The sequence below is a fragment of the Ictalurus furcatus genome, chromosome 3 (genome assembly GCF_023375685.1).
Source record: "Ictalurus furcatus strain D&B chromosome 3, Billie_1.0, whole genome shotgun sequence".
Classification (NCBI taxonomy): domain Eukaryota; kingdom Metazoa; phylum Chordata; class Actinopteri; order Siluriformes; family Ictaluridae; genus Ictalurus; species Ictalurus furcatus.
The window spans coordinates 19,892,307-19,956,073 of record NC_071257.1 but is presented as its reverse complement, the minus strand read 5'-3'; the positions used below and the strand labels follow the sequence as shown (position 1 = coordinate 19,956,073).

Here is a 63,767-nt window from a genome sequence, read left to right as displayed (position 1 = left end):
CCTCCATCTGTACACGATGTGTCTGACTGTGGATTGGTGGAGTCCAAACTATTAGAGATGATTTTGTAACCTTTTCCAGCCTGATGAGCATCAACAACTCTTTTTCTGAGGTCCTCAGAAATCTCCTTTGTTCATACCATGATATACTTCCACAAACATGTGTTGTGAAGATCAGATTTTGATAGATCCATGTTATTTAAATAAAACAGGGTGCTCACTCACACCTGATTGTCATCCCACTGCTTGAAATCACCTGACTCTAATTTCACCTTTAAATTAACTCGGAAATATGTAATATTGGATCATTTTCATAATAAATAAATATCCAAATATGATATTTTTGTCTCATTTGTATTATTGGTTCTCTTTGTCTACCTTTAGGACTTGTGTAAAAATCTGCTGATATTTTGGTCATAGTTATGCAGATATATAGAAAATTGTAAAGGGCTCACAACTTTTCAAGCACCCATGTACACACACTCACACACACACACACACACACACACACACACACACACACAGGTGCACTTATTACATTGGGCTTAGGCTGGATTAAGAATTCAGAGGCCCCTGGGCACAATGTCTTGTAGGATGACTCCCACAGTCCGCTCCATTCAGTGCTGGTTATCTGAACACAGTGCAGGCTTTCCACACTTGCACTTTATCAATGATATCATTCTGTTTAGATAAAAAACAATATCAGCATGCTTTTTATTGGTTTTGCATGGTGTCATTATCTGAAGGCAGCGGCTATTTACCTTAAGTGACAATAGAGATATATTCTATTTACACTATATAGGCTAAAAGTAGCAGTTCTTTATAATAAGTGCAAATAGTTGTTAGATGCTATTTCTAGGCCTATTTATATGTAAATAGTGGCAGATACTATTCGCACCTCAGTATTGTTGTACATTAACCGGATACAGTAATAACATAGAGTGTAAATTACTATATTTATTACAATTATTAAATGGATGCCACCTTGTTGGAACAATAGGTCCCATAGGACTTTCATTTTATAAAATTTTATTTTATTACTTTATTTCCATTTATCAAATGTTTTCTTAATTTTTATTGGAAATAAATGTAAAAGGCGGATCTGAACTCGGGGAGAACGTGTTAAAGGAGATTTTCAGGAGCTACACTCCATACAACACCACTGTACACGTTAAATAGAGCTCGTCTTTTTTAATCTTGTGTGCTCCAACCAGACATTGCCCTCCCATTATGCCCATTGGATAAACCGGCCCGGTTGTGCCTTTATTATTATTATTATTATTATTTTTTAAAGCAAACAGTTTATTTCATTGAAAGAATAGTGGATACAAACACTACATCCATTTATTTTCTTAGCTTTTTTCATGTTTTTGAACTGATGAATGAACATAGAAAACAATGTCATGTAAATCTCTCCTTGGTTGTCTGGAGTTGATTTTTCTCAGATGGATTTGTTTGTACAGAATCAGTGTTTTAAACACTATAAACAGAATCAGTGTTTCAAAGGAACACGTGTTTACAGCAGTTCAGAAATGCTGATATTCTGTGGACTCACATACATATGTTAATAAATGTCATGTAGTGATGCCCAAAAAATCCATAAAAGGGAAGTTCACAGAGCTGAAAAATGAGATTAAAGCATGAAAGAGTACCTCCTAAATGCGACCTGCTCTACAATCCAGCTCAGCCATTGCAGTGCTTTTCTTCTTTCTTTAAAAGGGTGTCATTTCTTTTATCCTTTTGTTCCTTCCTAGTCTAATTTTCTTAATTTATGGGGTTCTTTTGGATTGATTTGCTTCAAATCCTTCATATGAAACGATTGAGCTTCACAAAATTTTCATTAAATTCTTTTGTGCAAATAAAATAAATAAGCTATTTAAACCTTTTAAAGCATTTGAAGTCATTTAAAGCTATTTAAAGTAAGCTGTATATAAAATTGCAGTAACATGCCAGTTATATGAGTCAAAGTAAGTCAGTCGAGGTTCATATTAGTGATTTTACTTGTAGGGTATGAACATTATAACTGGATTTACATGAATATCATACTTGTGACAATGCTCTTGCACACGATTTAAAAAGAAATTTGTTTGTATCCACCTTGAAAAATTATGCTTATTAAATGTTTAAATTGTAGTCAGTGCTTTTGCCAATCACTGTGGAGATGAATGTGCCATTGCTCAGAATGTCTACTTGGGCTTGGTATTGCGACCATTTGGTTGATTTGATTCGATTCAATTATGATTTCGATTTGCTTCAATAACAATCAGTTATCAATATTTCATTTAAAATGTTAGTTTTGCAGACATGGAATCCATGTTTTAATATAAATGCTGATAACTGAAACCCTCCTACTTAGCTATATTACTGAAATACATATTTACATTAACAATAGGGCTCACACAATTATGTTTCATTACTTTTTACTTTTACTTTGAGTAACAAACATTTGAACAAGAAATCATAAATATGTGCATACAATGCACACATGGAGCACACAAACTGCACATTACTGTAAAAACATTAAAACATTGTAAACAACATAAAACATATTGAAGATCAAATAAAACCGAAAAAAAAGAAAAAAAATAAAACAACATTTTTTCAAAATTCAAAAAATGAAAGATGGCGACATCTTCAGATCGAGAGGCGAACTACAGATAATATTTACATCCTCTCAATTAAAGTACGCGCATTAATAATCGATTCGGGGATTTCCCAAATCCATATTGGGGGGGGGGGGGGTGTCAGTATTATTTCCAATGTTAATGATGTAAAATGTTTGGTGGTGATTACTGAGTGAACAGTTAGAAATCTGAGGTTAGGGATTAGGAAAATCATTTGTAATAACAAAAGTGTACACTAGGAGGCATTCATGAGCTATTATAATTCATGTACACAAATTTGTTTGACAAATACTTTATTGTTGTAACTGTTCTTTCTTCTTATGTATAATATTAACATTGTTAACAAAATTGATATAACAGGGTCTAAATTTGTACCAACAACCGTCCACCGTGTTAAATGTATTGCAATTATAAACTCTTACTGAACTGTGGCACACCTCTATACATCAGCCTGCGTTTAGAGCAGCTCCAGCTAGCACTATTGAATAGATTTACCCTTTTTGAATATGTGGGACGTTTTCCTTGCTGTACATGGGTGGTTGTGCTTGCACCAAAAAGAATAGCTTAATTCTCTGTGTGATTGTGCATGTAGCCTCAATGCTGATAGCAAGAGTTCTGTTAAATAATCAGCAATACTGAATCAAATGTAGAGGGAGTGCTGCAGAAAAGTCCCAGGGCTGCATGGAGTAGTCTGTATCCATAGAAACACCATGCTTTTAGAACATGAAGGCTTCTGCTTGGTATGGGCCGCATCCGCTGAAAGTCTTGAAACCTTTATTTGGTGCCTCTTCTTTTCCCCATTCTGCAATTGCAAACTTACATAGCACAAAACACAGCAGTATAAAAAAAATCTCAAATAAAAATAGCATGTATATAAATGTAAGTATTTGGTGGCATTTGGAAATACTATGGGGTTTTTTGTAGCGATATTAAAGTATATTTGACATTCTATGAAAGATGAGCAATATTAAACCAAACTCACTCTACAACAAACTGTTAATATTGTGTTTAGATGAAGACTGAGTGTGTGGTTTTTACCTGTGGCCCCAAATTGAGGTGCCATGCCATGCTCTCTCTCTCTCTCTCTCTCTCTCTCTCTCTCTCTCTCTCTCTCTCTCTCTCTCTCTGTGTATGTGTGCTCTTAGTCACTGGCTAAAACATTGTTCCATTTACAGTTTGATTTATGGCTGGAGGAGCTAGAAGAGGATTCCAATTCCCAAAGGTGCAGAAGAAACATTGATGCTGGATAAATCTTGCTGAGAGGCAATGTTCTCTTTTTCAGTTCCTATACTTTGCACAGCACCTCTTGGTACAGTCTTAAGGTTAATGTGGTGGGAAATGTGTATGCAGCTGACAGTTTTAATGTATTATGATATATCAGTAAATTAGTAATAATATCATACCTCCAGGCCACACTGCAACATTTCTGCTGCAGTATGGCATGAACACATGGGCTGTATTGCTATAGGCAGAAACAATAATATCGTTCACGTTGTTGTAATTCCAGCAATGATATGTCAAGACTGTGCTCTGTTCTTTAAAATGAAAATGTTCCTGACTTTTAGAAAGTCCAGCCATTAATCGAATTCCAGCACCAAGCCAAATCCAAGTTAATGTCAGGACAGCAGATGGCTATAGGAAAGTAAGCAAACTTTTATTTTTAAAAATGTTGAATTTTTTTCTGGGGGAGGAGAGAATGGGTTGTAGTACACATGTAGTTCCCATGTGGTCTGATTTATTGATTTGATGTCATTCATTCTCTGAACAGCCATTGTTTTCATTAATTAATAGCATACTGTCCTTCTGTATACGGTTTTATTCAAAAGAAAGGTGCAAGACAACAGTGGAATCAATTATTAAAACTGAGCAAAAAGCTGCATTCTAGGAGTGGCTTAATTTGTGTGGTCTTACTTCTGTCTAGATCCCATGTTTATAGCGCAAAGTTTTTTATTTAAAAAAATATATGAAGTCATTAAACCTAACATTAAATGTTCAACGGTTTTACATTCACTTGATCTAAAATTAATAATATGGTACGGAATTTAAAGATCACTTTTATAGCCCTGAAGAACTGCAGTTGTTGCAGCAATTCATACTTCATTATATAGCTGAGTCTGGAATCCTTTTTCCTCCACAGGCTTCTGATCACAGCCTGGTCTCTTTTAGAGCAGTACAGAACAAAGAAGCTGAATTGCAGTGCAAAAATAACTGTTACATGGCACAGTAGCGCAAGAATCACATTGAATATACTCTCTCTAATCTGAACTTTTGCATTACTTTCCACAAGGAAGACGTATATTAAGTATACTGTGTATATTAAGCCATTAAGGTAACTTATTGATATAGATTTTGTGTTCGGATTTTATTCATCTACTTACAACTGATGCTATTGGAAAGCAGTAGCATAAACAGATGTAAGCTGTAAAAGCTATGAGAAGAAAGACCTATTGAAACTGTGCGTGGCTGACATGTGTGTAATACTGTGACCAGTATTAGGCTGCAGAACTAATTGACTATGAAAAGGTATTGATATCAGAGATGTGTCAGCGTCTCACTGCAATTGAAAGAGGGTGAAATCAGGATGACTAAGTATAGTATTGGCCTTCACTGCAGCCTATCAGTGACAGAAGTGGCCCTGCAAACCATTGGTGGAAACTGTTGAGAGCAGGGGAAACTGCCCCCTCCGATGCTATAATACATTCTCATCTTCAAACATTGATGTTTCTCCCTCAGAGAATTGCCTGTAGACAATAGTCAATCCATTCTGTTTAGAAAAAAAAAGGCCATAAGAACAGAAATGGGAGAAAGTCAGTGAACTCAGTGATGGTGGCATGATTTTAAAAAGTTCAGTAAGTTCCAGAAACATTTAGTAACCTTCTTACAGTGGTGCTTGAAAGTTTGTGAATTTAATTTAATGTAGAATTTTCTATATTTCTGCACCAAGATGACCTAAAACATCATCAGATTTTCACACAAGTCCTAAAAGTAGATAAAGAGAACCCAATTAAACAAACAAGACAAAAATATTGCACTTGGTCTTTTATTTATTGAGGAAAATGATCCAATATTACATATCTGTGAGTGTATGTGAAGTATGTGAATCTGTGCTTTCAGTATCTGGTGTGACCCCCTGTGCAGCAATAACTGCAATTAAACGTTTCCGGTAACTGTTGATCAGTTCTGCACACCGGCTTGGAGGAATTTTCATGCGTTCCTCATTGCAGAACAGCTTCAACTCTGGGATGTTGGTGGGTTTCCTCACATGAACTGCTTGCTTCAGGTCCATCCACAACATTTCTATTGGATTAAGTTCAGAACTTTTACTTGACCATTCCAAAACATTAACTTTATTCTTCTTTAACCAATCTTTGGTAAAACGTTTTGTGTGCTTAGGGTCCTTGTCTTACTGCATGACACACTTTCCCTTGAGATTCAGTTCATGGACAGATGTCCTGACATTTTCCTTTAAAATTTGCTGGTATACTTCAGAATTCATTGTTCCATCAATTATGGCATGTCGTCCAGGCCCAGATGCAGCAAAACAGGCCAAAACCATAATACTACCACCAGCATATTTCACAGATGGGATAAGGTTCTTATGCTGGAATGCAGTGTTTTCCTTTCTCCAAATATCACTTCTCATTTAAACCAAAAAATTCTATTTTCAAACAGGTTGACCAAAAGAAAACACTTTTGTTTTATTATGCTTATATTCTTCTTCGCACATGGCAACATGCCATGGCATGAAAGGGATTTCTGGATTTAATAGAATTTATGTTGCATATTGTGAATGTAATACACTGAAAATGATTTTAAAATGAAAAGAAACATTCTTACTGGATTTACATACAGTATATAGTTTAAAATATCATGTAGGGTTAGGCATTCAGAAAGAGTATAGTATTTATGGGTACATACTACTATGTATGCATATCGCAAAAGTCACATAAAATTTTCCAAAAGGATTTAGTCCATGTTTCAGGCTTGTAGCTCTTTGGATTACTGAATCACTAGTCACTGACAAACATGTATGAACCTTAATCACATAACCACATAATGAGCAGCCATGGTCAAGTACAGGATGCATGACCTTCAGTAACAAGTAGAACACCAGAGTTCCCATGGGTGTCTGTGGTTTCGATTACACCACACACTAACATGCGTGAGTGACACAGGATTATTTGTGCTCTGTCACTTGATGTGTTGTCATTTTATCTGCTACATCAAGTTAGTTAAGATAAAATGCTATTCCACCACTATATTTGAAGCACTTGTATTTTACTTAATTGTTTGCAGTGTTTTAATAACTTTAATTTTTTGTTCAGTAACCGATGTCATTGATTACAATTCACTTTTTATTTGAATGTAATATTTTTGCAAAGAAAAACAACCACCCATTCAAGCTTCAGCTGTATGTAAATTCACTCACCAATTTGAGTAAATTTGCATACTGCACATTGGATACTGTGGCTTTCAACGATTTTGTGGGCCCTGTGCAAATGCAGTCTCTTCAGGAATGTGTTTAGTCCAGGGCTCTTGAAGGTCACTTCCATCCGAGTTCGTTGTGTAGTCCGTTCCCTGACTGTGCACACAGTCTTATTTTTTTAGTTTTTGTTCTTAAAAGAGTAAACAAGAGGTACTTCATGGAGGTAACACATGGAAAGACACCTTGTTGCATATTTATGTGCATTTAAGTGTCTGCTGTTTGTGATTAAACCACTTTATACTTTGGGCAAAATTTTAATCCTGCACAAGAACAACATGAAAATAATGTTTATGAACAACAACAAAAAATAGAATAGAAAGGAAACCTAATATAACATCAGCACAGTTTGTCAAGTTTGCATTTCCATTTCTGGATTAACCTTCTTTTAATAACTTGTATGGCCACATGCTGTTTACCCTTTTTGTGAATCCTCTGAGCAGCTTTTTGAATCCTTTCAGTTGTTATATTTGCCCATTCTTCCTGATAAAACTCCCCCAGTTATTTCAGTTTTTGCAGAGGTTCATGGGAAAACTCCTTTTCAAGAAATATTTTTCTGTTAAAAAAAAAGAAGAAAGAAATCGTATATATTTTTTTCATTTATGCTGACTCGATGCAGGTCTATTTTTGTATTTATCCAGAAACTGTCTGATGCAAACCTTAGCACTCATCTGTTTACCTGATACACTGCATCTCTCTCTCTCTCTCTCTCTCTCTCTCTCTCTCTCTCTCTCTCTCTCTCTCTCTCTCTCTCTCTCTCTCTCTCTCTTCTCAGCAGTGTGTGTGTGTGTAACCAGCATCCTGTAATCGGGTCACATTTCAGTGAAGCCTCAGCATCCATCTCTTGCTGTTAGGAGGAACAGATCCTCTCACTCGGTGTCCTCTTGCGGAACCCTGGTTACCGGACATCATGGTGCTCTTGTGTCTTATCTCTCTTCTCCTCCCAATCCTGGTGCTCTCGGGGTCTCCGGTTCAGGCGGACGGAAAGCGAGGTGGCAAAGATGCGGTTGAGAAAAGCGGCAATTTCATGGAAGACGAGCAGTGGCTGGCCACCATTTCCCAATACAGTCGCAAGATCAAACACTGGAACCGATTCCGAGATGTAAGTCCGTTTGAACGACCAACACGAGCTTCGTTTCATTTAATAGTCTGCAAAAGCCTTTATTTACACCGAATGGGATTGTTGTGTGAGGTCTGGCGTCGAGTTCGTCCTTAAGGCTGTGTCCGAAACCGCAAAGCTTGCTATCGTACTGAATGGTGTGTACTAAACGCATAATCTCCACACTTCAGAGGTGCTTTACATGATTGAATGTGCTTTTCGTGAAATGTTTGGGTTTAAATATTAACCACTTGTGCCTAATTAAGTTATCCTTGTCTTGTATTTTAAACTGGCTGAAGTAATATTGGCTACCCTAGTTTACAAAAGCGAAGAACTGACGAGGTTGAATTTCTGAAATTCAGGACTTGTCATGTTTACTGTTGACAGAACATGTCGGTCAGACTGTTGACTAAGAGGTGAAACTTCACTTATGCTCTTGTTCAGTTCAATAATGGGGTTCATCTTCAAATGCTAGTGTATATTAGTTATTGTCTATATTCTCATCACAGATTTTGTAGTGATGTGCAAATGTGGAGGGTTAATTGGCCCTGCTTCAGTGACAATTCACTTAAAACTGCAAACACTGAGCCATATGCCTTTGCTGAGCAGTTAGCACAGCACGCACAATTTACCAGAGGATGTGTGATTAAAAATAAGTAAGTAAATAAAACAACAACAATAAAGAGCTCAATTTGGAAGCTTGTCATGCCTCGAGGGTCAAAATGTCCAGAGTTTGTTTAAGCTGTGTATTGAATAACCCTAGTAGAAATCTTTCCCCTGTTATAGGCTTACAGTAACTATTGTATGGACTATCACTAGTGAATGAAACATTAAACCCCCAACGAGTTTTACATGATTACACTTTCATTTAAGCTCTGCTACTTAGGAGCCTCTGTATTCGGATCATCGGCCACCTCCTGCATAGGAAATAATACACAGGAATGTCCTGTTTAAATAACTACTCTCTTATACTTTAAACACAATCACATCTATGGTCCTAGTATTAGCCATCCAGCTGAGATTCTTTTTATGCGTCTGAAATTGAATACTACAGGCTACAGACTTCTCCTCAGTGGTAAAGCATTTTCCTAATTATGGTACAGCATTTGGGCGCACGGTGGCTTAGTGGTTAGCACGTTCACCTCAAACCAACAGGGTGCTTCCTGTGTGTGCGGAGTTCGTATGTTCTCCCCGTGCTGCGGGGATTTCCTCCGGGTACTCCGGTTTCCTCCCCCAGTCCAAAGACATGCATGCTAGGCTGATTGGCATGTCCAAAGTGTCCATAGTGTATGAATGGGTGTGTGAATGTGTATGTGATTGTGCCCTTCAATGGATTGGCACCCTGTCCAGGGTGTACCCCGCCTTGTGCCCAATGCTCCCTGGGATAGGCTCCAGGTTCCCCGTGACTCTGAAGGATAAGCGATGTAGAAGATGGATGGATGGTATAACATTCGAGTGACTGGAATAATCTTCACATGTATGACACAGCTAGTAATCTTCACATGTATGACCTCAGAACTTTGCTTTCTGTAACTGCATTACGAACTTTTCATAATGCAGTTCTACTGAAAGCTGCTTTACTGCCATCCACCATTTACTCAAGCTGACTACCTCAGAAGCCATACTGTGAACTGTGGGACTGAGTAATATCTAGCGCTTTTCCACTTTGGATTTTTTTAATGAATTTTTTTATATAACATGGCCTCTGTTTAGTTTTTTTCTTAAATCTGAAGTATCTGGAGATAATTAATACTTTGGTTTAACTTACACTAATCTTTTTGCAGTACTGATTTGACATGTGATTTCAGATGCACTACCTAGCCTTTGTATTGCTTCTTTATACATAGATCAAACTGTGAAAACAGAGAAAGTGCATTGGCTCCTAAATATGTGCATTGCGCAAGTGTTTTTGTTTTGCTTCCATGTGATGCTACAGCTTCGGGGAAGTCACATTGTTCCTAATGGTTACAGAAAACTGCAGTTTGGGATTTGTTACCTTGTGTCTCTGGTGAACAGACACTTGAGAACCCCTGTAAATCTGATCCACCACACCTTCTCCTGAGAAAACCTACAACAACCGCTTTGATAGAAGTGTGAATTTAGCAGCAAGAAACTTGCAAATGTTTCTCATAATAGTTCATTCTTTTTGAAGAAAGGTCTTCTCTTGTTGAAAGGAAAAGAGATTCATTAGTAGTTCGTGTGTCCTCTGAGGTGGTTAAGATGCACCATTAGGCTGAGAGGTACATCCTTTGAAAAGAGGCAGTGGCATCCTTCATGCCTATTTTTTTTTTAGCAGACTTGTGTCCTTCACACTCACCAGAATAATAGTGTGTTAAAGCACACAACTCCTCTGAAGAATATATGATTATTAGTAGGGACTGCAATTACATAAAAGCAGTACATTCAATACATAGACATTGAACTTGAATATGTTAAAAGGCAATGTAGTTAGTAAATTTTGAGACACAGCACAGATTAAAATACACGATGTTTAGTACCTTTTCCATACAGGTATAGGAAGTAGTTAAACTGTATTGAGTACAAATGGTGGGTTCTGTTTGTGAAAATATTTATTTTACCTTCACTGGGTATCAAGGCGAAGTCAGATTACCGAAATTGATTCAGACTTTTAATGCCCTTCGAGACACAGAGTATTGAGTGGCATTGTAATGAATGGTAACTGTAATCCAAACAGCAGAAGAAAAAAAGCATATGTCCTCACACACACACACACACACACACACACACAGATAAATATTTAATGAACATTCTTTACAATGTTTTATTGTCTGCATCAGGGGAGGATATTTTTTGTAGATATGCATTTCCTCTACTGGGATAGATATTTCTTCTGCTGATGGGCTTAAAAACCAGACACTAGCTTATTCTCTGCCTATAGGTTTGATTAACATAGATTGAGTAAACAAACAGACATATAAATACTCTCTTGTTGCTTCCTGTTCTATGTAGATCTTAGCAATGCCATTTTTAGTGTCTATTAGGCTCTGGAGCCTGAGATAACTAATAAGATAACTAATCTGTGGATCATGAAACACCTTTCAGAGTTTTCAACTAGATTGTATCATGAGAAATTCGTTTGAATTGCCACATGATGCTGAGACATCCTTGTGTAGGATGCATAAATCATATTCAGTCAGTTGTGCGTTGCACACTATTAAGAAATGGTGTTTAGATATTAAAACAGTTTTGTTTGAGTATATAGCGTATATACAGTTTTTTAATGTATTTTAAATATCAACTAAAGAATATATTTCAACATAGCCTAATATTCATGTTTCGAGGATGTGTTTTGCTGGCCTATTTATTTAAATCTTATAATATTTTGAGAAAGCGCAAGATGTTTTCCTTCCCCAAATTGGCAAAGAACAACATTTATGATGAGATTTTCAATGAAGCAACCATGACGAGTGTGAAACAGGCAACACTAAGGAGATTCCTGCTTTCAGTTGTAACACTGTGGATCTACTTGAGTCATGTTCTCTGTATATTTCCATATTAGTAGAACATAAAATCCTATTCCATGGTTGATATTTAAATCCAAGTGAATGACAATGTAAAAGATTAGACCATTGAAGACCATGCTGACTGAATATAAGTAATTCTAAACAATATTTTAACGAAGCCCTATATTCATCAGTGTGATGCTAATACATGTGTTGAACGTACAATATTTTCCTTGGCTGCAATAACATTGTCTTCTAATGACCATTTCAGAGTTGTAATAGGATTATGCTCATTATCAGCATATATGTAGCAGTTTCTGTGAGTGCATGCCTCTGATTGCCCCCTCCTCCATCAGCAGCTAAGAGAGAGTTTCTCAGAAAGCAGGAGTGAAGCTGTCATCTGTTCCACTGAAAATAAACAACGAACAGATCCGGCCAATCCTCTGGTGGCTGCCAGCCTCTATCTCTCCCCCTCTCTCAGTGTAGAAGGAGCTCATTAAAAGCAGTGCTTCCCCTCAGCAGCGGAAGACTGTCAGGCTTGCACCTGTTACACTGCCACTACATTTTTAATGAAGCAAAATGTTTCATGCATCTTCTCCCCAGTTCCCTAGTCATTACCATGGTATTAAGATGCACACTGGACCAGGCTGAGGTGGGTATAATAATATTACTCTTAGGGAAGCCTGTCATTTTGCAGACTTCCTAATTGCAGATAGGAAGATGTTTTCAAGATGAGACGAGCATGATGATGATGATAGTTTAATAATAATGTCTTTATTGGCAGAGTAGAAGCTTGACCAAGAGATGAATTTGTTGCATCTAATCAAGTGCATTAATCACTGGTACAAATGCGTGCTGGTTTGCGTTTGTGAGCCTAATAAATCAATGAAGTGTGACTACCATAGCAGCTGAAATGATGAAGCATCCATTTCACCCTCAGTGATAGGTGAGATACCTGGCTGGGTAGTGTGAAGAATGAGCACTTGTGACAGTCCCGCTGGGTATGTATGCCAGCTATATGAAAGTCCCACAGTGCTGTCATGATTGGCAGTAATCCATCAGGATTGGAACCACGTGGCTGTGTAAGTGAGTATACCCCTGTCGTTGTGTTGTCATTATGACATATGGGCCATAATTATCTATAATCCTGTATAAAGTAATGCCGGCAAATATCCCTAATACGGTCTGGGTTTAGACAAATCACAATTCAGCAAGCTATACTGGCACACAACAGCCAGAGAATCCTGTTTGCAATGTGCAGGTTTCTTGCTCTAAATCCAGTACTGATAAACTTGCAGGATTGGCCCGAGGGACTGTGCACAGGCTTAATAGGCAGCACAGTTGGAGTACATTGAAATGGCAGCCAATGAAAGCAAGTCAGTTGGGTGTGTGTGTGTGTGTGGGGGGGGGTGCTAATTGAGTCAAGAGAAACTGGTCTTTCATCATGCCACTCCTGTGTTCTGTGCCCTTTCCTGCTGAATTGGACATTGAGGAGTGCAGGTGCAAAGTATGGCAGGCCCAGCACCAGTTTCAGCACTGTCTCCTATACATTTCTGAGCAAGACGTTTTGTTTTATAAATTCCACTTCTAAGACTGCTAACACTGTTATTGACCAGTTGAACATTTCCATGTTTCTACCGGCTGTTTCTCTTTCTTCACTCTAGGCACAAAATATTGCACATAGTTGAAACATCTGAAATAAGGTCAAGGGCCAAGCATACCTCAGACTGAGAACTTTCCTTTGAAAGTAGTAATAAGAAGCAAAGTTATTTGGCAGAGACTTGGTCCAAATGCCAGTGAAGTGCAGTCTGCCTCTAGTCATAATGAGCCAGAGTATACTGGGAATGCATTTAGGAAATGTGTAAGGTTGACATGCCCTGTCTAAGCTGTCAAGATCTGCTCCACAGAAGTCAAGTCCCTCACTTCTTTCTGCTGCTTTTGGGCATAATGGGTTATTGACTGCTTTTCATGTCAGAGTTGCTCATTTAAAGGCATCACTTGATTTTCTGTCTTTCCTGTATTGCTCCCTCTGGCTGTCACCTTTATAGCTGTCATTCACTCTCATTCAGTTGGTGGCAGTGTTTGAGACTGAAGTGTGTACTGAAGACTTACAACTAGGACATTTTTACTGAGTTACAAAGAGCTTGTTAATTTGTCTCTGCAGCATCAATTCTGAGCCTGAACTAAATGAATGTGTGTGGAATGGGATTAATTAAGACTATAATTAAGATTGTATTAGTGTGCCTTGACAAATTAAATGTAGCGCTTATATTAATTAAGCAGGAAAATGTATGGATGTACCATCCTGCTTGTATGTAGTTACTACTATTATGAATAGCTGTGTGATTTAAAAAAATAGTCTTGTAATCTTATTTGTGAATGTGACTTTCCAAAAATACATGAGATATATGTATTGTTTAATGCACCATTGTCTGTCATGTATATCACATATATGTGTAAAACTGGCCCTGTTGAAATGGCATCTTGTTCAGATTATCCTCTTTATTCTTCTGTGATGTTTCTGATACATTGATGGCATTTTTCATAGTCAGATGATATTCAGATACTTTTCTGAATGATGATCATGGGTACATGGCTACATATTCGAATACACACTCAGGGAGCATGGATGTAGACAAGGCACAAAACAGCAGTATAGTGATTTAACACTGACACAGTGATTCATTCATTGTATTTGATACAGATGACTGGATAGCAGTGTGGTATGGTTGTGACCGTTTTATAGTGTTGGACAAAACTGAGTTAAACAACAGTAACAAGATTTGATCCATATGTCTTGCCACACCACATTTTATGTATACTATGGATATGACATTCATTGTCCTTCAGTCACAATTTGATTAATTTAATTAATAGCTCATTGCCTGAGAACCTCTTTTTACTTTTGGCTGTCATGTGCCATAGTGCATGCTACAGTTGAGCAATCTTACAGATTGTTTTCTTGGAATCTGGAAGCTCAGGAGACAAACTACTCTCAGACTACTATGCTGAACCTGCCACCCACAGCTTTATGTTTCCCTAATAGACAATAGTGAAGCTTGGCGATGTTCAACTGCAGGGCATTCTCTCAGAGATGTTCGCTTTATTCTGTGTAAAGCCTTTGGGCTTCTTAAAATGATCTGTCAGTCTAGGTCAGAGATGTGTCTCTGAGGAGATGCCTGCATGTCTTCCTTGGCTCTGAAAACCTCTTCTGAATGGTAGACCTTCAAGCTTCAAGGAAGGCTGGGATGCTCTGAATCAGCTGAGTGGGCTGGTAGCGGTGCTTTTGATGTGCCGTGCTGCTAATCTGAAAAGCCTGGTCAAATAAGCCTTGTGCATAAATCAAGTAGGAGGCTTATGTTTGCCTGTCTGGTCCAACTGTGCTGTGACAGTGAAAACAGAGTTCTGGTGGGCGCACTGCTTATTCCTAGTCTTTTCGTGGTACATGACTGATTGGATTGTCAATTGAAAGGCAACTGAATGTGAACACATGTATTTGTGAGCTGTGAGAAGCCCACATGACTGTTAGCAGCCCAGCACAGTTATCTTTGTGTGGGATGCGAGACCATTTCGAGGCCTTCACCACACTGATACATCTGATTTTGATAAATCCTTCCTACATGCAATCATTATAACAGTCAAATGGCAGAACTGTCAGGAATTTTAATGTCTCTATATGACTTAAAAGGAGGTGAAAGACTCCATACTGGTTAGAGGAAATAAGCTGTAAATGATATTATTCACAGTTCTAGGGTCTGGGGTTTGATCCTGAGCTCAGGTTTCTTTAGCTTGTTATCCTTGTGTCCATGTACAATTTCTCTGGGTGCTTTGGCCCCCACTCCTGAACATTTCTTAGGTGCGATTAAGTGTTTGTGTGTAGATGTGTGTGTAGGTGTCTAATATCCTTCAGTTGACTGGTGAGCTGTTCAGGGCACATTCCTGCCATCATGAGCTCTAGACCCATTGTGACCCTGAATGGATTCTGAACTACCATGTAAATCACTATAAATTGGTATGCAATACTGAAATTGAAAGAAATTTATCTATCATATATACTTCATTACTTACAGTACTGTGTAGAAGTCTTAGGCACATGCATTAAGAAATGCTGTAGAGCAAAGATGCCTTCAAAAATAATGAAATTAAATGTTTCTCCATTTTAAGGCAATACTATAAAGAGCAGTAAACAGTTATAAATGAAACAAACAAAGGCAATATTTGGTGTGACGACCATTTGCTTTAAAAAAAAGTAGTCTCAGGTAGAATTAGTGCAGTTGTATAAGGAAATGAGCTGTAAGTTTTATTGAGCATCTTGCAGAATTAGCCACGGTTCTTCTGGAGACTTTGACTGTCACACTTGATTCTTATTTTTGCACCAAAATCCAGCAGCCTTCATTATGTTTTTTGTCTGAAAAGTGTCTCTTACCACTTAATATGCTGGTTTATTTACTGACATACAAACAATTTTCTGTAACATTTCATTTTGTGCTGGAAAACTAATGTTTGGGAATCTAAAATGTTTTCGTACTGACTCGATAATGTAGAAGTCATAAAATAAAAATCTGTAACACAGTTTGTAGTAAAAAAAAGGGGTGCCTAAGACTTTTGCACAGTTCTGTATATCCTGGTTACAATGATAAATCACTCTTACTCTATACTGTATTTCAAATGTAAGGAAGCAGTTGAACCTAATCACCCAGTCTTGCTGAGTTTGCTTTTCAAACTGCATGTGCACGTACAACCGCATTCATGCCTCTAACACACAGTTACATTTTTGGAAGAGTATGTTAAGAGGTTAGAAGGCGGTCAATCAGTGTTCTCATGCAAAGGAGGTGAGCAAAATATTGTGCTGCACTGAATGACGAGACATGGTCCTGTGACTGATATCCATGAGAGAGAACACTCAAAGGAGTTCTCTGGAATATATGATAACACAAAGCACTCACTGGCTATCAAACAGAACCAGATCTCACCAGATGTTTATGTGCTCAGGTAGATCTAGATAAAGATATGAGAACTGTTCATAAGAGATTATGTTATAACTGGATTATGTTTGCACGCATGATGGCAGGTTCTAAGAAAAAAAACCTCAGTGGCTCATGCTATCTAAAATATCACACAAGCTTGAAGATGAGAGGTTCTCAGAGTTCAAGTGAAGGCTAGCAGTGTTACTTTGACTCTGTCAGGGAAGGCTGTACAGAGTGTTGAACATTTGACATACTGTCTCTTTTCACACACTGCAGCACAGTTGTCTTACCAATGAAGGATGCGTACTCACTCAGTATAGAACCTCCAGGGTCAGCTAACATCACAGCTATCTAATTTCTTTTAAAGGATTCCCAAGGTGGGGCATGGTGGCTTAGTAGTAGCACGTTTGCTTCACACCTCCGGCGTTGGGGCAATCGATTCCCACCTCCGGGTACTTTGGTTTCCTCCTTCAGTCCAAAGACCTGCGTTGGACGTTGATTGGCATTTCCAAATTGTCCGTAGTGTGTGTGCGCGCGATTGTGCACCCCATCAAAGTGTGCGATTGACACCACTTCGAAGGTGTCCCCCGCTTTGTGCCCCGAGTACCCTGGGATAGGCTCCAGGCTCCCTTTGATAAGGATAAGTGGTATAGAAAATCGATGGATGGATGGATGGATGGATTCCCAAGGGTATCGTAAGATTTTGTCGCACTATGACAGCTTTGCTAGATGAGATGATCTAGTAATCATGCTAATGTTCTACTCAGTATTGCTGTTATGTTCGTGTTTGATTATGCCCACTGTACATCAGTGAACATGTACTGGTATCCTCAGGTTTTTCATATTGTATTATTTTATTTGTTGCAGAATATGGTTCTTGCAAAAAAAATCCTAAACATCTTGATAATATTTGAAAGCCCTGTCGCCGACCCCTTGTAGCTAGGTGCATATTTTGACATTAGGAGCCTGTTTCTGTGTGGTGTGGCACTGTTTCGTGATCTGACTCATGCTTGTGTTTGCTCATCATCACCAAGATGAAAAACATATTAGCAGATCATTTTCTACTCACTCTGCTGTTTGAGTGTAAAGAGTACAGAAAGTAGGAGTACATGCAATGTAAACAGTTGTTCTGACATTGTTTGGAGATATATTCAATGTGCATGCAGTAACAATGAACCAAAATGAACCAAACAACAATAACAGCAGTAGCCTCACCACCGTGACCACATAAAAGCCCTGATTTCCTCTGCATGTCCTGCCATGCTTTCTGCCCAGGGCCTTGTCAGGGCACTAAATAATGCAGATGCCAGGGTACCAACATCATGTCTGCCTACTGCTAAAGATTACCCAAGGTTTTAAGTTCTAACCTTTTAGAGAGTGACATCATTCATGACTTTATTGTACAAGCTAAAGGGGGAAAGCTGTTTTTCATTTTTATGGAGCAGAAAGGCGTTTAGGTGGCTGAGGTTTGATTAATGTTATGCAAATGGCAAAGCTGATGGTGTGCCGATAATAGAGCAATCTACTTCAATGAAATAGGTCTTGAAATAAAAAAAAACACACCAAAGTGCCATGCTTTTTTATGAGGAACGCTTATTCCTCTTTGATCTGAAGCAGGGGTTTCTGGCAGCCTTTTTATGTACTGTAAATTTTTAGAGGACTGTATTTCTCAAGCCTTGACAGCCCTGGAAAAAAGGCACATCAATTCACATAACGGCTTGTATTTACTGTAGGATTAACAGCACATAAGCTCTATATCTGTATGGATACTGACATTGATTTAAAACAACACATCTCTCATTTTAACAGTATGATGCGCACTATCTTGCTCACATTTTTTTTGACACATCCTTACTCTTGTATAATACGTTCTCTTGTTTATGTAATCTTTGTGATACTGTATTCAAGACAAATTATTAAAAGTTTGTGGAGTTTAAATCCAAACTGCATATTTGTGAACACTTCTTATTTACATGCAGAACAGCAATAAGCAATGTGTGCAAGGCATATAATTGGTGATAATGCTTACATATGCGACTGTGAAGACCTGAATAGCAAGTGTATGATGAAACAATTAACTATTTTAGTGTACAGATTGGGAAATATACAGATGAATTATCCTGCCTAGAGACCAGTGAGATATATTAAGCATTTGTACATTGTCTTCTTTTGCTTCTGTATTATCTCCTACGAGACGTATTCTCCTCTAACTGTCTGCTTTTTTTCTTTTCTCTTTTACTCATCTGCCTCACGTTTCACCAGGAAGTAGAGGTCAGTAATATGGTCTAAATCTGTCTTACGTCCTTGGCTTTCTTTGACGTTTCTTTGTACGACGGGGAATTTATCATTATCTATTTAATTCTAAGTACTTGTGTCTTTCAACCCCCTTCTTTTGCCCTGTGTTTCTGAACCTTCTGCTTTCTTTTACTTCTTAACACCGATTACTTTCTTCAGTAGAACCCAATAACGATTTAATTACATGAAATCCAGATTGCATACAGGTTTAACTCACCAATTTAAGTAAAAAAACAAAAACAAACTCTCTTTCTCTCCATTAGGATGATTACATCAGATCATGGGATGAAAACCAAGGCTCAAATGAAAGTAAGTTTCACAGCAATCACAGTTCTGTCCAGTTATTTGACTTATTGACAATCAGGTCTGACTGCTGTTAAATGACCGGGGGGGGGGGGGGGGGGGGTAGTTGGGATTGTAATTTTCACAATTTAAATTAACAAAAAATCAGATCAGTCACATGGAGAAAAAATTAAGTACACCCCTACATTTATCACACCTTAAAATCCATAAACTTAGAATCAGGTGTTGAAGATTGGGTGCCAGTGATTAGAACTGGCTTAGGGAGTGCAGGTGGAGCCTGTCTTATTTACACCCCTGTCATATCTAGTGTCTGGTGTTCCTTTTGCTATTGAGGTGTGTGGTGTCATCATGCCAAGATCTAAAGAGTTCTGTAAGGCCTTCAGAAAAAAAGGTTGTGGCAAGGAATTTAAAAAGTTCTCCAAATTATTTGAAATACATCATTCCACTGTAAGGAAACTAATCTACAAATGGCGCAGATTTCAAAAAACTCCAGATTTGTCCAGGACTGGCCATCCGTGCAAATTGAGCCCAAGAGAAGACCGTCTGATGCAAAAAGAAGTCTCCAAGAACCCCAAAATTTCATCACAGGATCTGCTAGTAAGTCTTGCAACTGTTGGTGTTGTTGCATGCTTCTATAATCAGAAAGAGATTGCACAAATTTGATCTGCATGGGAGGCATGCCAGGAAAAAGCCTTTGCTGTCTAAAAAGAACATGAAAGCAAGACTACAGTTTGCCATTGTGCATATAGGCAAAGACCGGTCCTTTTGGAATAATGTGCTCTGGACAGACTAATCAAAGTTAGAGTTGTTTGGCCACAGTAACAGCAGACATGTTTGGCACAGGCCAAAGACAGCTTTTCAGGTGAAGCATATCATAGCAACTGTGAAACACAGTGGTGGAAATGTTATGGTTTGGGGTTGCTTCACTGCCTCAGGGACTGGACAACTTGCATTCATTGATTCAACTATGAATTCTGCATCATATCAAAGAGTGCTTGAGGATAATGTGAGGCCATCTGTCTGAAAGATGAAGTTGAACTGAAAGTGGACCTTTCAACAGGATAATGATCCACACTAGCAAATCCACCAAGGAATGGCTCAAAAAGAAGAAATTGAGTGTTATGGAATGGCCTAGTCAAAGCCTGGATTTGAATCCCATTGAAATGTTGTGGGGGATTTGAAACGGGCAGTGCATGCAAGAAAACCTTCAAATATCTTGCAACTGAAATAATATTGCATGGAAGACTAGTCAGAAATACCAGCAAGCCTGGTGGACAATTATGCAAAACGCCTACAAGAAGTTATATCTGCTAAATGGGGCAATACTAGCTTCTGTACTTACTTTTTCCACAGAAGAATATCACATCTATTGATATTTTTGTTGAATAAATGATTGAAAAGCTCATTTTCCTTGTGGTTTTGTTAAAGTATATCTGCTTTATTAATAGGCACTGTTTCAAAGATGATCAAATGTTTGCTTGTCCAAATATGTCAAAAAAGCCAACAATTTCCATGGCGTGTACTTTACATGATTGTATATGTAATACCTTATAGTTGAAATGAAGTAACCTCTACAGAGTGCTAAAGTGGAGAAATGGCCAGACACATTTCAATACTGTATCTTGATTTGCAGTTTTAAATGATGACCACATAATAGAGGAGTCCATTATCACTTTTCTCAGAATGTAATCAATGAATCGTTGTCAGTTCCACTGAAGGCCTAATAAGAGTCCTGGAGGCAGGATTTAGCACTGAGTGACACTGGCTTTGTTCTGGCCCACTTCAACTGCAGACATTAAAGAAGTTCCTGTATTTCATGACATATTTTAAGTTAGTACTCAAAAGGCTGCAGCGAAATCAACTCTGTAACTATTAGTCATTTGACAGAAATGAAGTATTTTAAAGTTCAATGATAAGTATTATTAACTATTAAGCTCTGCAAGAAAATTAATGCAAAGACATAGTTGAAGTATCATTCATGAAAAATTCTGAATTTGGTATTTGTTTTTTATGTCATTTCATGTCATTTTTTATGTTATGTGGCTTTATATTATATTACAGAATCTAAAGCAGAGGTTTATTATTCTATTAGATACGTAAGGGTCAATCAAGAAAAACAAACACACTAAGAAAACCTTGCATTCTAACAATTATGCAGTGAGGAATTGGTGTCTTTTGCGTTGTTTGTCTCCCCTTTCATTAGCTAAAATCATCATTTCTTGGTTAAATAATGAAGGAGAAGAAGGATGTGTACCTGAGAGATTTTCTTGGCTCCTCATAACTAAACTAGTCTTATGTCTCCATTTAAAAGACAAACACCTATAGTGTGCACTGTAGGGACAAACGACAAGTCGCAAGACACTGATCTTAGAAGGAGCATCGAAGCAATTTATAACAAATCCTTTTATAACAGAACCTTTCTCAAACAGTTGGGTTTGTCATGTCTCTTTGGGTGAAAAAAATCATACCGAGGAGTGCTTTTGACAAACAGAGTTTAACAGAAGGAACAATAGCATTCGCCAGGCTCCTCTGCATGCGTATTATTAAAGTATAGGGATTGTAATGCTGCTCGTGGAAGGTCAGACTCAATGCTCAGAATTATATACTGTTAAACAGTGCATGACTGCTCATGTAGCACAGCTATAGATCAATTTCATGTAAAATCCCTGAATGCCTTGTTTTGGATGTTTTCTCCCTAATTGATATACTGATCATCATCCTTGATCATGTGGAAACAATCATGACCTATCAGTTACAAAGCAATTGTATTATATTGTCCCAGGCACATTAGACATATTTTTCTCAAACACCTGGAGATATATTTCAGCCTTTACAGCTATAAATCCTAGCCTCTTATGTTCAATTATTCTAACACATGAGCATGCCAGATCCAGTCTGCACCACTCTGTCTGCTGTTTACTGACTGTGCAAGCTCACGTTTAGAGCTTGTTGTTAGATCAGGAGTTTGTTTCTGGCGTTCAGCTCCAAGACAGTGATGATCATGTTAAATGCTTCTGCGTGCGTAAACAAAGCATGAGCGTGACGATTATGTCAAGAAGCGGAGGCAGAACTCAGCCTAAAGCAGCTACGATTTTCTCTATTTTCCTAAGCTGAACTTAGCCCTGCCTCAATATAGGAAGCTTAATTACAATTTTTATAGGGTTTTTGGGCAAACCTGATAAAGATATCTCCAGAGAATGAGAGTGGCGAATCAGAGATCAGTGGTAAACAAGTGTATGTATGGGGAAAAGGTAGTCGAATTTTTGTCGCTTATCACAGTCCAGCAATTGTCCTGTCTCTCTATAGTGGGACTGTTGCTATAGCAACATCATCATTCTTGTCTTTTCTTTAATTTTAGTGAGGCTGTAGTGATGCACCATGGTTTATAGATCCACCCAGAGCCATGGTACCACTAAATACCTTCATTAATGTAAAGGAAAACAAAATATTAATTCTGAGAAGGTTGCTATGACAGTGAGCACCACAAACAACTAAGCACTTAAAGAGCCAAATGTGACTTATGCATAGATGGGATTACAAATGAATAAAGGGCATAAAGGGCAACGTCCATCCTAAATATTCGAACCACTAGCAACAATATAATTCTCTGTGTAATGTTTTTTTGTGTAAAGTTGTATGGAAACATTTGAACATTGTGTGTTTCCATATCATGTGCAGATTTGGACATTAGATCGACAGAAAGAATGTCACAGCCTGGAAGCTCATGGAAAAGTTTTCTTTACAGATATTGGATTGGGTTTGCCTGGTCACAAGATTCGGTTAATAAATGTAATTAATTTCGCCTTATATCATCTGACATATACGGTAGCAGTGGCCATTGTTTATTAAAAGCTATTTTTTTTTATTTGTCCTTCTGCATTTAACCACTCTTTCTCTGTAACCCAGAATTATTTCGGAGATAATTGTAGTCTCTCTACAGCCTGTCTGTACCAAACAGTGATTGCTATTATGTATTACATGGTCTCCTCTCCTCTTACAGATGTAGATACCACTAAAGACCCCTGTCAGAAGGTGAAGTGTAGCCCACACAAGGTGTGTGTTGCCCAGGGCTATCAGCGTGCTGTGTGTGTCAACCGTAGGAAGCTGGAGTACAGGTAAAATTAACTCATCCTTTAACAATTCTCTCTCTCTCTCTCTATACCTAGCAGGCCTAGTTCTATCATAAGAAAGCAGTGACAGATTTGCCTTATGCTTGTATATAGCAATCACAGTTTAAAACACCAATAAACAGTTATTAATCTAAACAGGTAAGGATACCAAGTGAGATCTTAACAATCAAATGGCTTTGTCTTACAATTATATATTCTATTCTAAGCACATTTAGGGCTTGGGATGAGGTCGTTTGAAATGTGGGTGGGGGTCGCAGGAAATCTTTATCAACCGCTATTGATTATGTAGGTCTATGTACAGGAAATTGATTACTGGAATACTTGGTTCAATTTGGAGCTCCTCTTAAGCCCATTTTACACCAGACTGCCGTGGTGCCCCATCCATCATTCTGTCATATTAAACAATTTGGCCTTTACACTGACAGCGCAAAGAGCAACTATTTAAAATACAAAATACTCATGCTGTAGTTTACAGTGTATGCTCATGCTATAGTTGCTCATATGCAAATACTCTAAAATGCACATGGACGATATTTGAGTCTACCTACACCTAACAGAGTGTGCTCTGGTATCTGGTACTTCTCTAACAGATATGGTGGTCACATTCTGCTGACAGATTAAGAACAAAATGATAGGTTGCTGAATGATCCTTTTGTGGTTCAGTAGCTTCACATTGGGAACTCAGCATGGTGGAACTGCAAGCTTCCTTGTTTGATGCCTGGGCATCAGGGATGATCGCTCTGTATTAATGGACTTTAGATTTATGAATCTTTTCTCTGACGGTAGCTGTTGGTTGAGAACCCTGGGCCTGGGCCCTGTTTCCCTCAACATGCTGTCCCTAGAAGTAAGCAATAGCTGCTTTGTGGCCTTAGTGCGGATCAAAACATTTTTTAAGAAAACCCTGATGTGTAAATAGAAGTTACAGTGTAGATAGATGAAAACACTGCAGTAAGCAAACATGCATTAGTCACTATATGCTGAAGAGAACATCATTCAAAGCTCAGCGCTATTATAGCACAGTATAAAATGTTGTGTTTAAAAAAACACACAAAAAACCCATTGATATTACTTGGTGGGATTCAGTATTTTTTTTCTACATCACAGGAAAGAGGTGTATTAATTCTTCACTAAGTGCTTTATCCCGATCTGGGTCCGGAATTTGGAGCCGGTCCCAGGAACACTGGGTGGGAGGCAGGGATACACCCTGAATGGGCCGCCAGTGCATCCCAGGGCACCATGTACACACATGTTCACATACTTATTAACACCTATAGGCAATTTAGCGTAGACAGTCCACCTAGAGACAAACATGCAGAGTAACACAAAATACACTACCCACTACACTCACAGTGCCACCCCATGAGTGAGATATTCTCCCTTTTTAAATCATCAGGAAAGCCCCTGTTCTCTACAAGCACCATCCACAGCAAAAGCAAATCCACCACTTATGGCCAGTACAGTCATTTCATTACTGAGTATGAACTGGTTTAATATTTCTGACAAAGAGGAACATTTTAGTGAGCAGCACATTCTACAAACACCTACTAGAAAACAGAGGTCACTTGTGCATCAAAGAGCACAGAGAGGTGATTGAATGAATCTAATGATAATGAGTCTTTATTGATCACATATACATATGCACAGTGAAATTATTTTCTTTGCATACCCCAGCATCTCAGGGTCAGAGCACAGGGTCAGCCAAGATACAGTGCCCTGGAGCAGAGAGGGTTAAGGGCCTTGCTCAAGGGCCCAACAGTGGCAGCTTGGCAGTGCTGGGGCTTGAACCCCCGACCTTCCAATCAGCGCCTTAGCCTTAACCTTAACCGCCAAGCCACCACTGGGACCTAGGACCAGTCAGACGACTTTCATGAGTGTTACAGTAATGTGTGTAATTTTACAGGCTGAAGCGTCCAGTGGTGGGTCAGCAGGAGAACAACTGCAAACCGTGTCCTGTGTCCACATCTGGGCCTGTGTGTGGTTCTGATGGACATAACTACGCTTCTCAGGTAGAACACATCTGCTACTGATATGCATATCTGATTTTCTTATTTATTAATTTTCTTCTTATTTCAAATGTCAAAACGGTGTGCAGTTTAAGACTTATTATTAGTATTTTTGTCAGTACTGACAAAGTACCGGCATGTACTTTTTTTTCTTCTTCTTTTTTTTCTTTTCTCCTTTTGAAGGAAATGATGGAATCATTGCTTGTGGTTATTTACCCTTTATGACTGTCCTATGAATAAGAATGTGCAGCAGCAGTGGACTGCTTTGTTAGTTTCTCTGTCTTCAAGGAAATCCCATTTATGGTAGCTCATGAGGTCCACAAAACCTAAGATGAATCGCCCATAGGAATTGCAAATGCCAGGGGATGAGAAGACGAGTGCACTACAGAAAGACAGACATGAAGAGAGCGAGAAAGAAGGAAGAAATGAAAAGAGACTTACGTATAGTCTCTGTTTATTTCATCTCTTACTGACCTTGTAGAGAGGCTGAGGTACTGAAGGAAATTAGCTTTCCCACAAAGATGATGCCTCTTCTTTCTTGTGGTCACCTTTATAAAATATTTGTACAGAATCTGGACTCAAATCCCACTGCTTAAATAAACTGCTTGTATGGCCTGCCGCACAACAATAATCAAATGTTGTTTATCTAGACCATCTGATTTTTCTGTCTCTCTCTCTCTCTCTCTCTCTCTCTCTCTCTCTCTGTGTGTGTGTGTGTGTGTGTGTGTGTGTGTGTATGGTTGCCTCAGTGTAAGCTTGAGCATCAGGCCTGTCTCACAGGGAAAGAGCTAAGTGTGAAGTGCACTGGTCCCTGCCCATGTTCCACTACAGCTGTGCCGAGTACAGTGGCAGACAGTAAACATGGTACGTAGCACTTTCAGCGACCATCAAATGACTGCAGCTGTTCTACTGCTATAACTACCTCCATCACTGCACTACCGCAAAGCTTAAATAGCTCTATGATTTATTTACTGCTGCACCTGCATAGGTAGCATTTTTTTCCCTTCTTCTCCAGATCAGGTGATTGAAGTAGTGGACGCCTGCAGTACTGTGCTGCTATTAGCCATTCACTGAACTCACAGAGCAGATTTACTCAACTGTCTTTCACTAAACTCGTTTCCATAAGTCATAGCCAACAGGCACTCTCATCCTGTCCAAATGCATGGGTCTTACAAACACAGTCAATCTAGTTTGCAAGTGGATTTCTAGTGCCAAATGTACTGAAAGATTTTTCAAGGACCCATAAAATAAATGGTTGATGTGAAATTCTCTACAACTATATATAAACTATATAGTTGTGCCCAAAAGTTTGTATACCCCTTGCAGAATCTGCTACATCTTAATTCTGTTAACAAAATAAGTGGGATCATAAAAATCCAATGTTGTTTTTTATTTAGTGCTGTCCTGAATAAGCTATTTCACATAACAGGTGTTTACATATAGTCCACAAGACAAGATAAGAGCTGAATTTATAAAAATTACCCTGTTCAAAGGTTTACATACTCTTGATTCTTAATACTGTGTGTCGTTACCTGGATGATCCATGACTGTTTTTATGTTTTGTGATAGTTGTTCATGAGTCCCTTGTTGGTCCTGAGCAGTTAAACTGCCCACTGTTCTTCAGAAAAATCCTACAAGTCTTGCACATTCATTCCTTTTCCAGCCTGTTCTGCATATTTGACCCCTTTCCAACAGCGGCTATATGATGTTGAGATCCATCTTTTCAGACTGAGGACAACTGAGGGACTTGTACATGACTATTACATAAGGTCCAAACATTCACTGATGCTCCAGAAGGTAACAAGGTACATTAAGAGCAAGGGGGATGTAAACTTTTGAACAGGATGTTCAGTGTAAATTGATCAATTGCAGTAATTCGAAAAATTGAAAGCTCCTCCGAATATTGCACTGTTTGCTTGATTTTGCGTTCATTTCTGTGATCACAAAATGGCGAAATCCTGGAGGGACGGGTATTTCAAAGAGCAAAGCAGTTCTTTTACAGTTGCCTTTACGCAGTTTTTTTTACTTCCCCTACCTAAATTCTTACCTTGTTTTATTTCATCCCCTTACATTCTGCTCTCCATCTTTCTCCCATTCCGTCCCATAGACAGTTGTACAGGCCAGGACCTGGCAGATCTGGGTGATCGTCTGCGGGACTGGTTCCAGCTGCTTCAGGGCAGTGCCAAGCAGAACAACACACGCAAGCCTACTGCAGCCACCTCAGCATCAAGTAAGGTCCAAAGCTCTCAGCTGTCTGCTCAGCCATTGATTTGATTCTGAAAAAGATTACACCGATGAGCTTTTGCTGAGGCCGCCTAAATCCAAAGCTCACTGCTGAGAAACAGAACACAGTTAGCATGTTATATTAGGAATGTGCTTGTGAGTGCAAGTGAATATAAATGAACACAGATATTTCTAAAAAGGCTTTCCCACCTGCCATAAAATTCACGCTTAATCAGGATCAGCTTAGTTCAATTATGTTGCTTTGAAGACCAGTCAGAAACAAGGCTGTAAGCTGAAATCATATTTGATGTTTAATAATGCACTTTTCTGTACAGTTTTGGACCGCACTCTAGTGGCGACCTGTAAGGACTCCATTGGATGGATGTTTTCGAAGTTGGACACTAATAATGACCTGTATCTGGACCAGGCTGAGCTGGCTGCTATTAATCTGGACAAGTATGAAGTGTGTATCCGGCCCTTCTTTAATTCCTGTGATTCCTATCGTGATGGCAAAGTCTCCACAGCTGAATGGTGCCTCTGCTTCTGGAGAGAGAGTAAGCTACATTCATACATACTTTCAGCTGACCTAAAATTCACTAGGGTCTTCCATGACTGATTTACTATTACAGAATTACAGAAGGAGTTAAACTTTTTAAAGCTGATTTTATTTGAGCACTGCTGAGTTTGCCTTCTCAGCTCTTGGCCTGAACCTGACCTATATTGTGTTCAGAATAAGAAAAAGATGCTTTCTATCCACTGCTTTATTGCTTTATAATGAGATACATTCATTTACTATAAATTAATATGATGTGATAATATTATTCAATTTTCTTGAGTAACAATAAATATATAATGTGGCCTTGTTGTACAGTTTATAAAATTAATATCATAGTAGGAAGTACCTTTTTATCCAATCAACTGATGCAAAGTAAATACAGTTGCCATGGGCTTTATCAAAGAACTATAAACATAAATTTAGATTTTTTAAAGAGCACCTATTATGGTTTTTAAATGTGCCTAATTTTGTTTTAAAGGTCTCATATACTTATAGGTTTACATGCATCCAAGGTCAAAACACACATTAACTTTCTCATAATTTACATTGCAGCATTACCTTTTTTTCCCAGCATCACAAACGACTCGTTCAGAAATCCATTCAATATAAACTCCTCCTTTCAGAGAGCCTACTGTGCTCTGATTGGTCAGATGTCCCAGTCTGTGATTGTGATCGGTCTACAGCTTACAGCGCGTGTCGGACAGGAAACGCCCATCACCATATCTAAAGCTCTGTAATAATGTCGTCGGTTTTATCTTACTAATTTGAGTACGAGTCCGATAGTGATCATTGGAAGGTCAACCCGAACCAGCATCGCAAGCACGATGAGAACAAGACGTTTCTCAGTGGTAAGTTTATATGTATTTTGACAATAACGTGAGTTAGCCAGTTAGCAGAGGCTAACAGCTAAAAGGCTAACAGCTGTGCACTGGCTGTACACATATACAACACAAATCCATGCATTTGGAACACTCTGTAGAAAATACATACATACATTATTAATCATACTTACAGGTTGTGATCCAGAAGCGCAAGATGGTCCACTTAAAGTGGGTCTTTAATGAATAATCGTTTCGCAAATCACACATTGACTTCAGCTAGATTTGAGAAGCAGTCATCAGTAACATGACGGGAACACAAACGGAGGTCGGAGTTGAACTGCTGTGGTATCATTTTAAAAATGAATTCTATCCACTGACGCTTTACACCGTCATCCTTTGGTAGTTTATGCAAAGTGTTTTTTCTTTCGCAGCACAGAAAACAATGTCTTCTAGACATGAACCTAACTCTTTCAGGACGGAACCTCAACTGTAGTGTTTGAGAGTGGGTCAAAGTACACGTTGTTACCGAGCAGCCAATGAAGACCAGAGATGGGTTTTTTGTTACAAACCTACGTAGGTTAGTACAGGAAGTAAGTCTGGAATTACTAACAACTTGTTTCAGCTGTTCAGAATCGGTTCCTTCTTTTGGGAGTCAATAACTCCATTTATCATGCGCTTTGATTTTTGAAACTTTGCAGATTTTTTACATTTACAAACAGTTCTATAACAAAATACATGAAAGGTAATATCTGAAAAAGCATAATAGGTGCTCTTTAAAAATCTTCACTGCATGTCAAAAATTGTCACATCGTGATTTAAAAAAAAAAGTAGAAATTTAAATCAGGGTGTATGTCATTGGTCCATGTATGTTGTGGTCATTCATTGTTCATTTCAAAATGAAAAAAAAGCAAAGGAGTTGTTAAAAACAGTTTTTGGCTTTAAAACAAAAATATTACAAAAATCTCCTGTATTTTTCCTTTGCTAGTTTTTCCTCATTAATGTATGATCTTGAATGACCTAGATGTGTATCAGCAATTACTGGGAAGATTAAAGATTGCTATTAATGCCTGATGTACTGCTAAATTGGATCATTATGTACTTTTTAAAAATAGCAAGAGGGAGACAGTGGCTGAAGAAATCAGCAGGATTTTCCAGGTGCTGCCATTTAAGACGTTTGAATCACCCTAAATGTATTTCTGCATATGCTGATGAGCCAAAACATTATGAGAGCTGTCAATGTCAAACATCGTGACAATGGCAGATGTCAAGGTCTGGGATATAGTCGACGGTAAGCAAACAGTCAATTCTCATAGTTGACGTGTTGGATGGACAGACGTGAACCCCTGAGCGAGATTTGATATGACCAGACAACTGGGTCAGTGCATCTCCAAAACAGCAAGGCTGGTGGGGTGCTTTGCTCAGCAGTATCTATCAACAATGGTCTGAAGAGGGACAAACCACAAATTAGTGAAAGGGTATTGGGCACCCAAGGCTCATTGATGCACAAGGGCAATTAACTCTATCCCTTCTGGTCCAAACTGAAAGAAGGGTTACTGTGGTCACAGAAAATTTTTATGTTACTGAAGGATTGTTTCACAACACAGTGTGTGGGGCTGTGTAGCCGCAGACTGGCCCATGCTAACCCCTGTGCACCATTGAAAGCTCCTACAATTAGCACACTTGCATCAGGACTGTACATTGGAGAAATGGACGAAGTTCGCCTGGTCTGACTGCTATTTTCTTTTACAAAGTGATGGCACCAGGATGCACTGTGGCCAGAAGACAAGTCAGTGGAGGGACTGAGATGCTCTGGGCAATGTTGTGCTAGGAAACCCTAGGTCCTGGGAATTATTGTGGATATCAGTTTGACACGTGCCACCTACCTAAACATCGTTGTGGACCAGGTACACCCCTTCATGGAAACGGTATTCCCCAAGGGCAGTGGCCTGTTTCAACAGGATAATGCACAATGCTACACTGCACACATTGTTTGGGAATTGTTTGAGGAACATGACAAAGAGTTCAGGGTGTTGCCCTGGCCTTCAAATTCCCCATATCTCAATCCGCTCGGGCATCTTTGGGATGTGCTGGAACAACAAGTCTGATCCACGGCGGCTCCACTGCACAGTTTACAGGACTTAAAGGATCTACTGCTAATGTCTTGGTGCCAGATATCTTCAGAGGTCTTGTAGAGTCCACAGGCCTCAGTGGGTCGGAGCTGTTTTGGCGGCATGAGGAGGACCAACAGCACATTAGGCAGGTGGTCATAATGTTTGGCTCATCAGTGTATGTTGATCCCATCTTTTAGAAACGATGAAAAATGAAGCAATATTTGATTTTTCAAAACGTATTTTAAAATTGAAAATAAACATAAAATAAAAAGTTGTTTCAATGTTTTCCCATTTTCATTTCGAAACCAAAAAGGAATGAATGCAAAATACAGGTGCTAAAATCTTTAATTCTAAATTTTGCAAAGCCTGCATCTGCAGCAGTTTTATATTGTGGTCACCTTTGTATGCCACTTAAAAAAATAAATAAATAAATAAATTTATTGAACACTGGATTCATATCATCTTGTTTAAATCAATTATATTTGAGGAAGATATTCTGATGGCAGTCAATGTTTCAAAAGCATATGCCTATGAATATATATACCAGTGGTATGATTTTTTTTTTTTTTTTAAATATAGTGTTTATGAGCAAACGTGATGTACTAAGAGTCTGGTGCCACGTCACTGGCCTTAGCCCTCATGCTGACAGAACTCATTCAAGCTGCACTGGATTAGGCTTAATTGGTTTTCTAAATGTAATCAAAATTTTGAGATTGGAATTCAACCATATGTGGGATGCTTGGATTACAGTAATCCAAAGCTTTTGACTCTTATCACACACAGTTTCGCGAGTGAGGGGGGAGACATGCGCTGCATTGGCCTTTATTATGGTGTCCAGAGATTTTGTTTGTTTAAGGAAAAGAAAAAGAACCATTTATCTTTTTCCACTGCCTATGCATTGTGCTTCTCAAGAAATCTGTACTGGATGAAAACTACAGAGGTTCATGTGAGTGAAGATTAGCATGTGTTTTGTGTGTGGGTGGCAGTGTTGGGTTTGCTGAGGGGAAATCCCTTTTTGTATTAGTGTGTGGTTTTTGCATAATGCATATTGTTAACACTAGCTTGCTTCTTCATTCCTCTGTGTGTGTGTGTCGGGGAGCGGGGTGGTGGGGGGCATGCCTATGCCATAGAGTAGCATGAGACTGTTTTACAAAAACAAGCATATGTTCCACCCACCAGTACAGAAACGGCACAGAGAAGAATCTCTGCACCACGCGCCCACACACACACACAGACACACACACATTCCTTTTATTTGATTCTGGTTAAGCATTCTCACCTCTCCTGGCATAGATCACACTGAGCTCTGATCCTTGACTTTTACTTCTGTGTGAGTGATCTGACATTTGGAATGATTGATTAATCATGGAATTAATAATTAATTCAAATGATTCATTTATGTATATTAGCAGCCTTCATAAAAAATGAGCTAAAATGATTGTATGAAAGTATTTTCGCTAGAAAAAAAGTGGCCAAATTTTTGAATTCATAAGGAATGTTTTAAATAAATACAAACAAACCATGTTCTTTTCCTCTTGGGGTATAAACATGAGGTTACACACATATAAAATTCCTTTGTTATCCATTAGCATGGGAAAAAACAAAAGAAATTTCAGCACAAAAGAGGAATGATTGTTGACCTGCACAAATAAAATAATGAATATAAAACAAGGTAAACATATAAAAACTTTACACTGAAAACAAAAATGATTCAGGGGTTCAGTAAATGTGACAAAAACAAACGTGTGATTTTTATACACAAAAATTATTAGAATTACTTAAATGCTTGCAGAAAAACTTCTCTTAATTAAATTAATTAATGTAAATAGGTTGCTAAAAATATATTTTACTGGGGGGTGAAATAGTGAAATATGTTGCATCCTGGGGTAACACTGTTGCTTTGCACCTCTGGGGTTGGAGGTTTGAATCCTGCCTCTGCTCTGTGTGTGCGTGACTGTGATTGTGCACTGCGATGGACTGGCCCCCTGCCCAGGATGTCCCCCACCTTGTGCCCCAAGCTCCCTGGGATAGGCTCCCCCGTAACCCCGTGTCGGATAATCGGTATGGAAAATGGATGGATTGCATCCTATTGTGGGGGTGTGGTTTTTGAACTCAATTTCTGTTTGCGGAACTTCATACTGATGACATTTTAAGAATTATGGAAGCAAAAAATATTATTTTCTGTATTTCTTGATTTGTGTTGGCTGGCTATTGTATTATGAAATGTTTTGAAAGATCTAGTGTTTCAGTACAGCTTCCTTAGTTTACTTTTCTCATTCATGGTTTGTCTGTGTATGTGTGAGTTCAGTCTTTATGAAAGCTGATGTAAGTGCATGTACCATTGGAGTTATGAACCATTAAGGTGTTAGTGTCCATTAAGTTGTAAGGATGATATAGGGCTGGGCGGTACAGCTAAAAAATTTATCACGATATAATGTTTCATATCATTTGGTATCGATAATTATTGATAAAATATTTTCTTTTTTATACAGTAGAAGTCCAGTAGAAGGTTTGAATTTACCCATTGTATTTTTAATTGACCCACTTTATTAAGGCAAACAACAAATAATTTTAGTTTTAACAGTCAAAAACAAAATAGAATTTAAATAAATATCATCTCTCATATCTTATATGAAGATTAAATTAATTTTAAAAAGCGTTTAAGAAACCCTTGAACTTAATAAATAAAATGTTACAAAATGTGTGCAATGTAAAAGGCAAACTTTAAGGGAGATCAACATTGCATTATAGCGCAGAATGGGACTCCTGGTGCTCTGGTTTGTGTTCAGCCTGTTAGCATAGTTAGCCTAGCCTCGTATAAAACTTCCACTTTAACACTTACTTCCGGATAACACTGTGCTGAGGTCAGCGTCTGACGAGTCGAGCTCCTGCTCTGAGGAAATTCACTGTCCTTCCCAGAGCTGACGTTTTAACAGAAAACAAAATGTCAGTTATGCACTGTGTGTACATGTGGAGCACTGCGCATGCGCACTACAAGTCTCTCACAGCTTGTTTCTCCGTACTTGGCCGGGATGGGTTTTTTTTTTGTTTTTTTTTGGCAAAACTTAAACACAATGGTGTTCTGATGTTGGTCAGAAGGAAAGAAACAAAAAAAAAACCCAAAATTGCAACACTGGTGAGCTGACACGTCCTTTTTTATTCACAATCTCCTTGTCAGGCTCTGCACTCATTTTCGCATGTGTTCTGATGTCACATGGCGATGACGCAACCGAACCCCTCAGATACGCATCTTGTTATTGGTTGTTTGCTTGTCAATCGTAGCACACTCCTTTATCAAGGCATACGATAGGCTGTTTATGATCTATGATCGCTGTTTATGATCAGCACAAGCTTGAGGGTTGTTCATGCAACCAAACTTCATGTCTGTTTACATTTTATCGAGCGTTATTCTGAACATTTTTTCTGTCGTTACCAATAAAGTTGTACCATTGATAAATACAGTTTTATCTCCCAGCCCTAGAGATTTACGTAATTAATTTACATTTTCTTGCATGAAATAAATACGTACAATTTACTTAAAGAAACAAAAGGTTGAGTTATTTGTTTTGTCTGTACAATAGTTCACCATTTAACTGAAGTTTGAGTAAAATTTACTAGTAAAAGAAAACTGCTAGTTAAATTTACTTCAGTTTTTTATGAGAGTAATCCTTCTTGCCATGTAAACCTTACCTAAATATGTGCTTAGTTAGATCTACTAAGACTTTATGTATGGAAAATGTTACCACACTTTTCACTCCAATATTTTTTTCAGTGCAGTGCATTAAGAACAATAAAAGCTACCAGCCGGGGAGGGGGAGGGCTAACATGTTTCCTTCAAAACACATGAAGCCAGTCAACTGCATCTTTTCGAACTGCTGTTCATGCTGTTCATCATAGGGCAGCATAACACACTCAGAAGAAAGCACTAACCTCCATCATTCACATACAAGAGCTCGGAGACATTTGACTAGACACTGTGATTGACAGCTCTCTTGGAATGTGGCTTCAAACAAGAATTCAAACACACAATCTCACAACGATAGGGCAAATGCTTGTCCGTTACACCTCTCATGAGCTTCTTTATGAAGACATCACACCTTGTTTATTCCTACATACCTCTCAGCCAGTGTTTTTTTCCTTGGTTAATTTAATTATGTGTATCATGAAACCAGGGGGCACAGTGGTTTAGTGGTTAGCCCGCTTGCCTCGCACCTCCAGGGCTGGGGGCACGATTCCTGCCTCCGCCCTGTGTGCACGGAGTTTGCATGTTCTTCCCGTGCTTCGGAGTCCAAAGATGTGTGTTGTAGGCTGATTGGTATTTCCAAATTGTCTGTAGTGTGTGAATGAGTGTGTGTGTGTGTGTGTGCGATTGTGCCCAGCAGTGGGTAGGCACCTCATTCATGGTGTCCCCCGCCTCATGCTCCAAGTCTACTGGGATAGGCTCCAGGCTCCCTGTGACCCTGTGTACTATAGATTATGCAGTACAAAAAATGGATGGATGGATGAAACTAAACTAAACCAACTACCAAACAAACCAAAAGTATCAGTTTACTCTGATTCGGACTCAAATGGACAAATAGTGTGAAAGAGTACTTTCCCATATACAGTGTTTCATTCATTTGAATTCTTTACTCATATAGGCATATAATTTTGATATTTAGTTAACACTGGGGCCTGCAATGGACTAGCGTCCCATCCAGGGCGTAATTTTGCCGACTGTCCAGTTTGGTGAACCTGTGCCCACTATAGCATCAGATTCCTGTTTTTGGCTGACGGGAATGGAACCCAATGTGGTCTTCTGTTGTAGCCCATCTGCCTCAAGGTTCGATGTGTTGTGCATCCTGATTTTATGATGATTTTATGATTACCATAGTTGCAAAGAGTGGTTAGTTGAGCTATTGTAGACTAGTTAGCCTGAACAAGTGTAGCCATTCTCCTCCAGGCTCTCTCATCAACTGGAGTTTCTGCCCACACAACCACCGTTCACTGGATGGTTTTTTTCACCATTCTGTACAAACTCTATAGACTGTTTTGCCTGAAAATCCCAGGAGAGACGCTGTTTCTGAAATGCTCAAACCAGCATGTGTCTGGCACCAACAACCATGCCATGGTCAAAGTAACTGAGGTCATGTTTTCTTCCCCCAGTCTGATAATTGATGTGAATATTAACTGAAGCTCTTGACCTGTATCTGCAGGATTTTATGCATGCTATTTTTATGTTGTGTTTATGTTGCCTATAGCACTCTGGAACTAGAGGAAAGTTTTTATTTATAAAGTAATAAGTAAAATATAGTAAGTGATTATGCTAACAGTATTGTCATTGCTGTATTTTGTTAATACATTTTCTGAATTTGTACCAACACAGGATTATGAAAGTCTATCAATCAATATCTCTGTGAAAAGAAATATATTGGTGTGTGATTGAATAGAGCAGCTGCAGTGGGAAATGAATGGCAGTTTCATCAGGGGCTGGTGCAGGAGCTCAGGGTTTGGCCGGAGGAGATTAGCAAGCTGCCTCCCTCTAATGCTATAATTGTTTTGCTCCTCAGAGCCTCCCTGCCTGGCTGAGTTAGAGAGGATCCAAATGCAGGAAGGAGCCAAAACGAAGCCAGGTACGTATGAACATTCACGGGGAAAAAACATTCAGGCCAGGAACCAGACAGAAGGAAGGAAAAGGAAAGCGACAACCTGAGTAAAATGAAATAGTAATATAAGTGAAATAAGCAACGATATGGAATGGCCCAGGAATGGGAAGAATAAGTGAGCAAAATGCAGAAACAGAAGCTTAGGGCTACAGCGAGAATTGGATAAGTTAGGTAAAGGACAGATTGATCAAACATCACAGAGGAGATGCTGTAGGAGTTTCATTAAGCAGATGACAAGCACGAGGCTGGGATTAGCTGCTAATCAGGCATGGGGATTAGTATGGATCAGAGCTGGCAGTGGGCAGTGCTGCCAGCAGGAATCTCCAAGGACATACTGCAGATGCAGGAATCGGCCAGAGGTGGCCAAACACACGCATACTCCCTGACACTTTGCCACAAGCTGGCATCATCACCACAGTGCAGATTTGTCTCCTAAAATACACATCATTGGCTTTTTTAGGCACAACTTTCAAAGCTGCCCTGAACTAGCAAAACATGTTTTCTCATGAGTATTTATATAAGCAGGATTTTTTTTTTTTACTGTTCAGAAAAAAAATTACATCCAGTAATCAGTTGGAAAGTCCTTCTCAAGGTTGTTCCCAACACACTGCTGTCATCTGGCTCGGGCGCATGACTGATTATTTTGCAGAACTAAGACTGCTTTGCAATCTCTGCTGTGGTGCAATGCTCAATTGGATTGAAGAATTATGTGAAATCGAACATAAATCATGACACGTCTGAACTGAACATGCATGTTTTTGGCATGATAGGTGCATATATCCCCAGCTGTGATGAGGATGGTTATTATAGGAAGCTGCAGTGTGACCAAAGCAAGGAGGAATGCTGGTGTGTAGACCAGCATGGAGAAGAGTTAATGGGCTCCAGAATCCATGGCAACTCTGACTGTGGTAAGCACACACGACGTGCAGGCACACAAACACACGTACAGAGAGCACAAGGCCTCCTTTGTTGCAAGGGCTTAGATACACAAAACCATCAGTCACTCCTCTGACAGAAGACCAAGTGTTACATTCATTAGACCAGGTTCATTACCATTCCAAAAGAGCAGTTGTCTCACTTGAAATAAAGGTCTGTAAGATTAATTACTACTGGCTGTGATGGACCTGCAGGTGATAAGAACAAATACACTGACTGGGCTTAAAATAGCCATTAAAATGCTCAATGTCAAAGCCACAGGGCTTATTTGTTGTATCCAAGCAGGTAGCTGAAGCGTTCTCATTTCTTCCTTTAGTAAACTGCACATTTTGCTTTAATGGATGTTACCAATGCGTTCTGCATCCTTCCAGACACTCTTTGTGGCTTTCATTAATAGTTAAACGCACATGCTTGCCATTTGCCACAGTGTAAGCAATTAGATTTTTAATTCGGCCTTAATTAGAAGGAAATTGCACAGTTTGTGGTAGATTTGCGGAGATTGTTTTGTTATGCTGAAATCATGTTTAGCTGAAAGGAAAGTAAACAGCAGATTCATTAAATATTACAAGAACATTTGGGGGTTTTTTCCCTACTTTTGCTTTGCATTTCTTAGATGAAGTGGCCGGCTACTCAGGGGATTTTGCCAGTGGCGTGGGATGGGAGGATGAGGAGGAAAAAGAAGCAGACACTGGAGAAGAGGCTGAAGAAGAGGAGGAGGAGACTGGGGAAATGGACGATGGTGGCTATATCTGGTAGACCAAAACAAAATGGTTGCCTGGTCAAGATAGCTTTACTTTGACCACTGATTCAGAGGCAGCTCCATCTCTTGCTGACACAAAATGGTGGAAACTGGAGGGTTGGACAAGTCTATACTGCACTCCAAACAGCATTGGCCAGGGAAAGTGGGGAAAGGGTTTGAGTTGTGATAATTGAAAATTATGGGTATGGGAAAGAGTTTTAAAAGTGATCTTATATATACTTGTGAAACATTTTTTTGTTGTATGTTCAAGATTGTGATCTGATAAAGTTAATAGCATCAGCAATCTTAAGCTGGAATCTAGGTAATTGATAATTGGGCATTTTCCCTTTAGATGAATTGGAGCTTTGCAAATGCTATACAGTGTGCTTCATCTCATCATGTGACACATTATTTGTATGCAAGAAGCATAAACTAAATGCACATATATACATATATTTGGAAACGTTACATTTTAGTCTCAGACTTTTATGGCTGCGTTTAGATTTGAACTAAGACAGGCAAGTGAAAACGTATGAATGACTGAATATCTTGACCAATTGGTGGGTACACCATTTACAGGTTTAATTAACCCCATATATTTTCACTGGTTAGAATACAAGAATAAATTCAAAAGCCAAAACTGCTCTGATAACTAGCCACAATTCCGTTACTCATACATTATCTGTCCGTCAAGAGTTTCCGTCATTGCAAGAAATAGCATGTCCTGTCCTTGTCTATAAATTTGTGCAACATCATAATGCATTTCTTGTTGGACAAAATGTAAATTGTAATGCCATGCTTTGCATAGTCCTTAATATATTCTGCATATCACCTGTTTTACCTTTGTTACTCAAAAGAAGGTATTTTCTTGTATTTGACCAACTAATGAATCCCCTGAATCTTCCAAGACCCAGCAACACTTTGTAAAAACATGGTCTCCACTTTCAGATTTTTTTAAAATCATAGAATCTGCTCAAAAAAAGTAGGTTAAGGGAAAATGCTTTATCTCTGTGGAATGTCACAGTAAATATATGTATGAATAGCAGTATGGAGAATAAGATATGCAACCCGTTGACAGCCAGGGGGACCTGTCTGTCTTTCTATTTGTCTGTTGACTAATCAGATCCTCTCATCAACCATGGTGAAATAGGAGTCTATTGTAATGTTCCTAATTATACATGTTTTTGCTGCAAGGGTTTATAGTTTTGGTTTACATTGAAGAAAACTACATTCATATACCAAATGCATTCAGACGTTCTTGGTATAAACGTTTCTGTCACCAGATAAGACTTGTCTTACAATGTTTCAGGCTGTTTATGGTTTCAGGTCATATAACAGCGAGACGTCAGGCCCCAGTGATTTCATACACATAAAAACAGGTCTTTTGGTGTAAACACTGTGCAGCTCGTATCATACACAAACAATTACAAAGTACTCACTCCCTCTCGAGAGCACAACACTGTTTGAAAATGCTTTTCTATGCTCAGCACAAGATGCACAGGTATTGTGCATAATCCAGGCAGATCTTAAATGCGTGTGAATCACAGATATTATCTGGTATGGTAATACATTCAGACAAATCCTGGCTGCAGGATTGGGAGATAAGATAAGACTTTATTAACCCCCAGATGGAGAAATTTGGGAGTGTGATGTAATAGGATGTAATATGCTTGTCTTCTCTTTAAATCAACAGCAGATAACAACTAGTTCTCTGTAAGAAAGAATAATAGGATTTTTCTTTGTCAGTTGGATTAAAGTTTTAATCCATGTCATTAGAATGCCTGTCACACAGTCTGACTGAGAGGAGATAACTGTTTTTGTTTTCCTCACGTGTAAGAGGTCATCACCTCCGAGTATGGATTAACTTGCATATAATTGTATTGGCATATACATTTATCAGTGTAAATAGTTACAGTATAAAGACACAGTGTATTTGCCCTGACAATTGCATTATATTTGCATTTAGTTGCATGTTTCTTTGTCCCAATATATCATCTTTTTGGCTCAGTATAATTATGATTAAAGGCATTGGGCCCAAATATTGTGTTCTGTTATTCTGCAACGTCTCGCTCTCATCAGGTAGGAAAAACAAATGAGTTCTTCTCTCCTGTTGATCGAGAGCAGTGATAAGATATAAGTGATCCAAGCAGGTTCAGCTGATTTACAACCTTGTGTGACGCAGTTGGCCGACCTCTTTATGTTCTTAAGAACCTAATGTTTGTTTAAAATGCAGCCTTGTGTCACACTGAATTGCATGTAACACTACATTTTACTCTGCTGAAATACTTTGTTCCAGTCAAACGAATGAGCAGTTCAGCAAGTTAGGATTCATATACGATAAGCTGTAGCCAGGAACAACTGTGAAAGCAGCAGTAATAGTCTATGATTTCATCTCCAGTCTGAGAACAGCTGCTTCTGGCTGTATTTGTTTTCTAATCAGACCCTTCTTTCCCCATATTTACTTAGTTTCGGTCAGTGTTTGATAGTCTCTTAAGCATACTGACAACAACATGCATGAAGAGACACACCACTTAAGGGCATTCCTACATTCAATTCTACAAATTTGACATCTATTTCATGGCTGGCTTAATATTGGCCTACTGTATAACAGAACAAGCAGTTATATTTTTGGAAATAATTAAAAGTTTACCATAGTTGTAATAAAGCACGTGTCATATGCTTGGCCACATGACATGGCAAAACAGCAGAATAATAGTTTCAGTGTCTTCAGTTAAAAATCCTTTAAAAGTATCATCAAAACACAGCAAAAAAAAATCATTTTATGAAGTAATAAAACCAAAATTGATTTTATTTTATTTTCATAGCAATATACACAATTGCTTATATTAGTTTTTGTACTAATCAATTCTAATTACATTTCATGTCCAGAGAGAATTAAATTTTTTAGATCTGTTCACTCAAAGACAAAATAACCAGCAACCAATGAGCTCAAAATCCATTTTCCTTTTTTTTCTATTCTTACAGTAGACTGAATGTTCAGCAATTAAAACGGGAAGTCTCTTTGTTAATGCCATTGTGGGAATGTAGAATGCAATAGCATGCACATGGCAATGTCACTCACATTACCAATCAGCCATAAAATTAAAACCACCTGCCTAATAGTGTGTAGGTACTCTTGTGCTGGGAAACCAGTTCTGACCGGTCGAGGCACGGACTCCGCAAGACCTCTGAAGGTGTGCTGTGGTATCTGGCACCAAGAAGTCAGCAGCAGCTCCTTTAAATCCTGTAAGTTGTGAGTTGGGGCCTCCGTGGATCAGACTTGTTTGTGAAGCACATCCCACAGATGCTCTATCAGATTGAGATCTGGAGAATTTGGAGGCCAAGTCAACACCTTGAACCTTTGTCATGTTCCTCAACCCGTTCCTGTACAATTTTTGCAATGTGTCAGGTGATACATGTGGTAACATCCACATGAATGCCAGGACACAAAGTTTAGCAGCAGAACATTGCCCAGAGCATCACACTGCCTCTGCTGGCTTGCCTTCTTCCCATAGCGCATCCTGGTGTAGTCTCATCCCAAAGTAAACGATGCACACGCATCCAGCCGTCCACATGATGTGGAAAAAAAACATGATTTATCAGACCAGGCCACCTTCTTCCATTGCTCCATGGTCCAGTTCTGATGCTCACGGGCACATTGTAGGCACTTTTGGCAGAGGACAGGGGTCAACATGGGCACTCTGACCAGTCTGCATCTACACAGCCCCATACACAGAAAGCTGGGATGCACTGTGTGTTCTGACCCCTTTCTATCATAGCCAGCATTAACTTTTTCAGCAATTTGTGCTACAGTAGCTCTTCTGTGGGATAGGACCAGACGGGCCAGCCTTCGCTCCCCACGTGCATCAACGAGCCTTAGGCACCCACGACCCTGTCACCGGTTCACCAGTTGTCCTTCCTTGAACCACTTTTGCATTTACAGCATTTGGCAGCTTTTAGTAGATATGAACCACTGCATAACAGGAACACCCCACAAGACCTGTCGTCTAACCATCATAATTTGGCCCTTGTCAAAGTCATTAAGATCCTTACGTGTGCACATTTTTCCTGCTTCCAACACATCAACTTCAAGAACTGACTGTTCACTTGCTGCCTAATATATCCCTCCCCTTGGCAGCTGCCATGGTAATGAGATAATCAATGTTATTCAGTTCACCTGTCCGTGGTTTGAATGTTATGGCTGATCGGTGTATATTCACAGCTTACTTTGAGGAATTTGAAGTCTCCACACTCTCCTAACTGCATCCTCTGCACGGTCCAATTCCTGAAACACAGCAGGGTCTTGTGTCTGTGCAAATTGACTCAGAAGAGGCTCCAAGACAGAAACTGGAATGCTGTAGTTTAAATGGGGATATGTAACCTTGGCTGCAAAGTCTCTTGTATTACTGGACACAATACCTGGATAAAAGCAAATGCATTAATTAATTGTTAGACTGATATGACTGAGATATTGCAACTTTAACCTTTATTACATTTTTGGAAAAGTTCAGGTATAATACATAACATAATATTCCAGAATACTTTTGCTCAGGGGTGTCCAATCTTCTCCGGAAAGGGCCGGTGTGGGTGCAGGTTTTCATTCCAACCAAGCAGAAACCCACACCTGAGCCTACTGAAAGCCAAGATCAACTGATTAAACAGGTGGAATCAGGTGTGGCTCCTGCTTGGTTGGAATGAAAACCTGCACCCACACCGGCCCTTTCTGGAGAAGATTGGACACCCCTGCTTTTGCTAGAAACTTCATATTAGTTAAATGATGCCCCCTAGTGATTAAAATCAGAAAACAGTGTGTTCATAGCCATGTGCATGTCACTGCTATGTTGACAGTACGAATGCTTCTATGAGTGAAAATGAGTTGTGATATACTGAATAAATTGTGTAATTAAATGCACATGAAATAAGGCAGATTTAGGTGATTATTTAACAGTGTGTTACCTAACAACTCGCCCGTTCTGGCGCGTACAACAGCCCCACCACTGGATCCGCAAGTCACTGCACAAGTTGTCTGTAGCATCACTGGCTTGTTTTGCAGGTGGACAACTCTAGAGAGTATCCCTGAGGTCAGGGACGGGCCACAGGTTTTCCCTAAAGCTCCATAACCCAGCACAAGCACATCCTCACCTAGAAACAGAGAGAAATAAGCTGATCTTTAATGCATCTACTAAACAATGCAATTTATTTTGAGGCAATTAATTCGAAATGAGCCCATTAACGAAATATGAAGATTTCTGGTTCCACTGGAAGCGAAAGGGCAAGAGGGAATCATAACTACAAAAACGATAGTACAACATGGCTATCAGTTAACATGCAGTTATTCACACCAACTCTTATCTTACCAGGCAAAAAACTGGTGGTTAGCTGTGGCACCATGACGTGTGACAAAGGCTCCTGGAGCTGCACAACAGCAAGATCATAAGGAGAAGATTCCTTCGTAGCATACAGCACTCTGCTACTCACAGTTAGAGGTCTGACGGGAGAAAGACCATTTTTACGTTTGTTGAATTATGAACCATCATGGTGGTTATAAAACATTTTATTTCATAATAAAATAGAATAAATAAATCAATAAGCAAGACACTACCTTTGATCTGTGCCGAGTGTGACTTTAAGAAATTGGCTCCCATTCACAACATGTCTGCAAGTTAACACTAAATATGGATTTAACACAATTCCAGAACCCCAAATTTGTCCACATTCAACCACCACCACCATGGGATATTTTCCATTTTCTGACATTTGATGCGTATCAGCTTGGACATGAAGGATATCACAGAATGAGTGTGTTGATATCTCTCTCAGTGACTGATGAGAGGTTACAGACTGTAATATGTTTTTCAAAATTAAATGCAGAGAACACACTACAGTCAGGCCAATCCATTCATTTGACTTCCAACACAGTGGTGAAGCAATTAAGCCCACAAGATATGACGTGTCTCCATCAATAACAAAGAGGCCTCCTCCCTGAGTGCCGGGCAGACAGCGGGCATCTGTCAAAATCAATGCATTCTCCTCTCCAGCTAGGTTGCTCACGATGCCTTTGCTCAGTGTGCTCATGAACAGATCTGGACAGAAAGAACCAAATGGAGATCCACACGCCAGTACAGAACATCCCTTTGTAAGTGCTGTACTCTTTATCCAAGGCACAGGATCAACTTGGGTATTGGTGGTCATTTTCAGCACTGCAAACCAACTCAAGAAATTTGAGTCATAGAGAATTTCGTTGTCCTCATCACGATCAGTAAACGTCCACTGTTCAGAGTCAGTAAACAGTTTTCGAAACGCCATCTGGAACTCCACGCAGTTAATCATCATGAGCAGCTCAGCAGGTTCATGGCACGTTCGACACCCATTCATCCCACTGGATCTCTTGCTTGTGCATTGGCTCAACTTTCCACCTACATGATCTATTTGAACTTGAATTTTGTTACTAAATTGGTGAGCACTTAACACATTGGGGTTTTGGCTTATACATTCTTTATCCAACAGGAAACGAGAAAGCAAGAGCCCACTGCAGAGCACAAGTCCAGACTGGGAGCTTAACACCACTCCACTACAGCTCAGTGGATTTACAGTCGACTGTTGCTTCTCATTGCAGCTGCTCTCAGAAACAGTGACAACACAACACATCTGCTCGACAGACATTTCCAAAGGAAAAAAAACAAACCCTGTCGAATGAAATCCCCTACAATACAGATACTGTAGAGATATTAACTCCTGTGTTTAAAGATCGAAAATGAACCAGATTCCTAACTCAACTGACGCCGTGAGATGAACTTTCATCCCAATAGCATGTAGCCTACTTTTAAACAAATGGCATGCCCGTCCTCGGTTTAAAAACAGAACATCACTAATATAAACATGAAGTAGTGTACATCGAATGGCTTTAATTCATCCTATTTAACATTTTATGTAACGCACAGCCATTTCTACAAACCGCACAGCTGCAACAGGAAACAGAAAAGTAACGCTTCCGGTTTTGATCTCATTGGTCGTTGTACAAACCTGCGTCGTTTCCCATTGGTCCGTACGTGTAACCTACTGGTATCCCGTTTCCTGATTGGAGCAGGACCAAAACACGGCAGTAAACTTATTGGCCGTTTGGAGTTATATAAACCCCTTTTAACGGTTTTGATATAATTATCTAATTGTTCAAATCTTGTTTTGAATATTGCCTGGGTCGTAATTATGAAAATAATATGCAAACTGTTAATACAAAATAAATGTGTATTTCTCACGCCAATGTACACTATATGGCCAAAGAGTTTGAGGCCACATGACGTTCATCCCATTCGAGATCTAGTTCCCTTTTGCGTTAACCTTCACTGCTCTGGTTAGGCTTTCCACTAGGTTTTGAAGCTTGTCTATGGGGATCTGTGGGGACAAGAGCATTAGTGAGGTCAGGCAGTGATGTAGACTGAGGAGGGCTGGGGTTCAGTGGGGTTGAGGTCAGGGCTCTGTGCAGGCCACTCTAGTTCTTTCACAGTAACCTTGGCAAACAATGTATTCATGGAGCTCACTTTGTGTACAGGAGCAATGTCATGCTGGAACAGTACCAGTGAACTTGTAATGCTACAGCATGGACGTTCTATACAATTATGTGATTCAATCTTTGTGGCAACAGTTTGGGCAAAGCCCACATACGGTATGGTTCTGGTGTCTACAAAGTGTTGGTCATGCTGTGTGTTACCATAAATTCAATACACTTTTTACAAATGCAAATAAACTTTATCCCAAATCCTGTCAGAACAAAGTACACACAACATACAACTAGAATTGAAAATATTCACTTTTATTTTTGTCTGCTCAAAATAAGCCTTGAAAATTGTGCTATTAAGGTTTGTTTTTTTTTAAAGCCACATTTTAAAATGATGTTTGAAAGCAGTTCTATTTACACATGCGAAAGTGACTTAACATGACAGTCTGTATTGCACAAGTGCTCTTTCTCTAAACGTTTGTTGTGCTGTTCATGCACTCTTGTTCATCACTGCATGTCAATTGTAGCTGAAGGTCAAAAGGTACTTGTTGCAGGAATAGATCATGAATTTTAAGAATCATATATTGCATCTACAATAGTGTGGCCTTAAAATAAAAATTACATTCATATATATATATATATATATATATATATATATATATATATATATATATATATATATATAATTACATGTACCAATCAGTTGTTGATACCACACCACACTCATTAAGGCACACAGGTGTTAAGTGTTTAAAAATAAAAAATAAAGTATATGCAAGCTACATAGGTCTCGTTATTGCACCATATTTCATATATCTGTTGGTTTATTTCCATATCATCCACTTTTCCCATTAAAAAACAAACAAACATGTGCAATACATATTTATCTGAAAGTGTATGTAACAGAAAGGGTATGTAATGTAGACGCAACAAACCCTGAATGCAATTTATCCTCAAATACTCCTGACTCAATATGTACAATACAGATTGTTTAAACTTTAAAAGGAGCAATGATACAATCGGTTATTCGTCTCTGTCATTTGAGAGTACACAATTGTCTTTAAGGAGCATGTTTTATTTTTGGCACAATTAAAAAAAATACTACTACCAGAATAATTGTCAGTTTTCATTCCATTTTAAGTAGTTCTTTACTCCTGATTCAAACCTTCAATAAATAGAGCCAAGTGGTTTGGAGAGGCTGTTTAGTCTTAACCAATTAGTCAATGTATTGAGAAAGCCATCGGAAACCATCCCCGTATCCTTGTCTTTTTAACACGCTGCACATGAAAACTTCCATTGGCCTCATGTTCAGCTCTTTCAGTGACACACTCCCCTAAAGGTAAACAAGCAATAATTGGCTTAAAATTTAAAATTTTAAAAATTCATGAAAAAAAAATGATGAGCTGTTGAGAGAGATGTTGTAATCAGAGCATTCCAGAATTGTAATAGCTCTAATGCAAAATATGTACACTTGCTGAAAAAGCCACATTTTTCTTTTCAGCAAAATGTTGAAGACATATTAAGAAATACAAAACACTACAAATAACACTAAGGCCCATGCCATATGGTGTGTTTGTTTATTAATTTTCTACCTTCCCAGTAGTGTGTCCATGTAGGCCAAAGGTTCCTCGCAGTACATCTTCACTTATTGCCTCAGGTCGATCAATTTTATTTCCCAAAATAAGGATTGGCACATCAGATATGGTCTCATCAGTTAGCAGGGCCTAAAGTTTGAGACAAATAGTCGTGTTGGAGTTTCTATACAAACTTTGTCTTGGTAAATAAAAAGATAATGAATAGAATACAATAATTAATAATTAATAATAATAATAATAATAATAATAATAACAATACAAGCTTACATCTAGTTCGATTTTAGCCTCATGTAGGCGGTCATGGTCAGCACAATCCACAAGGTAGACTATTCCATTTATGGCTGGTAAGTAATTCTTCCAAACTCTTCTTGCTGCAATTAAAGAACAAAAATTCATTTGCAAAGCTGTAAAACAGTTATCTTTTGATGTCCCTGGAACTGTAAAGTGTACACTAACACTATAAATCATACTGTAATTCTTCGTATGATTTGATGGATCGCCATGGTTACCTTGTGCATGTCCACCCAGGTCAAACGTAGTGAAAGTCATCCCAGCAATGGTCAACTCTTCTGAAGCTAATAGAAATTATAAAACAAACACAAATATATGACACCAGCCTAGATGATCAGGTTTAATGTTATGTCTGTTGAAACATTTTTCACATACTGCAGAGTATCCATGCAGCACAGATAAACAACAACTACTGACTTGGATGAAGTGTTGGCACATGCTGCCCAAGTCGATCATCCTTAAGCATGTGCAATAATGTTGTTTTTCCTGCATTGTCTAATCCAAGGAAAACCAGCTTTCCGGTCTTTTTATACAGTCCTACAGAGAGAACGGGTAAAACCAATCAAGTGTTTCTTACAGAAACTGTTTCTTACAGCTGGTAGTATTAATGTTAACAGCTAAATGGCATGGGCAGTTCTAATGACAGAACAGTCTTATTCATGATACATTACCTAATATTTGCAGTACACTATTGAAACCTCTGTAGATCCAATCAAATATGAAAGACATTCTGTTGCTATTCCCTGAAAGCAAAGAAAATTGGAGAAAACCAATATCGAACATGTATAACAATACCAAATTCATTCATAAATAAATAAATTTACTCATTCATAAATTTCAGAGCAATGTTTTGAGGTTGACATTGTGGCACAGTTTAATGGACTGTGCCACCCACCCACACACACACACACACACACACACACACCCCAGCTATGCGTTTATTAATGCATTGTGGCTGATTTGTACAATTCCACTGTATACATGACACTGTGTCCTACAGATGCAACACTATTTAGCTACCAACTATTTTTACGAACGGGTTAGTGATAGTTACCTGACACCATGGGCCAATGGTACACACACACACACACACACAACTATCCTTGTGAGGACTTTCCATTGACAATTATTATTCATAGCTATTATTATTATTATTATGAGCTAATTAATGCTATGTCTACACCTAAATCTAACCCTAACCACAACCTTTATATGTATGTATGCATTTATTTATTTATGTTAAATTAAAAGCTGAAGTTTTTGTTGTTGTTAAAAGACAGTTTTCCTTTTTAACGTCCCTTTAATGTCCCCACAAGGTCAAAACTGTCAGCTATTCCTATCTCTGTGGACACATTGGGTCCCCACTAAGACTTGTAATACACACGCGCGCACAAATGTCACTCAAATGGCAGACATCATGAAGGCAAACCCGAACTCCTAATGTGTTTCGGTTTGCGTTTTGTACACCGTTTAAACGTTAGGTGATAAACGCAACATGACGTGTAATGAATAAAGCACTGCTTTGCGCTCACATTACTAGTTAAAGAAAGAGTATTATTTAAAACGTCATCAGGCCAGTTGTTAAAACGGGATGAAAATACTGTGGCCGTCTAACCCATACCATACCCTGAGTGGCATATATAAATATACATATATAAACAGACACAGATCGAGTAACAAAACAAATCGTATTTGCCCCACTAGCACGTAGTAAAAACACATCAACACTGTTTTAACTACAGGAAGCCAGTATAAAAGGTACCCAGTCTATCTATCATGGACTGCGATGGTATAGCAGACTCGTGTTTCAGTATAAACTCACGTCGAGGAGTGTCACCCCGTCAGCTCCGAGTCACCGAAACCACCTCAGCTTTCTCAATTTCTCTGCTGGATCCACGACTTCACTGCTGTAAGTGTCAATACTCACTATAAGCTATATTGGCTATTTTCTAACTAAATGCGTCAAGTAAACAAACCGACTGTGTTGGGATATGCGCTAACGGAGTGTGAGCAGCACCCTCGTGTGGTGGAAACGTGTGTGTGTGTGTGTGTGTGTGAGATACAGGATAATGTAAAACAGCAGCTGTGTGTGAAATAGGGGTGTAGCTACGGGCTAGGCAGTGCCACCCTAGCGTGCATGAGTATAACAATCAACAATCAGTAACAATCAACAATCAATAACAATCAACAATCAGTAATGTATATTAACAACAACAGAAACAAGCAGGTTTACCTAGCTAACACGGAAGCGAACTATTCCTTGGAGCCATTGACCAATCGTTGTGGATTAGTATTTTACCCCACCACAATAAAGTCATTAGTTTTAACCTGCTGGCGAGCCCATTGTAAAAGTTCTCGCTACGCCCCTGGTGTGTGAGCCAACCTGCCACCAGCATTAATCCTGAGAAGCAGCACGATGTAGCATGCAGTATCACAAAGTCCATGTAGTACATTTGTAAAACAGAAACACAGATGACACAAGGACAGGAAGAAGTGGGGAAAAACTTTATTGATTCAACAACCTTCCAGTACCCGAGTTTGACCAGACTGCTTACTTTCCATAACAATCATAAACTGTATGCAATCCCATAGCATACTGACACAATGAACTGAAAAATATATCTATTTAGCAAGATGTGTTAACTTTTCCCTACTACTCTAATTGTAAGCTTCCATACATGTTAAATTATTCATTTCTGTCTATGCGTACATACTCGAATTGGATTGAATCAGACTGGTCCATGAAGATTGGGCTTTTTCTTGTCACTTCTGATAATAAAACCATTTGTCAACTGAAAAAGAAGGGAATCACAACGTTATTTATTTATTATTTATTTATTTAAAACAGACCATTAAATGTTGCATTTAAAACATGATATTTGCTCTTCAGTTAAAATAAATAAATAAATAAATCCCCTCCTGAATATTTGAATTTTGAAACCAGGACAGTTTGTCCTACTTTGCTTCACTATCTTACAACCTCAATTCTGAAAAAATTGGGACAGTGTGGAAAATGCTAATGAAAACAAAGGAGTGATTTGTAAATGTACTTTGACTTGTATTGAAACAAAAAACATATAAAGACAAGGTATTTGATGTTTTACCTAATCAACTGCATAGTTTTATTGAAGATAAACGTTTATTTAGAAATTGCATGCGACACGTTCCAAAAAAGTTGGGACAGAACAATTTAGGACCAATAGTAATGCGACAAGTTGAAACAAGAAGGTGATGTGAAAACAGGTGAGTCAGTCATCTAATCACAGTATTTAAGGAGCCTCCAAAAAAGGCCTAGTCCTTCAAGAGCAAGGATGGGTCGAAGCTCTCCAATCTGCCAACATATGCATCAGTGAATAATCCAGCACTTTGAGAACAACATTGCCCAAAGTCAAATCAGTAGGATTTTGGGCATTTCACCTTCTACAGTGCACAATATAATTAAAAGTTTCAAGGAATCCTGTCAAATCTCGGAGCGTAAAGGGCAAGGCTGAAAACCACTTCTGAATGTGCGTGATCTCCGATCCCTCAGACGTCCCGGTCTTAAAAACCGCCACGAGTCTGTAATGGATATCCTGACATGGGCTCTGGAATACTTTGGTAAACCTTTGTCAGTCCACAGCTGCAAGTTAAGGCTTTACTATGCAAAGCAGAAGCCATACATCAACACGGTCCAGAAGCGCCGCCAACTTCTCTGGGCTCAGTCTCATTTGAGATGGACAGTAGTACAGTGGAATCGTGTTTTGTGTATTTTTTTCAAATAATTTTTGGACAAAACAGCATGTTAATAATATATGTTTTCAATATAGTACAGGGTGAATTGAATTTTCAAATGACTTTTTTGGATTTTCCATACTGTCCCAACTTTTTCGGAATTGGGGTTGTATAAATAAACAATGCAAATTCTAGACACTCGTCACAATTATTTGGTAATTAAAATATATTGGGAGGAAATGAAAAGCTACTATTAAAAAAAAAGTTTTTGTAACTGGATACAGAAAATGTTTGTGTTTAATAAATGACTAAAAATAAAAAGACCCACATACCCGAGTCTGGAATGGATTCTGCATCACCACAGGGACAAGTCTGAAATGAGAAGAAACAATATGTAAAACACACACACACACACACACATACACATACATGTACATAATATATATATATATATATATATATATATATATACACACACATATACATACATACATATATATATATATATATTTTTTTTTTTAAAGGAAAAAGAAAAAGAAAAAAAAAAAAAGGACAATAAATCCTGTTTTGAAATGTTCTAGTCTAGCAAAGTCCAAATCATTGACAATGTGCAGCACATAATAAATATCTACATTACTATAATACATTCCTTACTGCCACTATTCAAAGTGAAAGTGAAATAGATCAGGTTCACAATCATGAATAAACATGAAACAATGGCTCACTATAGAAGTAGATGCATAAATGTGTTGTAGTTTATTAGGCAAACAATAAATGACAAAATTAAGCTTTCAATGTGAACTAGTCCAGCAGACATCTCTTAATACTACTTCTTCAATTACTTAAAAAGGTTATACCCTGTAGCTTTATGCAAGCAACCATACTTCAGTCTATAGTAAGTACAGCTACAAAAATAATGGGCAGGTCTCCATCTTAGGGATTTTATGCCAAACAATGCTTTAGCATTTTGAAATGTTTGCCAATATTGTTTAACTGTTTAATTTCTACACTGCCTTTAAATGACTGTGTAGATCAGCTAAAGCCAGGTTCACACTGTACAATTTTGGCCACGATTTGGTCATCTGAGAAAGTGAGAATTCTAAAAGATTCCTATAATCCTAGGCCAAATTTTGTAGTCTTTGATCGCTAGTTTGACGTGTTCCCCGACAGCCGATTAATGGCCGTTGCGATCAGATTTTCCCTCCGATTAAATTCTGGCCGGGTCAGAAGATTTGAGGCACAGTCCTGTAGTGTGGCTGCTCCTACTCCCTAGGAATCTTCTTGCGTGCGTCCGTTTTCCACGTTTTGACTGTCGTACAGTCTGACATTAATGATAAGTGAGATCCTACAGTGTGACATGGCTTACAGCGGGATCAAGTTCATACAGTCTGACAAGCAACAGTCGCAAAGGACTATTTTAAAAAAACAAACAAACAAAAACAAACAAACAAAAAAACAATCACAGTATGCACCCGGCTTAAGACAGAAGAATAAACTAGTCAACATTAACCAATCGCCTGTAGATCGTGTCAGTACTGTTTTTGTCACTCTCATCAGTAAGTAAAGAGGAAAATCAGGGAAGTGGATCAAAAGAAAACACCAGGCATCCGCAATGTACACAAATGCCTTAATGGCTTTACATGGCAACCATTTTTTCCCCTAGTAAAGCAAAATTACATCACAGGTTTTTGCAAAAAACTGTAATTACATTAAACACAGTAAAAAGTCATTTTGATGTTGTTTGGATTATTCTCATTACGTTGATGGAAAGCTACTGATCTTATTTGTAATCTTTTTTTTTTTTTTTTAATTGTCATTTTAAATTCCCCTCTCTGTTTCACATGTCTAGAGATAGATAGATAGATAGATAGATAGATAGAATAAAGATATAATATATATATTTCTGTTTGATATGGTGTTGGCATGGAATGTATGTCAGCAGGAAACAACAGAATTTGCAATTATTAAATAAATAGACAAACATAAATAAAAAAATGTAAACACATTTCAAAGTCCTATGATAATAGTGAATGGCAAGAATACATTTATCTACTGCAAAATAACCACATAAGAATAAATTTCATATAAGCAAAAAAAATGAAAGAGGGGAAAAAGTTCTTACGCCATCAACAACTGCCTTTGCGTCCTCCAGCGAGAAGCAGAATGGATTGCCTGCCTCCGACACACAAGTGTTTTTACTGTACAGCAGAGCACAAAGATCACTTTAGGGTAAGTTTAGCATAAGACAAGGATGGGACAATAATGCATGACAATTTTGATCTGTCTGTTCCTTTTCTGATTTCTAGGCTACATCATTCTGTTACAGATCTTGATATTGCTTTATGGAAAGCATTGTTCAGAAAGCTCCTGGGTCTAAAATGGTCCAGATCTGGGCTTTGTGGTCTGTACTTTCACGACGTGTTCACATACAAAACCAAGTGACTGTTGGTTTATTATTTTATATTATATATATATATATATATATATATATATATATATATATATATATATATATATATATATATATATATACACACACACACACACACACATGAGTACACCCCTCACATTTTTGTAAATATTTGATTATATCTTTTCATGTGACAACACTGAAGAAATGACACTTTGCCACAATGTAAAGTAGCGTGTGTACAGCTTTTGTAACAGTGTAAATTTGCTGTCCCATCAAAATAGCTAAACACACAGTCATTAATGTCTAAACCGCTGGCAACAAAAGTGAGTACACCCCTAAGTGAAAATGTCCAAATTGGGCCCAATTAGCCATCTTCCCTCCCCCGGTGTCATGTGACTTGTTAGTGTTACAAGGTCTCAGGTGTGAATGGGGAGCAGGTGTGTTAAATTTGATGTCATTGCTCTCAAACTCCCTCTTACTGGTCAAGTTCAACATGCCACCTCATGGCAAAGAACTCTCTGAGGATCTGAAAAAAAAAAAAAAAAAAAATTGTTGCTCTACATAAAGATGGCCTAGGCTATAAGAAGATTGCAAAGACCATGACACTGAGCTGCAGCACAGTGGCCAAGACCATACAGCGGTTTAACAGGACAGGTTCCACTCAGAACAGGCCTCGCCATGGTCGACCAAAGAAGTTGAGTGCACGTGCTCAGCGTCATATCCAGAGGTTGTCTTTGGGAAGTAGACGTATGAGTGCTGCCAGCATCGCTGCGGGGGGGTCAGTGCTCAGACCATAAGCCTGTCATCAGCCTGTCAGTGCTCAGACCATAAGCCGCACACTGCACAAAATTGGTCTGCGGCAACCAGGTGAGGAGTACAAAGACAAGTGTGTCTTGCCTACAGTCAAGCATGGTGGTGGGAGTGTCATGGTCTGGGGCTGCAGGAGTGCTGCCGGCACTGGGGAGCTACAGTTCATTGAGAGAACCATGAATGCCAACATGTACTGTGACATACTGAAGCAGAGCATGATCAGTATGCAGTATTCCAGCATGATAACGACCCCAAACACACCTCCAAGACGACCACTGCCTTGCTAAAGAAGCTGAGGGTGAAGGTGATGGACTGGCCAAGCATGTCTCCAGACCTAAACCCTATTGAGGATCTGTGGGGCATCCTCAATGAGAAGGTGGAGGAGCACAAGGTCTCGAACATCCACCAGCTCCATGATGTCGTCATGGAGGAGTGGAAGAGGACTCCAGTGGCAACCTGTGAAGCTCTGGTGAATTCCATGCCCAAGAGGGTTAAGACAGTGCTGGAAAATAATGGTGGCCACAAAAAATATTGACACTTTGGGGACAATTTGGACATTTTCACTTAGGGGTGTACTCCCTTTTGTTGCCAGTGGTTTGGACATTAATGGCTGTGTGTTTAGTTATTTTGAGGGGACAGCAAATTTACAATTTTATACAAGCTGTACACTCACTACTTTACATTGTACCTTGTACATTTTACATACACACACACACACACACACACACACACACACACACACATATACATATATGTATATATATATATATATACACACACACATATATAATCTCCTACAGGGCTCTGCAAATCACAGCCGTGCTGATGTTCAGTATAATTGCACTCCTGCTGTGCGATATTGCTTTTATACAACAGTTCTATATACATACGAAGTTAATATCGAGTGAGTGACATTTTGGACTCAATATGGCTGTTCTCTTTATTTTTACTCCACTAGCAGAAGAAAATAGATCCCCACGAAGCCACATAGCTATCCCACATTGATTTATACAATCCCACTGAAGGTGCTTGAGGTAAAATTGACATCCCTTCTTTTTCATCTTCATCTGAGAGCCTTCATATTTCAAGCCAAAAGTTATATTCCTGAAAAGTATCATTGGCCATGTCTGCTGATGAGGTCACTAACATTACTGTAGTAACGGCTTTGAAATAGGAAGGGGAATATTACACAGACGAGCGAAGTGACAGAGTGAAACAGAGTCCCACCGGTGTTATAGGAAATGTAGACAATCTTGAAATGCCATTCGACAAATCAAATTAGTGGACTAGAACCAAGTGTTGTATAATACAATATAATACTGATATGGGGAGTTAGTGATTTGCTTCAGAAAACCAACGAGCACAATTTCCTCTCATTTTTTGAACATTACACAGAAATTCATGACAATGAAGTGAAAAAGCTCTTACCAGCTCAGACCTCCTGAACTGGCCTGTTGTGAAATAAGTGCCTTCCAGAAGTCATGGGTGCTTTTGATTGTCTTAGTGGCAAAGTCCTGTATTTTGTAAAAAACACAAAAAACACATTAACAGCTTGTTCTGTATTTGTTTTCAAGTCACTTATTAGGTCAGGGGTGGACAGTATTGTCAGCTATTATGTGCATTAATATATACTAAAGGAAACAAAGAAGCTATGATCATAAAAAGGTATCCAAGTAGCACACTGTATTTGCAGCCTTGACAAAAAGACATTGGCCAGCATTTCACACAATACATTTAACCACAAAGACTATTACTTATAACAGGAGATGGCTTTGTGCTGTATGCATTTGTTGCGACATATCTGCATGTTCCTGATACTAAAATGTGACTGTGTGCACATTAGTTAATCTGTCTAGTAAAAATCATTCTACTGTCCGTCAGATCAGACCTCAGCCGACGTCCGGAAAGCAGCAATTGGTGGGATTTGTAACAAGTTGCACGTGCTACTGTGATGCACCACTGTAAAGTGTATTAAGTTTAAACATGTATACCATGTTAAAAAATTAAAAGTTTTGAAAAAGTCTGTAAACAGTAAGATAGTAGGGTTTTTCTTCTTTATCAATTTTTTTTTTTAATTGATAAATAATAAGTAAAACAAATACAAACCTAATAACCTGGACATGAAATCTGTGATTTGTCCACCCCTATGGATTCACTGGTCAGCTGGGTATGTTAAATTTAAATTTCACATTAATATAGAACTACTAAAAACCTGTATTCGTCTAATTTGTTGATCCTGTTTCTTTTTTATTTAGTTGCAAATACATGGGACATGGTCATCAATTGCCTATAGTACTGGCTAGTTATAACGCCAAATAAATACATTACATGGACAAAAGCATGTGGATGCATGACCATGACCCCCATCTGTGGGCCTTCCCCAAGCTGTGCCACAAAGTTGGAAGCACACAATTGTCTAGAATGTCTTTGCATGCTTATGTTCAAAAAGCACATACGGGTGACATGGTCAGGTGTCCACATACTGTAGTATAGTTCATATGAACATTTAGTCTTGGTGAGGTCCTGTTTTACAAGTTTGTGCCTCATTCTAGAATTCCTTTTCGCATTACTGGGTGTGTATTTTTTGTCCTTTTTGTATTGACCTGAACAGTAGAGAACAAAACATAAAAGGCACCTTGTCTTTAAACTCTTCGTTGAAAGCAAACTTGTTTTCAGGCTTCCCGTCTGGTACTTTGTATCGTCTAAACCAATCCACAGTAGCTTCAAGGTAGCCTGGCTTGAGTCGCTGAACATCAGTAATATCTGAAATTAACATCACCGAGCAAATGAGAACAATACCATTCTAATAAACATTGCCATGTCAAAGAAAGACACAAGAATAAAAGTGTTTAATTTATGAGCATTTATGCCTATATAGAAAAAAAAAGTTAAAGTAGGACATTAAAAATCAGTCACCATTCAAGTCTTTTGCTTCTGGGTCATCAACATTGATTGCAATAACTTTCCAGTCAGTTTCGCCTTCATCAATCATAGCCAGTACACCCAGGACTTTCACTTTGATAACTTCTCCTCGTGTGCATACCTAAATAAAATAAATAAATAAATAAATAAAAAAGTGCAGTTATTTATATAACAGAGGCCTACACAAGAAACATTGAGACACAAAGTATAAACTGAACTACATACTATTAAAATTAACAGACAAATTAATACATACTCTGCTGCCAATTTCACAGACATCAATTGGGTCATTGTCACCACAGCATTCAGTATCACAGTCTTTGTGGGCAGGGTCTTCCCATGTCTGTCAGAAGGGGGAAAAATTATTGGAGTCATACACCAAGTAGGTTCAGAAAAACCATGTGAACCACTGTTTGTTTCAATGCTAAATCTGAATAAACCCTGTACGACCCCTGTGCAATGCAACAACATTTATTTCTATCCAGGGTTGCATTAATTTTTGGCCAAAATCTCGTATTAGAGACGGGAGAGTCAAGTCTCCTCTAGCACATGCCAAAGACTTTCAATTGGGTTAAGGTCATGTTGGCCAATTCATGTGTGAAAATGGGGGGGGGGGGGGGTAGAAAAAAAAAAATCAATTAATAGGATAACCTGGTCATTCAGTGCATTCAGGTACTCAGCTGACTAGACCTGACCAATTAAAGCAACCCCAGTTTCCAGAGGTCTGTATATTAATGGTAAATGGTCTGCACTTACATAACGCTTTTTTTAACCTTAGCGGTTCTACAAAGGTTTACACTGTTTCTCATTCACCCACACTCGCACATGGTAGCAGAGCTCCCATGCAAGGCACTAGCTTGAATTTGGGTTTATAAACTTGGGGTTTCAGTGTCTTGCCCAAGGACACTTTGGTATGTGGAGTCATGTGGACTAGGAATCAAACCGCCAACCCTACAGTTAGTGGACAACCTGCTCTACCACCTGAGCCACGGCAGGCACTATGCATGATGGGTACATCGCTTCATGTGCTTCCCTTCTTACCTGATGCACACGTCGCTTTGGAATAGGGTAATTCTGGACTCATCAGATCATGACCTTTTCCCACTCCTCCTCAGTCCAATCTTTATGCTCCCTAGCATAACTGAAGACGTTTCTATCAGATTAGCCTTGCACTGATTAGACCACACAGCAATTTAGTCCCAATCCTGTAAGTTCTCGTCACATTGTGGAAGTGGAAATGCTGTTACTTTCACTATTAAACATAGCCATGAGTTCACTGTCAATTTTTTACGATTTGACTTCACCAAGCTTTTTAAAGATCTCAAATCACGATCATTCAAGATTTTCAACATTCATTCTTCTGACCACATTTCTTCCAGGTGACAGTTCACCACTCTCCTTACAGGTTTTAATAATGCGTTGGACAGTTTTTAATCCAATTCCAGGGATTTCAGTAATCTCCTTAGTTGTTTCTTTGCTTGATGCAGGGCACTTATTTCCCCTTCTGGAACACAGTAACATCTTTTAAACCACAGGATGTGGTTTTTTGTTTTTTTTTAAATGCAAAGCTACACACTGCATCAGTTAGGGTTAAAAGAATTGTTGCATGATGGGTACAACAATCATTGAGTGCAATAATGATCCAGTCATAGGCTCTTAATTATTTGCTTATTTAAATCCAAACAGCAACTTTTTTTTGGCCAGGCAGTGTATAATCTCAAAGAAAACGAATAACAGCGTCCACTTAGGCCAAAGTACCTTTTCAAAAAGGTTTTAAACATTGATCAGGTATAGACAGCATATTTAAAAATGTACATCACCAATACCAATGTCCTCAGAATTCCAAAATGCAAAGTGCATTTTTAAATACTAAATACATTGGCAGAGTTTGTTTTACATTTTTACTTAACATTTTTTAAATAAGCTAATTGGTGCTTCAATGTTTTGATTTTTATTGCACTTCTCAGCATTCTGTGTACAGCTGAGGAATGGCACGGTCAGAAAAACATTTGAGACTCAGTAAGTCATAATGAGGATAAACTATTTTTAGAAGTTCCTTAAAACCCTGTTTTTGACAAGTATTATAGCCTCGTCCTGATACAATGTCACGGCATCAGTAACGTTGTTCAAGCGCTTAATTGTTTTCTCAAAAGTAGTGCGTTTTCAGAAGAATTTGCTTACTTTTTGCTGTTTCTGGATGCAGTGCTGTTCACTACATCCTGCGACGTGGCTTTCAGCACTCTTTGGGGAGCTTTCTTAGTGGGTAAACAAATGCATGTTTTCAGCCATGCTGCTGTGTTGCCATGTAACATTATGACAGATAAGCTGTGGAACTGCCTCTTGGTTATTACTGTTTCTGTGTCTGTCAGGGAGAACGCAAGCTAGACTAACAAATAAAGCAAGGCTGGTTCATAAAATCACTTGAGGTGCCATGTCTAAGCAATGTCAGCACCTGATAAAATGCACAATCTTCCTGTAAAAACAAATCATTTTAATCATTTACCGTCTAAGATAGTCTTACTGTATCGCCCACCCCTACGCACGATATAATACACTTTTAGCAAAGTACATCAGTTATATCTGCCTTACCTGAGGAATTGCACCATAGTTCCAGATGTATCCTTTATATGGGAAAACATTGGCCACATAACGCAAATTCCCCTTTTTCACATCCTGCTTTATTGGATTAAGTGGGTCCTTTGTGGCAATCTGAGAATAAAAGCACTTGTTGGCACGGAATCATTCATAGTTAGGACACTGTTTCCATAATTATATACTAGGAATTAGTAGTGCACGAGGCAATGTCACAAGACTTCACGTACAATTGCATTGGTTATAGAAGGGCAACAAAATTGTATTTATTTATTCTCTTAGTCATACCTCCATTTTTGCATTTGTCCATCGGGGTACCTCCACAACCATGTGGAAAATGTTCTGTGGAATAAATAATTTTTGAATGTGATTTCTGCTCATATAGTGATAGCTGTATTTTAATCCTGACATGTTTATGACTAGTATAGTGATATGTTTATTGTGAAAACAAGGGAACAGAGTGTGGGGGGGCGGGGGGACTCTTCCCAACCAGGTATAAACAGATAAAGCTCCTCACCATTTGTGCATTCATTCATCTCCTCAAATACCATTTGCATGCATTCACACACCTTCCTGAAGAACATTTCCTTGTATTCCTATGACTTCCTGAAAACCAAAGAGTTTTTCCTGTCTTGCTTCCTGTTTTATGCAAATATGCCCTTCCACCTAGCCAATCAATAGTTAACCCATTGTCTCTTGTGTGTCAAGCATGGTATATACACTCTGCTTTTCTCTGAGTAAAGCAGAGATCTAGCCATTTGAAATTTGTGTGTCTGCGAGTCATTTAGAAAACTCTCCCAAGCTTGGTGCAGGAAGTGTGTAACAGGGCGATGGCACAGTCTTTCTTGTGTACTTTCACTTTCTTTCTACTTGAGAATCGTAACCTGAAGATTCTCTAATCCTAACATATAGCTTGTGGAATTGAACAAGAGTCAAACGATGAGATGAAAAGTCGTCCAGTGTAACTATTTCAAACTGTGCTAAAAGGTTCAAATTTCTGCACTTCTTGCAGCAATAGCTCAAAATATTTCAAAGTTGAGAAATAACACGGGATTACCCAAGAGGTCTCATGAGGAGAAAAAACTATCTTCTGTAATTATACCAAAGAAGTTAAGCTACACAATTCTCAGTTTCTCTGAAGAGAAACATCCAAGTTACATGAATACAATACCTGGGCCTCATCTGCATAGATAGGGATGTCATGGAACGGTGAAATGTATTTTCCATCTTGGTTCTCTGTTTAGAAGAGAGAGATACACATATCTCACACGCTGACATAGAATGAGAGGCTTACAGTACATTCTCCTCCAATGAGTCACAGTATTAATGCTCCAATAAACTGAATAATTGTATATAACATAGTGCAGGGTATTTATTAAATGTCACACAAGGAATTAACCAATGGGGGTTTGAATATATTTTAAGATCCCTGCTGAAAACAACAACAACAATAGAAACCCACACAGAATTTGTATTGGTTTTAATGGAAACTGTAATGTTCTCTGTGAGTCTCTACTGGTAATTTGTTGCCTTCTATTGGTGGCATGCTATGTCTAGGGGATACTATTAAGGACAATAATGGTAATGGTTTGCTGATGGTTTGTAATGGTATTTGTAGTGGCAACCATTAGAATTTCTGTGATGGTTTCTATTGTTTGTTTTCCAACAAGGACATATATTACTGAAGTACACTGGAGATGCTTACTGGATTATAGATATATGCTGAATAGTAACACTAGAAATTAAGCTGACAAAAAAAATAACAACTTTGGTCCAGTCTCTTTGAAAAACAATGTGACAGATAAAAATAGATAAACTGACTTTCACTTTCACAATGAGCTGGAGGTACTTTCTCAAGGCGTTTTCGTTGACACACACACACACACACAAATATATATATATATATATATATATATATATATATATATATATATATATATATATATATATATATATATATATAATCTACAGTATTTGTTACATTTTAAGAAGTGTTCTGTAGCAGTCAGCTAGCTAACATGGGTAACGCCTTAGAGCCAGAACAGACACTGCGTTATCACAGTCCTGTTGCACATACAGTCCAGTGCTCCACTCGCCTTCTTACATTATTTTGACTGTTAGAAAGCTCAGTACCCAAGGGGAGGATAGAGGGTCTTTAAAAACTGGGTTGAAACGTTCCCAGTAACATTACCGTATCCCTGTAGTGCGGTGCTTTATAAACACAGAGAGTTACTCAAGCATTTCCAGAGTAGCCGGAGAGTCACTGATACCGATATCCTTGCACTATCTCTCGGACAAATCTGTCCCGAAACTGTTTCTATTTTCACTTAACGGGATCTTTATCAGAACTAACAACACGCAATTTCTTGCCCAGATTTTTTATTTTTTTATCATCATCATCATCATCATTTAATGCTGACGTACCACGTATATGTTTATATGAAAGAACCAGGTCTAACGCAGCTATAGGTCTGCCATGACAGTTCAGGAGAAACTAGCCTCTGCTCTTACAATACAGGCAGCTTGCTTTGCTTTATAAATCTCTCTACGTTCAAAAGACTGCAGCATCCATACAAGCTTTCTTATAGATGACAAAGAAACCACGGCACTCACTGTAAAACACCCTGTAACTCAGAGTGTTAGGTTTTCCTCTTTCTTCGATTGTGAAGTTCATGGCTGCTGCTACTACCGGAAAGCGTGCAGAGATAATGCGCCTCGGTGACGTGGGACTCAGAAACTCAATAAAAAGCCTGCGTGCAGAAGGGAAGAGGCTGGACTCAGAGAAAATCAAGCCCTCTTTCACTTGCCCTAGCTAGTGCACGAGCAGAAACCCTGCTGCAAGTTGGTAGGCAACTAATTTCAGATCAGAATCAACATGAGTTTCTATTGACAGAGTGAATTTCACTTGTTCTTTATTATTATACCTAATGTACACGACATAGAACTATTCTCAAACAGAAACAGACCCTGCTGGGAAATAAAATAAAAAAAAAACAAACAGTAGAAACCCTCATAGAATTTGTAATGGTTTTAATGGTTCTTAATGGGAATTATATTATTAAAAGAAATCAGATTATTGACTGATTCATACAAACTCACTTTTAACATATTGAGTTGCCAAAATCTGATATTTTACAGTGATGGCATCCAGGTAATTGTTCCTTCATACATTTACAGACTTTTTAAAAAATCATTTTTTTTTCAAACAGCTAACGTTAGCTATAGATGATTGACAAATTAAGAAGTCTTTATTTGTCACATATACATTACAACACAGTGAAATTATTTTTCTTTGCATAAGATAAGATGTACCTTTATATACCAACTTGTTAGGAAGTTGCAGTCAGAGCACAGGGTCAGCCACAATACAGCACCCCTGGAGCAGGGAGGGTTAAGGGCCTTACTCAATAGCCCAACAGTGTCAGCTTGGCAGTACTGGGGCTTGAGCCCCCAACCTTCCGATTAGTAACCCAGAGCCTTAACCGTTGTTCCACCATTCTCCTAAAGGAAATACGTCATCCTAGTAAGGTGTTGCAGCACCA

General features: G+C 38.6%; 4 protein-coding genes across 4 annotated transcripts; 1 reads left to right on the top strand and 3 right to left on the bottom strand.

Annotated features, from left to right (window-relative positions):
* The first annotated feature begins 7,844 nt into the window (after window positions 1-7,844).
* On the top strand, window positions 7,845-40,587 carry spock2 (SPARC (osteonectin), cwcv and kazal like domains proteoglycan 2). The gene is made up of 10 exons (XM_053621302.1): window positions 7,845-8,206; window positions 19,193-19,238; window positions 23,233-23,347; window positions 25,263-25,368; window positions 26,115-26,229; window positions 27,473-27,595; window positions 27,924-28,142; window positions 36,626-36,688; window positions 37,492-37,629; window positions 38,271-40,587. The coding sequence occupies exons 1-10, from the start codon at window positions 8,015-8,017 to the stop codon at window positions 38,411-38,413; spliced, it is 1,260 nt and encodes a 419-aa protein (XP_053477277.1). The 5' UTR covers window positions 7,845-8,014; the 3' UTR covers window positions 38,414-40,587.
* A 614-nt stretch (window positions 40,588-41,201) lies between these two features.
* tysnd1 (trypsin like peroxisomal matrix peptidase 1) lies at window positions 41,202-45,752 on the bottom strand. Its single transcript, XM_053621301.1, has 4 exons — window positions 43,999-45,752; window positions 43,754-43,884; window positions 43,353-43,538; window positions 41,202-42,815 (listed from the first exon to the last, which is right to left on the bottom strand). Exons 1-4 carry the CDS (start codon window positions 45,057-45,059, stop codon window positions 42,613-42,615), a joined length of 1,581 nt encoding a protein of 526 aa, XP_053477276.1. The 5' UTR covers window positions 45,060-45,752; the 3' UTR covers window positions 41,202-42,612.
* Window positions 45,753-46,583: 831 nt separating this feature from the next.
* On the bottom strand, window positions 46,584-50,162 carry sar1ab (secretion associated, Ras related GTPase 1Ab). The gene is made up of 7 exons (XM_053621304.1): window positions 49,600-50,162; window positions 48,449-48,520; window positions 48,195-48,314; window positions 47,996-48,061; window positions 47,754-47,857; window positions 47,484-47,615; window positions 46,584-47,224 (listed from the first exon to the last, which is right to left on the bottom strand). The coding sequence occupies exons 2-7, from the start codon at window positions 48,504-48,506 to the stop codon at window positions 47,108-47,110; spliced, it is 597 nt and encodes a 198-aa protein (XP_053477279.1). The 5' UTR covers window positions 48,507-48,520; window positions 49,600-50,162; the 3' UTR covers window positions 46,584-47,107.
* Window positions 50,163-50,261: 99 nt separating this feature from the next.
* Window positions 50,262-62,966, bottom strand: ppa1b (inorganic pyrophosphatase 1b). Its single transcript, XM_053621303.1, has 11 exons — window positions 62,839-62,966; window positions 61,397-61,461; window positions 60,514-60,567; window positions 60,223-60,342; window positions 57,890-57,976; window positions 57,628-57,754; window positions 57,347-57,474; window positions 56,140-56,225; window positions 53,611-53,686; window positions 51,821-51,860; window positions 50,262-50,569 (listed from the first exon to the last, which is right to left on the bottom strand). Exons 1-11 carry the CDS (start codon window positions 62,897-62,899, stop codon window positions 50,541-50,543), a joined length of 873 nt encoding a protein of 290 aa, XP_053477278.1. The 5' UTR covers window positions 62,900-62,966; the 3' UTR covers window positions 50,262-50,540.
* Window positions 62,967-63,767: the final 801 nt, after the last annotated feature.

Bases quoted from the DNA above. Each gene is read 5' to 3' on its own strand.
- spock2 (XM_053621302.1), top strand. From the start codon at position 8,015: ATGGTGCTCTTGTGTCTTATCTCTCTTCTCCTCCCAATCCTGGTGCTC. The intron at 23,348-25,262 runs GTAAAATTAACT...GTAATTTTACAG, and splicing joins CGTAGGAAGCTGGAGTACAG to GCTGAAGCGTCCAGTGGTGG. The intron at 25,369-26,114 runs GTAGAACACATC...TGGTTGCCTCAG, and splicing joins GACATAACTACGCTTCTCAG to TGTAAGCTTGAGCATCAGGC.
- tysnd1 (XM_053621301.1), bottom strand. From the start codon at position 45,059: ATGTCTGTCGAGCAGATGTGTTGTGTTGTCACTGTTTCTGAGAGCAGC. The intron at 43,885-43,998 runs GTAGTGTCTTGC...TTCTCCCGTCAG, and splicing joins ACACTCGGCACAGATCAAAG to ACCTCTAACTGTGAGTAGCA. The intron at 42,816-43,352 runs GTAACACACTGT...GCTTTTATCCAG, and splicing joins CAGAACGGGCGAGTTGTTAG to GTATTGTGTCCAGTAATACA.
- sar1ab (XM_053621304.1), bottom strand. From the start codon at position 48,506: ATGTCTTTCATATTTGATTGGATCTACAGAGGTTTCAATAGTGTACTG. The intron at 47,858-47,995 runs GTAACCATGGCG...CTTTAATTGCAG, and splicing joins CCTGGGTGGACATGCACAAG to CAAGAAGAGTTTGGAAGAAT. The intron at 47,225-47,483 runs GTAGAAAATTAA...GTTTACCTTTAG, and splicing joins ATGGACACACTACTGGGAAG to GGGAGTGTGTCACTGAAAGA.
- ppa1b (XM_053621303.1), bottom strand. From the start codon at position 62,899: ATGAACTTCACAATCGAAGAAAGAGGAAAACCTAACACTCTGAGTTAC. The intron at 57,977-60,222 runs GTAAGGCAGATA...CCCTTCTGACAG, and splicing joins ACTATGGTGCAATTCCTCAG to ACATGGGAAGACCCTGCCCA. The intron at 56,226-57,346 runs GTGCCTTTTATG...TACAAAATACAG, and splicing joins ACGAAGAGTTTAAAGACAAG to GACTTTGCCACTAAGACAAT.